The sequence below is a fragment of the Canis aureus genome, chromosome 26, assembly GCF_053574225.1.
Source record: "Canis aureus isolate CA01 chromosome 26, VMU_Caureus_v.1.0, whole genome shotgun sequence".
Classification (NCBI taxonomy): domain Eukaryota; kingdom Metazoa; phylum Chordata; class Mammalia; order Carnivora; family Canidae; genus Canis; species Canis aureus.
Window position 1 is genome coordinate 31,487,437 of NC_135636.1, and position 69,344 is coordinate 31,556,780.

General features: G+C 55.0%; 1 protein-coding gene across 6 annotated transcripts; it reads left to right on the plus strand.

Moving 5' to 3' along the window:
• Positions 1-268: 268 nt before the first annotated feature.
• Positions 269-50,436, plus strand: SRC (SRC proto-oncogene, non-receptor tyrosine kinase). Of its 6 annotated transcripts, none has more exons than XM_077873108.1 (16): positions 274-481; positions 17,771-17,841; positions 28,700-28,860; positions 29,741-29,998; positions 31,646-31,745; positions 32,719-32,736; positions 38,605-38,637; positions 39,488-39,586; positions 39,735-39,838; positions 41,657-41,806; positions 43,260-43,415; positions 45,446-45,625; positions 46,740-46,816; positions 47,492-47,645; positions 47,787-47,918; positions 48,208-50,436. In XM_077873108.1, exons 4-16 carry the CDS (start codon positions 29,749-29,751, stop codon positions 48,414-48,416), a joined length of 1,662 nt encoding a protein of 553 aa, XP_077729234.1. In that variant the 5' UTR covers positions 274-481; positions 17,771-17,841; positions 28,700-28,860; positions 29,741-29,748; the 3' UTR covers positions 48,417-50,436. The 6 variants fall into 6 exon arrangements, with proteins under 6 accessions (XP_077729238.1, XP_077729234.1, XP_077729239.1 ...); XM_077873109.1 differs by lacking the exon at positions 274-481 and adding an exon at positions 13,581-13,602; XM_077873112.1 differs by lacking the exon at positions 28,700-28,860 and having other exon boundaries at positions 269-481.
• Positions 50,437-69,344: the final 18,908 nt, after the last annotated feature.

A 69,344-nucleotide genomic window follows, 5' to 3' on the forward strand; every position in this document is an offset into this window, starting at 1 on the left:
GGGGTCAGCAGGCCGGGTGCTTGGGCCCGGTTAGGGAGGGCATTTTGGCTGGGGGGTATTTAGGGGTCCCACAGGGTGGGGCGCTCTCACGGGTCGGGGTGGGGGCAGGGTTTCTGTGTCCCCGCCCCCCGCCTGCCCCTCCGCACCCCGGCTCCTGCGGCTCCTGCGCCCACGGGGTGGGGCCCGCGCGTGGGTCTCCCGGGTCGCCGCGGGGAGTCGGGCCCCGCACGCTTCCTCCTTCCTCCTCCCCCCGGCGGCCGGCCGGGCCCCTCCTCCCCGCTCGCGCGCTCCCTCCCTCCTCTCCCCTCCCCGGCCGCCGCCGCCGCCTCCTCCCTTTCTCTCCCGATCTGTCTCTCCCGGCCCGGAATCCATTCCGGCCTGGGAGCCGGAGCGGCCAGGCCGCCGAGTGCCCGACCCCGCCGTCCCGCGGTCCGCCCTCCCGCGCGTCCGTCCGCCCGCGCGCCGCCGCCCAGCGGCCCAGGTGAGCGCCCCCCGCCCCTCCGCGGGCCCCGGTCCCCGCCGGCCCGGGGGAGCCCCGCCCGGACCCCGTGGCGTCGGAGGGCGGGCGGGGGGGGCTCGGGGCCCCGCTCCGGCCTCGCCGGGTCCGAGGCGCGATCCCGGGGCGCTGGGCGGGCGCAGGGGGACCTGCCCGGCGCGGCCTTTTGTTGTGATGCCTTGGGGGGGAGGGGGCGGGCGGGGGCTCGGGGTCCGGCCGGCGCGGGGGCCGCCGCCGGCTCCCCCTTCCCCGGAGCCCCCGGAGCCCCCGGAGCCCCCGGAGCGGGAGCCCGGCCGAGCCCCCGGGCCAGGTCTAGGCCAAATCTGAAATCTGAGCCTGTCGGCGCCGCCTCTGGCCGCGGCTGCCGGGCCTGGCGCCCCCGGCCGGGATGGGAGGTGGAGAGGGGGCGGGCAGGGTGGGCCTGGGGGCGCCGAGCCAGGGGCGCGGGCCGGGGCCCCAGGACCACCCTGTCCTCCTGGAGCTTGGGGTAGGGCCTGGTGCCGCGGGTCTGGAAGGGACAGGGCCGCACTGTCCGTCCACTGCCCCCAGCCCCCAGCCTCGCCCCTGGCAGGCCCAGCCGCCTGCCTGCTCAGAAGTTGGCAAAAGTTTTGGGTTTTCTCCACCAGGCTGGGTCCATCTCCCTGCCTGGGCTTCGGTTGGGGGTGAGCTTAGGTGCCCACAGGGGCTGCCGCTTGCCCAGCTCTGTGTGGTCAGGCAACTGCCTACCCTCTCTGATCTGGGGGTCCTGATCAGTGGCAGGTGGGTCTGGCTGGGACTGCTGGGCTGGTGGAAGGATGACGGTGAGCAGAAGAGGCTCACCTATGGGGTATCAGTTCTGCCTCTGGGGCCTTCAGGCTCACTGGCCGGTGGGCAGAACAAGTGAGGCTTGTCAAGTGGGGCTTCCTGAGCTTCAGGACCTCTACATTTGGGGCAGGGGTCCCTGGGTTACCTGGGATGAGTCCAGGCCCAGCCACAGTGCTGCTGAGATCAGACTTGGTTTCAGGCATAGACCAGGCCGGTCCTGTTACTGCCCCTCTTGTCAGCCTCCTGGCTGGACAGACAAGACTTCTTGTCTCCCTGGGTGACCTGGGCCAAGGGACTGCCCCTCTGAGCACCCACATGTGGAATGGGGGAAGAATATATGCACTTCTACGTGTAGGAGCTCAGTGTGTAGTAGGTGCTCAATAAATGAGTGCTTCACTGGATGAATTGCCTAAAATGGGAGGGGGCTGAGGGGGCTGGTCCCAGTGGGGCTTGTGTCCAGAAGAGGATGGATTGGTGTCCGAAAAGCCACCTGAGAGCCCCTTGAGAAACAACTCCAGCACCATCCTGCCACCCAGCAGCTGTGTGACCTCGAGCAACTCACTGCCTCCTTGGGCCTCAGTCTTATTAAGTATAAAATAGGCCAAATGGAGAAACCGAGGCTCAGAGAGGGGAAAGGACTTGACCAAGCCCACACAGTTTGAAGCTGGAATGAGAACGTACACTTCAGAGACCCCAGTCTGGCTGCCCTTGACCCCTCCAGTGTGGGGGGAGCAGGGGTTTCTCAGTATGGGACGAGGCATGCAACGGTGTTAGACCATACAGATTGATGAGTGATTGCATGGAAGCCACGAGGTCCTCCTGGGGATGTGGTGATGTGGTGTGCCTCGGTGATGTGGTCTTTCCACCTAGGGAAGTGATTTACAGTGTGTCACCTCTCTCAGCTGACTGCCTGCCTAAGCCCTTCTGTGTGGCTCTTGGGCTTTTTTCCTCCTGTAGGTGTCCCTGCCAGGACTGCCCTCTCCTCTGTGAGCTGTTTATCTGTTCTTACTCTTGAAGACTTAGCTTCAGGCCCACCTCTTCCAGGAAGGCTCCCTGGCTCTGCCTCCCCTCCCCAGCCTCTTCCTGGAGCATGAACTCTCCCCAGCTCACAGCACAGTGCCTGCTGTGGCTTCTTCCTGATTGTGACCTGGCGGGTGGGGGGGGATGTCTGGCTCCCGCGAGCCCCAGGAGCCAGGGAGGACATGGCTCAGTGACCTGCTGACAACACTCCCCAACCCCCTGGTCCTCGTTGATCCCATTTTCCAAACCTGCCCAGATGCAAACATCCGTGACCCTGTGTGAGCCTCTGCTATATGCTAGGAGCTTCAAACTCAGGCTGAGCAGTGTGGCGAAGGGGTTAGTAGTGGGAGTTGTAGGAGGCATCAGGGGGCTTCCAAGAGGTGAGGGAGGGCAAGAAGTTTGCTCAACCAAGAAGGAGGGAGGGTGCTCTTTCTTCTATTCGGACACTTCCCAGGGTTGCTGGGATTGTGGAGGTGGTCATCCTGCTGCAGAATTGTGAACAGGTCCCTGGCCTCCTAGATATTTGAGTCTAGAGGGTGAGCCAAATAGCAAACAAGTTACCAAATAAATTAATATATAATCACAGATGCGATAAGGGCTCAGAGAGAGAGGCGTGGGGTGCAGAGGAATTTTGAAGGAAGTATGTAGGAGTTGGCCAAGCATGGAGCTGGGGAAGGGCTTGTCAGGCAGAGAGAAATGCATGTGCAAAGGCCCTGAGGTGGGGAAGTGTGTGTTATAGAGAAACGATGGGAAAGCCTCTGAATTCGGAGCACAGAGAATTAAGGAGAGTGGGTGAGAGGTGAAGTAGGGGGTGTTTTGAGGGGTAATCACTCATATGGCTGGACCATATGGAGCTGTGTGGGCCTTGGGGATGAGTTTGACCTTCATCTTCACACAAGGGACTACTCAGCGTGCCCTGTGTGAACAGCCCCATGCTGGAGGCCAGGGATACAGAGCTGTTCAAGGCACTTGGTAGAAATAGATCTGTGGGCTGGACTCCAAGTATTCTGTGGGGGCCTAGATCAGGAGTCAAGAGGAGGAGGCATTTGAGGCTGGGCTTTGAAAGTGGAGTAGGAGTTCACTGGCAGGAAGGCAGGAGAGGGTGGGAGCCAGCAGTTGGGAAGTGCATGCAGGGTGGCAGGAGGCTGGGTGTGAGGTGGGGGGGTGGGCAGGCAGGGGACAGCTGGAGACCAAAGGTATGACAGGGTTATGATAAGGGCTCAGGAGTCAAACAGGTCTGTGTTTGAGTTCTGACTGTCTCCACCCGTTGTGTATCTTTGGGTCATTCACTGTATCTTTCTGAGACTTCACTTTCTTTGTCTTGAAAACAAGGACAATATGTATCTCCCTATCAGGTAGCAGTCAAAGGAGGCCTACATGGCCCCCATGCCTGGTGCCCATAGGTGCTTAGGGAAGGTGACCTGCCTCAAGTGGTGATACACTGGGTAGCCCCTGGGCCCGGTGGGTCTGGCCTCATCAGCTGTGTTTGGAAGGCTTTAAGTGGATGAACTCATGGAGTCCGAAGGTGCTGGCCTAGGAAAGGATGTTGGCAGACAAGGCCACCCCTGTGCCGGGTGATTTGAATCCTGCTCTGCCCTTGCTGTGCGAGGAGGCTGGACTGGGGAGAGTGCTGTTAGTCTAGTTCAGCCCAACTTCTTGAGAGCCTGCCTTAGGTGAGATTGGTCCATTTTCCAGATGTTAATACTAAGACCCAGAGAGGAGAAGCCACTTCCTGCATGGATCGTGTGGCTCCCAGCACCTCTATCTCCCCTTGGGTCCTTTACTCCCCCACCACTGCTCTAACCCCCTTATCTCTACAGTAAACCACTCTGGTTTCCACTCAAGCCAGTTAGCGGGGAGGGGAGGGGAGGGTACTTCCTCTGGGGTACCTCAGTTTCCTCATCTGTGAAGTGGGATAATATGAGTCATGGCTCCTAGGGTGCCCTGAGAGGACTGAAATAAAGCATTTAGCACTCATTAACTAGATAAATAGGAGTGGGGAAGAACCAGGTACAGCTTAAATCCTTCATCCTCTGGCAGCAGACACCCCCTTCCTGTGAAACAGTTCCTGAAGCTGTAAATGGGCATGCGGTTTTACCCTTAGTGAGGCCAAGGGGAGAGTGGGATGAGCTGGTCCCTGCCTTTACCTGGGCGCTGGCTCGGCATCATGGTTCTCGGAAATATAGGCCCAGCAGGTCCTTCCCCTGTGTTCAAGGCCTGGTTCCCACCGTCTGTCCAAAGGAAACCCAAACCTCTGCATACCTCCCTTGTGGAGATTAGATTTGCTATTTTCTCCCAGTGGCTTGAGTCTACTGGACACTCAGTAAATGTGACATCTTTCTCCCCTCCCTTCCCTCTCGGGGACTCAGATATCATCCAGTTTTAAGATGGCCCAGGCCTGCGCTGCTGTGTCGAGAAGCGTTCTGAGGTCCAGGCTTGGCTTCCTGGGAAGGAGTGCTGTGAGAGATGAGTAATGTCTGCCATTGGCAGAGGATTAGAGTATGTTGTCCATGTGCCGTGCGTTTGTCATTCCCGATCCATTCTGACCTTCTCTTTTCACAGATGGGGGAATTGAGGCCAGAAAGACCCGGGACATATTATCCAAGCTAGGAGAAAAATGCACATCTCTTGTCTTTTGATCCAAGGCTCTCCCAACTCAGCCAGCCTGCGCCTTCCCACTGGACAGCCTGGGTGGGGCCGAGTCAAGGGAGAGGTGGATAGGAAGGACCCCAGAGCCCACAGCCAGGAGCAAAGCCCTGGCTATAGGACCTTGAGCAAGGGACTCCCTTCTACCCTGGGCCTCAGCTCCTCTCTTCCCAGCACAATGACCCGGAGGAGTTCCAGAATAAAATGAGAAGCCTCTCCTGCGGGAGTTGTCCAGGGCAGGCCTGGCCATTGAGCCCACGTGGGGCCGTTAGAAACTGTGGCAATGAGTCCTCCAAGCAGCCTGCAGGCAGACTCCTGGTGCCGTGGATGGAAGTCGGGAGACTCAGCCTCCCCGTCTGGGCCCGATTACTTTCTCTTGCCCTGCCCAGATTTGTTGCCTTGACCTTTACTCTGTCTGATGTGGATGTCCTCATGTCATGCCCTCTCCAGCCAGGTTGTAGCCACGTGGACCATTCCATCCTTTGCCTTAGCAGGGGATGGGCAAAACTTTTGTTCCCATTACACAGAAAAGGAAACTGAGAGGCTCAGAAGAGACAATGGCTGGGGCCAAGGTCTCCCAGCACAGCGAAGTGTGAGCCCAGACTTCTGCCTTCTGAATGATCTGTAGCATCCAATTCCCACTGAGTGTGCACCCAGCTTGCCTGAAATCTTACCCAAGGAATAGGGCTGGTGTATTGCCGGGGACAGGTGATCCTTACTTTCTGGGCTTCTGGTTCTGGCTGATGGATCTCCCCTCAGATATGGAATATAGGGTCTTGCAGGGAGCCCCCAGCTCCACGGGTTGGCATCTCATGGGTGCTCAGTGGCTACTCATGGCATAAAGGGATTAGAAGTAGCAAGGCTTTTGGAGCTGATTGGTTCTGGGTTCAAATCCTGACTGCCATTTGCTGTGTAGGATTGTGGAAAAACAATTGCTTGGGGCCCTGGTTTCCCTGTCTTAGAAATGGGGATGACAGTGCCAATGGCAGCTTTGACAAGGTGATGTGAGGATCAGATGAGTGAATGTATGTCTGCTTTGGCAGAGTCTGCACACAGTAAGTGCTTTGTATTTCTGAGCGCCCATAATTATGAAGGCAGTTCCCTGACCAGGCGGGAACAGTGGACAGGAATTACAGGCCAATCAATTGGGGACTCCCTGGGGCTGAGACCGGACGTATGTGTCTGTGGGAGGCTTGTCCAATGGGACGTGGCCAAGGGGAAGGTTAACTAGAAACACAGGTTTTGGACTGGGTGAGTTGGAGACCATGAGCGCCATCCTGCCTCCCTGACGGGCTCCCGCCTTAGCCCACCTGTGGCTTGCCCACCTGCGACTTGTCAAGGCCTCCCGGTGTCCTGATCGCGACATTTGAGGCCTCGTCACTGAGCGGGCCCATTCTCTGTGAAGGTGACCACTGATGGAGCCGTGGGTGCTTGGCCCGCGAGGCGGGAGCTGTTACTGCGCTGGTGCTTTGCAGGGGTAGCCGAGGCTCAGAGCGAGGCAAGGTGGGTGGGGGTAGGGGCCCCCCAGCTCGGGGTCCTGGAGGTGAGCCCTGCCTCCGCCCCGCCCCGGCCACGCCCACATTTCCCTGGTACTCAGTGGGCTTTGGGCTTTTGGAACCTTCAGCTGTCCCCTGTGGGCCCGGGTGCTCTGCCTCCGTGCCTTGCCCCTGTGGGCCCACCGCCCAGTGGCCCCCCCTCTCCATACTCGTCTAAGCGGCTGAGAGGCCTCTGCGCCTGCCGCCGGGAAGCTCTCAGTGACCACGCTCTGTGCCCCAGCCCGAGTCCATTCTTCCCTCCTCTGCACCCCACTGCCCTTCTCTGCCTTCCCGCATGGCTCTGACACCTTCTGCCCTACATGGCAAGTCACAGGATTCTTTTTGCCTCTTAGGCAGGACGGTGATGGTAATCATGGCTCAAGGGCACTGCACTTTACAGTCTACAGAGCACGTTCCACGGCCACCTCTCAGCGCCCCCAGCAGGGCTAGGAGTAATAATCTTCGTTTGGCAAATTAGGAAAATGAGACTCCAAGTCAGGGTCCCCCCAGTGGCTCTCTCTGCTGGCACTGAGCCCCGCCCCCACCCCCATGAGCCCACAGTCTCCCGAGGCAGGAACCCCTCGAAAGGATTTGGAGGTTCAGAGAAGTGAAGTGACTTGTGTGAGGTCCCGTGGCCTGGAAGGCTGGCAGAGCTGGGAGGGTTCCTTCTGGGCCTCCGAGAAGGGACAGGTTGTGCCCATGCTCCCACTCCTGAGTGGAGAACTGGATGCACCCGTGGTCCTGAGGGAGCAGGGATCAGCCCCTGGAGGTCCTTCAGGAGTCACTGGCTCCCTCAGCACGTAGGTGGGCCCTGGGCCGGTGCCAGGTAAGTGCTTGTGTCTGGTCCTCACAGCATCCTGCCAGGCAGCAAGTTCTGGCCCCATTTCACCAGACAGGAAACTGAGGCTCAGACAAGCAAAGCAGCTTGCCTAAGGTCACCCAGTGCATGAATTTGGACCCGGGGCCCCAAGGACTCCACAGGCCTGCCGTGCCTCATGTGGGCTGAGCCCTTCTTTGCCTTCTGTCTGACCCCTGATCCTCCTCTAGCCCTTTCCTGGCATTCCTCTCAGAGTGATGAGGCCTGGAGACTTCTCTGGCAAGCTACCGGCCCCCAGCCCCAGGGCTCTCCTACCTCCAACTGCTGTCACCCACAAATTGTGTGACTTTGGTGAGTCACTTCACCTCTCTATGCTTCAGCTTCCCTACCTGAAAAATGGGCCTAATGCCAGTATCCATGCCATAGGCTTGTTCTAAGGTGCGGGATGCTCTCAGCAAAGCCAGCACCTAATGGGCACTGGAGAAAGATTAGTCGCTATTTTGTTATAATCTGTATCAGCTTGAAGAGGAAAGAATTGACAATCCCATTCTCCAGATTGGAAAACTGAGACTCAGAGAAAGGAAATAGCATCCATCAGGACACAGAGGGATGTCACAAGTTCCTGGGGGCACATCCCATTTCCAGATAGGGAAACTATCCCCTTCCAGGACTCAGTTTTCTCATCTGTTCAGTGGGTTTGTGCATATGGTGGGGAGATAGTTCCATCACATCAAACCAATGTGGTTCCTTAGTCCGCAGCCACCCTAGGGTGGGGGTTGGGGGAGGTAGGGGCACCTGTCTAGGCAGATGGGGGCTGTGCCCTGTGGACTTTGTCCCTGAATTATGCCAAGTTCTCAAGGCTAGGCTTGCCTAGGAGGTTGAATCAGGCCAGGCCAGGCCTTCGGGGTGCCCTGCAGCCACCAGCACCCAGGTCCCACCATATCACCTGGTCCACCTGCCTCCTCTGCTGTGTGCTCTAGACGAATGGCTTCTTTCATTGAGCCTCAGTTTCTCATCTGTGAGATGGGGGCAGACATCGTTCTTCACGAAGCTGTTGGGAGGACTGGATAGCTCATTTCCCTCCAGATGCCTGCCCATGCTAGGCTTAGAGAAAGGCCCCAGCTAGTGGTTACAGGTATGAGGATGGGCAGGATTCTGACTGGCAAGAAGGGGCAACAGCATTCCAGGCAGAGGACCCATGTGAGCCAAGGCTCAGAGTAGGACAGTTTAGGGAGTACCCTGTAGTTAGTTGGGGGTAGGTGGAGTGGACTGCCACCTTCTAGGATTTGGACTGACCCTGAGGGGGTGGGCAGGGTGTCAGCAGTGACTGTGGTGATGTTGACCTTCCTGCCCTCCAAACTTTAGATTTCCTTTCAGAGCCTTGGGAGCAGCCACCTGTGCTCCCCACCCCCCTCCCTGCCAGGTGTTCCCGAAGGCCCTGGAACCAGATGAGCCACAGTTCTATTTGGGGACAATTCTGCTGTTCCCGTTTCTCTCCTGTGCCCTAGTTTTAGAAACGACGTGGGTTTGGTTACCAGTTGGCCATTTGCAGAAAGCACCCCCCCACCACCACTCCGCCCATACCTTAGATCTGTGGGCAGCATGGGCAAAATAGGACTCATTATTGCCTCTGGGAGTTGTTCCTGGCCTCTGTCCCTGGATTCTCTGGGTAGGGAATTGGCAGCTGGACTCTTGATTACGTGCTGCTGGTGTCTGGACCTTGTGTTGGGTGCTAGAGACCCCCAAGGGATGCACTCTGGGAACAGCCTGCACTCTGGTGGAGCCAGACACAGACCCTGATCATTGTCCTACCACAGGGTAGGCACCACAGGAACCCTGGCAGCCCATTACAAGGCCAGAAGGGCTTCCTAGAGGAAGTGTTACCTGACTTGAGTCCTAAAGGATGAGCAGGAGCTCACAGGGAAAAAGCAATGGTGAGGACATGCCAGGACAAAGGCAGAGCCTGGGCAAATATCTGGAGGTGGGAACTCACCTGGTGTGTGCAGGTATAGCCTTGGGAGGTGGGGTGTGTGTGTGTGTGTGTGTCAGGTCATGTACAGGGTAGTTAGAAGGGGACTAGGTTGACCAGGCAAGGCCTCAATATCTTGCCAGGCTTTGCTGAGGCCTCCTGCTGAAGGTGCGAAGGGAAGACAAAGGCCAGACTTGGCTCTCCAGTGCTCAGTTACTGTTACCAAATGAAGGTAGTCCAAAGAGGCTGGGGTTCCAGATAGGGATCAAGAACCCCTACCTGAGGCAGAAGGTAGGGGCTGTTCTGGGGCCTCAGAGGAAGCAGATCAGGGAGGACTTCCTGGAGGAAGCAGTACATGACATACTTGAAAGGATGAGATAGTTCTCTGTGGGGAGGTGGAGCTTGAACTGGGGCCTGAAGCTGTGGCATGGGCAGCTCCTCTTGTTGGAGCCCCAAGGAAGGGTAGAATTTTGACTTCAGAGGTGCTGGTGCCCACCCATGGAGAGGTCTGAGGGCCTGCTCAGAGTCTACATGCCATCCTTGGGCATGAGGAGATAGCTGGACAGAACTGATTCATCTAGCACCGTGAGTGGGAGCCCTGTCAGCATTGTGGCTTTGGTGAGGTGGCCCTGGGGAGAAGGTGGGTGGCAGCCAGGTAAATGGCAAGTCTGGGATTGATGGGGGAGCAGCAAGGTGGGGGATGGAGGCCTCAGCCCCCACTCTGCCTGCCTGTACATCCTTTCCTTGTGGAAGCCCGCCTGGCAGGAAGTGGTGGAGACGTGTTGGGGCCTGGCTGGCTGATTCTGAAGGCGCCTGGGACATGGGCTGGGCATGGGGCAAGGGCTCCGGGTTCAAGGCCTGATCTCCCTGCCATGTTGGGTAAAGCTTGCCAGGGCAAAGGTCTCCCTGCTTGGGTCCATTCGAGCCTCCGGAAAGGCCCCTCTGCCCTCTTAAACTCAGACGGTCTGTACTCCAGACAAGGTGAGTAAGGAACGATGGCTGAAGACTCTGATGCCTGATAGGCATGGGTTTGAAACCCAGCTTTGTTCTCTGTGGGCCAGGAGCCCTTGACCAAGTGTCTTTGCTATTCTGAGCCTCAGTTTCCCCATCTGCAAAATGGGGGTCACCTTAGAGTCTCCTAGGGCTTAATAAGATTTCACAAGGCTGTGCCCAACACCATGCCGGCCCCTGGGGTCTGGCTTTGGAGCTGTTGGCCCAGCTGACCAGGGGTGGTAAGACTTGCTGAGTGGCTGAGGGGTGGCTTCCGGTCTGCCTTGGGCTCAGCACAGGCACCGAGGACAAAGCCCCTTTGTGGCGAGACAGATGGAGCCTGGGAGCCCCCCTCTCATCCAGGACCAGAGGGCCGCCTGCCCCTCCTCCTCACCCAGTCCCCCCGGGGGAAGGAGCTTCCTCAGGCAGAGGAGATGGGAAATGAAAGTCGGGTTGTGCAGGAGGAGAGTCCAGGCTGGCTGCAGCTGCGTAGGCCAGAGAGTCTGGCTGATGAGCTTGGACGGATCCATCCCTTTTCTGGGCCACCTTTCAGGGCCTTGAGCATCCCTGGCAAGTCCCAACCCCACTGTGTATGCCCTTTTCACTTATCCATCCGTCTATCCATCTGCCCATCCATCCATCCATGAATCTGTCCATCCATTCTGTAATTACCAGGTATCCACTGTGTGCTAGGCCCTATGCTTTCGGCCAGGGGCCACTCTGGCCAGATGGTAGCCAAGCTTCCCAGCTGTTATCTATTTTGAATATTACACCCGCTGCAGGGCATTCAGCAGTGAGTGAGACAGAAGTGGCCCCTGTCCTCAGACGTGTGCTCCCATGGGCAGCTATGTCATCAGTGCTGTGGTCTGTGCTAGGAAGGAGAAGTTGAAGGTCCTTACTTGGGCAGGAGGAGGTCAAGAGAAGCCTTCTGTGAGGAGGTAGCTATTGAAATGAGACTCAAAGAGAGGACAGAGTTGGTGGGGCGTGTTGCCATTGAAACAGGTGGCCAGGCAGGGCCTTCTGAGCCTGTGATGAAGCACCTGGAAGACATGAAGGGGTGGGGTGTGTGGATGTCTGGGATCGGTAGGCTCTGGTAGAGGGGACGACAAGGGCAAAGGCCCAAGTGAGTGTGTGCGCCCGGTTCTCAGGGAAAGGGGAAGCAGTGGACAGTGTGAGAAGAACAGAAGTGAAGGGGGTGGGGCCGGTAGAGTCCACTAGAAGGCTTGGAGGCCCGGGGGGAGGACTTTGTCCTTTGTTTCATAGGGGCCGTGAAGGGTGTTAAGCAAGAGTCATGGTTCAGACTGACATTCCAGAAAGGGTCTCTGCCCCCAGTTGTCCAGCTTGGGGGAGGAGGCTGAACCTGGGCAGTGGGGTGGCCATGGTGAGAGGGAAGTGGATTCAGAATGTGTTTGGAAGGTGGGATAGGCAGGACTGGGAACCGGGTTACGTGGGGGCAGGAGGAATCATCGTTCCTCTCTTGGGCTGCTTGCTGGTGATGAGGGGCTGAGTCCTCGCCACAGGCCATGGTGGCTTCTGGTTTGTTTGTTCCCTCTCCCCGGTCCATCTGGAGGCACAAATTCCCAGTGCCTTCCTCACGGTGTCCTGATGGCTGGGCTGAGCCTTTCTGTTCCCATGGCTCTGTACATGTTAGGCAAAACTGGCAGGACCCTACCCATTTTACAGATGAGAAAACTGAGGCTAAGAGTGGTACACCCACTGCCTGGGTTACATAGTGGGGCAGGGTTGGGGCTTGGTCTCTCAGGACTCAAGGGATCTATGGATTTGGGGAGTATGGACCCTGCCTCCCCAGTTCCAGCTAAAGATTTCTGTACCTAAGATTTCTTTCCTGCCCTGAACTATCTTAGGGAGATGGAGGCTGCCTCAGTGTGACCTCAGAGGTGGGGTCAGGAGCCTGGACTCTAACTTGCCACGTGACCTGGACCTGTTTCCTCTGCTGGGGATTCCTAGATCACAGCAGTGTTGGGGGGCGGGGCAGATAAAACGATGCACGTAAAGTGCCACGCCTGATGCCTGGCATACAATAAACATTAAGTAATCAGTAGGTTTATTATTGTTGTTTCTGTGGGGAGTGAGGACATGTGTGTAAGTTGGGCCTCTGGCTATGTCACCCCCAGAGCTGGGCTTTGGGGCAGCGCTGCAGTTGCCAGGAGGTGTCTTCTAGATAACTCAGCGCCAAGGGATAGGAGGTCCCCGGGATCCATGCCCAGCACTACTTTCCACACGGGGAAACTGGCCACGAAGCAACCAGGGACAGAGCAGCGTTTTACACCAGGTGGCCTGCCGCCCTGCCCTGCTCCCGCGCCACCCACTTCCGGGCCTTGCCCTTCCCTTTCCCTCTAGGGCTTCTAGGCTGTGGACAGGTGTAGACAGGTCCCAGCGGGAAGGGATCCTGCACGCTACAGGGCAGGTCAGGGCCTGGAGTCTGGAAAGGAGTCCCCTTCCTGCCCAGGAAGAAACCCAAGAGCTGCAGGGGCTGGCATGGCTCTGCCTCTGCAGGCTGGGCTTAGGGGGGCTCCCCGGGCTGCTTAGCCTTTGCCTTCCCCGGGCTGCGGGCCCTGTCCCCGGCGGCCCCCCTCCATCCCTCTCCCGGATGCCAGCCCGAGCCTGCAGCGCCCCGCCCCGCCCCGGCCACACTGGCAGAGCCGGTTTGAGGCCTGCCAGCCCCGAGCGTGTTTGCTCCACGAACACGGGACCAGACACGTTGTGGCTGCCCTGGCCCGTGGATGGCCCCTGGCTCACTCTTCCCGCGCTCCTCGCTCCCCCCGCAAACATCCCCTGGGACCCGTTCTGCGTCCCGGCCCGTGCGGCGTGGGGCTCGGGGCCTGGAGGTGGGTGCCTCAGACTTGCACACTGCCCTGTGGAGGTCAGGGAGGTCGCAAGCTCCGGCACGGGGACGTGTCAGGCGACGGCAGCAGCGAGCGGGGGGTCAGGGTGTAGGCCGTGGGGCTGGACAGACCCAGGCCGAGGTGCCCCCACCCCCCACCCCCTGTGCCTCTTTGTTGTCTGGGGCCCTGGGTAGGACCCATTCATCTCTCCCTCCCTCCCTCCCTCCTCTCACTGGAATTTGTGAAGGGTCAGGGGAAGGCAGGTGGGGAAGCTTTGGTGGGGGGCAGACAGCGCGTGCCACGTGTGAAGGTTAGAGAGTGATTATAAGTTGAAGGCAGGGTTGAGAGGTGGGAGGAAGGAGATGCAGCAGGCCTCCATCCTGTGAGCAGCAGGCCCACAGGCCGTCCCGCTGACACTGTCCCCAACCTCAGGCTCAGAGGCTGTCTTCCTCAGGGCTGCCAGAGGCATCATTTTGTGGGTAAGTGAAGGGTGGGCTGGACTTCCTGGTCACGCATGCAGGGTGGGCCACCTGTGTGTGGGCTTTGAGGCTGGGGGCGGGGGACGGGGGCTGGAGCTCGGGTTGACTTTGTGGAGGGGCCGGGCCACCAGGTGCTTCTGCCCACCAGTGTCCCCAGAGGGAGTTCTGCCTGGGTGTGGGCGGGGAAGAGGGGGCACTATGTATTCCCAGAGCAGAGAAGCAGAGCTGCTGTCAGGGAGTAGCGAACACTGTGAGCCCCTGAATGCAGTGGGCAGAGGCCACTGGCTGGCAATGGTCCCCCCAAGGCCCATCACCCATCTCCAGCCACCTTGGAGAGGCCCAGAGAAAGCAAAACTTGTCACCTCAGTGGCATGGGGGTGGGGGGTGGGGTCGGGAGTGGCATCTGCTAAGGAACCTTTGACATGCCAGGGCCTCTGTCAGGGTACAGACACTGAGCCCCAAGATGGGGCGTGACTGGCCCAAGGTCACACAGTGATTCTGATGGAGAACTTCCATTCAGCCAGGTGGTACCTGGCTGGGTCCCTGGAACCTGCCTGTACTGGGCTTAGTGCCTTGAGAATCTTCTCTTCAGTCCCGGTGCCCACACCCTCATTCAGGGGCCAGACTCGCCTCGCTGTGTGACCTGGGCCTGGGAGCCCCCCTCTAAGCCTCAGCTCTTGGTCTGTGAAGGAGGATGTCTCACAAAGGCTCCCTGACACCAGGGCTGTGACCTTTGGCCTGTGAGCCTCCCTGCCCGCCCACTGGCCAGGCTGCCTGGCCTAGGCTCTGGGGTAGAGGCTGGAGTAGGGTGGGTGAAACCTCCCAAGCCTGTGGACCTCCCTGGCCCCAAGATGCTCCCATGGGCAGGAGGACCCTTCCAGTGACTAACCTCTTGGGCCTTGGAGTGGGGGAATGGTGGGAAGCAGGCATGGGAAAGCTGGAGCCACCCACTGGATGCCTGTCTTTTCCCCCATTTTGTTGCTGGGGAGACTGAGGCTGCATGCCTTATACTGACTGGCTCCCTTCCTTTCTCTTAACGATCCTACCTTTAGGCCTTTGCCCAAGCAGTCTCTTCTGCCTGGATCATACTTCCCTTTCCTCTTTCGCACACTGTCCAGCCTTCGGACCTCAACTGAGATATCCCCTCCTTTGGGAAGTTCGCCATGGTTTAGGCCCCTTCTTGGCCCTCCAGCCCTCTAGAGCTGGAGGTCACTGTGCTCTGAGATGATCGCTGGGGGATGAAGGCTCAGTAACCTAACCATGCCCCACCCCACAGTCTCAGGGGCCTGAGAAAACTTTCATGGCCTCTTCTCTCAGTTTTTCTGATCTGAATTGCTAGACAGATCCCTTTCAGGCCCTCCTTCAGACCTTTTCAGGCCTTGGCCAAAGACTAGCAGCGAGTGACCTAGTTAAGTTGGGACTCACACAGTCCAGACCGCTCACTTGATAACCCCCTGTACATCTGACCTTCCTGTCTCAGGGCCTTTGCACAAGCTGTGCCAACCTCCTAGATTGCCCTTCCCATGCCTCCTTATATATCTAGTGGAGACAGGATGGGCTTTGGTATCACTCAGATTTGTGTTGGCATCTGGGTCTTCACTTCCTGGCTGGGCAGCTTCTGGGAGACCTTATATCCTCGTGTGTGACATGCGTGTGGCCACGGCTCACTTCAGGGCTATTGGGAGCATTTGAAGGGGTAGTGTGAACCCTAGGTGGGAGGAAGTAGGTGGGGGGAAGTGTGGCCTTCAGCATGCCCCATTCCACCCCACTGGCCTGCATTGGAGCAGCCAATGGTATTGAGTTTTGGAGAGGGAGCCGAGGTGGCCCTAGACCCCACCAAGAAGAGCCCAGCCAAGGCTCCTTCCTTGGGCCCTTCTCTGTAGGGGGAAGATCCGAGAGGGAGGGACTTGCCAGTCAGCTGCTAGGAGGTGAGGTCTTAGTCTCATCATTTAATCTCTGTGTGCCAGTTTCTCCATCTGTGAATGGGGTAATGAGAACGGTACGTAGTAGGTCCTAAATAAATACCAGCTATTACTACTGTCATCGTTCATATTACCCCCACTCTGGAGTCAGAGTCCTTTCCATATTCCGAAACCACTTGTAGAAAAACACCCCAGTTCGACAGGGAATTCTTTTGAGAGTGTGAAAGGAAGGAAGGAATCAGGTGAAGCCCCCTGCCCATGGGGAGCTTCCATTCTCATGTGGAAGGCTATAGGGAGGCAGGAGAGGGATGGAGCCCCCATCTGTGAAATGGGAGCATTGGACTGGCCCCCTCGCCAGGCTCCTCTGGCCTTAGCTTCCCCCTCCGTGGACAGGGCAGTGCTAGTGGTACCTGCCCCACGGGGCTTTGAGGAGGGAGGGGCGTCAGTTGGGGACTGAGTCTTGGAGGTTCAGAGGGGTCACATGTTCACTCCATAAATGGTCCTCCTGGGGCTCCCCTGTCTTGGCCTCCAATTCCTCTTTTGGAAAAATGGACTGGCCCCGGAGCCCTGCTTTATCCTCGATGTGTGGGCTACCTGCCAGAGTTCAGCTGGGAGCAGTGGCCTTGGAGAGAAGGGCTGACAGTGGCCTAGGGCCAGGAGTGCCAGGATCCCCAGCTGGCCTGCTTCTGTCTTGGATGGTGGCTGGGACACCTGACTTGGCTTCTCTGAGCCTCTCTCTGTCCCCACCTCTGCGAGACAGGGCTGATCATCCCTGTATGGCTGGGTCCCGGAGAGAACTAGATAGCTAAGCAATGATGGAAACTGTCATGTTCACAATAGTAAGGGCCCCGTTTTGGAAGAATAGCCTGTGTGCTCAGGGCTCTGCGTCCGTTAGCTCATCTGCCTTTGCAGCTGCCTGGGGATGACCATGGCCGACTCCGTGGTACCGAAGGAGGCTTTGATCAGTTTACCCAGGGTCCACCCGTGGGCCACAGCAGGGCCCCTCTAACCATGATGCTGTACCCCAACTGGCTCAGGCAGGACTTCCCAGTCCATCTCTCCAGATGGCTGCTGATGGGCTGCTGATGGGCTGTTTCCCTCCCCGCCACCTCCTCCCTCCTCCACCCCACACATTCCTGACACAACCTCCACTCCCATCCTTCCCCCACCCCGGGTTGGGTCACTGTTATCAGGAGACATTCCTGGACTGGCTGAGAAGAGCTCCTACCTTGGGCCCCTCTGAGAGGGGTTGTGACTGCTGACAGAGGCCCTGTTGGTGGCTCCTCTGGGAGTGGGGCCCTGGGACACGAGGCTGCAGAGCCCACAGTTCAAGTCTGCTGGCTGATGCTGCCTCTTACAAGCTCTGTGACTTGAGGCAAGCACCGTGAACTCTGTATGCCTTGGTTTTCTCATCTGCAAATGGGGCTGACCACGTATGGCTGCAGTGGGTTCATTGGGACTCACGCATGTAGTGCCATTCTTAGTCTGGTGCCTGACACGCAGGTGTCTCTCTACCCATCAACCAGCTGTTGTTATCATTTGAGAACTAGTTGCCTCTCCTTTAGGTGGGGCCCCCAGTTTAGATGGTACCTTCTGAGGGGTGCACATCAGGAGGGTGCCTGTGGGATGAGGGACCTTAGGCAGTCCCTATCCCTCTCTGAGCCTCGTTTTCCTGGTCTGCTCTTTGAGCAGTTGGGTATGAGTGAGTGCAGCTCTACCCCAGTGCCCCCTTGTTGCCATTGCTGTATTCTCTGTAATTCATCCCTTGGCCCGTTTGGCCACTTGGCTTTTGTCTTTCCCACCATAATGCCTGGCACATAGCAGGTGCTCAGCCAAGCCTTGTGGAAGGAGCCAACAAATGCACAACTCTTGAGTGAATACCCAGGGCTTTCCTATTTCTGTCTTTTTGTGCATAGCTCCCTTTGCCAGGAGCACTGTCCCCAGTCTCTCTGCTTGTGGAACTCCTTCTTGTCCTTGAAGTCCTCCTCAAATGTTGCCTCTCACAGCAAGCCCTTCCCACCTTCTCCCTGTCAGAGTATTGCTGGTGTTCTGCACACTTGGTCTGAGGCTCTCTGCTGGCACCTTTTACAATCCAACTTGGTGGACTTAGTAACATATTAATAAACAACAAGAACCGTGCAGTGAATGGGCACTAGGCACATGGGCAGCCCCGTGCATGGGTTGTCTTATTCACTCCTCCACAACAACCTTGAAGCTGGGCATTATTATTATCCCTCTCTTTGCAGAACACAGAAGCTCAGAGAAGTGAAGTGACCTTCCCAGCTATGAGAGAGGGCATGCCAGGATTTGAGACCAGGTAAGCCTGTATTTTTTCTTAAAAGGAAAAGAAAAAGGGACCCCTGGGTGGCTCAGCGGTTTAGTGCCCACCTTTAGCCCAGGGTGTGATCCCGGAGTCCAGGGATCGAGTCCTACATCGGGCTTCCTGCAGGGAGCCTGCTTCTCCCTCTCCCTCTGCCTCTGCCTCTGCCTCTCTCTCTGTGTCTCTCATGAATAAATAAATAAAATCTTAAAAAAAAAAAAAGGAAAAGAAAAAGCATTAACATGCACACAGTAAAAAATAATTCAAAGTACAAAGGAAGACAGGGAAAAACTCCTCTTGGCTGCAGGTCTCCTTGTCAGAGGCAACTACTGGAGGGGTTCTGATGTGTCCTTCTAGGGAGATGGAGGATGCATATGTAAACACGTATGTTAGAAAATTAACACACACACACACACACACACACACACACACAAATGGTAGCATGTGGTGTACCCTGTCTTACACCTGCCTGTTTCTTCTTGGCAGTGTACCCTGGGGACCATTTGGTGCCACTGCTTTCTTTTCCATGGTTGCATTGTATGCTTTGTGTGGCTGGAGACCAGGCTTTATTTAATTAGTGAGGAATGGGAGGCCTGGGTGGCTCAGTTGTTTCAGCATCTGTCTTTGGCTAGGGTTATGATCTTAGGGTCCTGGGATAGAGCCCTGCATCAGGTTCTCTGCTCAGCAAGGAGAGAACTTCTCTGCTTCTCCCTCTCCTTCTGTGCTCTCTCTCTCCCTATCAAATAAATAAATAAAATCTTTTAAACAAAAGTTGCATATCTCTTTAAACAAATAATTAGTGAAGAATACTTTAGTTGTTTCTAGTCTTTTGCTTCTTATAGACAATTCTGTGATGAATATCCTGTCATTCACTTAGTATTCATGTGCGAGGATTCCTCTGGGATTGAGCCCAATCTGCAGGCTCAGAGGTTGTATGCAGTTGCCATTTGATGGCAATTGCCAGATTGTCCTAGCTGCAGGTTGTGCAAATAGACCCTCACGCTGCCCCTCCACCCCCGGCTTCCCTCACTCTTAACCAGTGTGGGTTTTGCTATAGAATTTCGAGGTCTTTGCCAGTCTAATAGTTGAACAGTGGCCCTCTGCTGTAGTGTTTTGTTTTGTTTTGTTTTTTAATATCACAGCTTTACTGAGATATAATTCACATACCGAACAACTCGCCCATTTAAAATGTACTATTTAATGGTTTTTAGTATATTCACAGAGTTGTGTAACTATCACCACAATCAATTTTAGAACACTTCTATCACCCCAAAAAGAAACTGTGTACCCATTAGTCACTCCCCACTCCCCCTCAGACGTTCCTCCTCCAGCTCCGGGCAACAACCAGTCTTTCTGTTTCTATAGATTTGCCTATTCTGGTCCTTTTATATAAATGGAATCATACAGCATGTGGTCTTTTGTGTCTGGCTTCTTTCACTTAGCATCATGCTTTCAAGGTTCATCCATGTTATAGCATGTTGTCAGGCATCATTCCTTTTTCTTGCAAAATAATATTCCATTGTCTGGACATAGTACCACATGTCATCTGTCCATTCATCAGCTGCTGGATATATGGTGGTTTCCACTTTTTGGCTATTATGAACAAAGCTGTTATGAATATTCACATACAAGTTTTTTTTAAATTTTTTTTTCACATACACATTTTTATGTTTTCACATAAAAGTTCTCTTTTCTCTTGGGTACATACCTAAAGCAGACTTTCTGGATCATGTGGTAACTCTATGTTTAATCTTTTGAGGAAAAATACCAGGCTGTTTTCCAAAGCAGCAACACCATTGTACATTCCCGCCGGCAATGTATGAGGTTTCCAACAACTTACTGTTATCTGTCTTTTTAATTATAGCTTTCCTAGTGGGCGTGAAGGGGTAGCTCATTGTGGTTTTGATTTGCGTCTCCTTAATGACTAATGATGTTGAGCATCTTTGCATGCAGTTATTGGCCATGTGTAATTCTTTTTTGGAGAAATGTCTAATTGGGGTATTTGTCTTTTTGTTGTTGAGTTGTAAGAGTTCTTTATGTATTCTTGGTACAGATCCCTTATCATATATATGATTTACAAATATTTTCTCCCATTCTGTGAATTCTTTTTATCTCCTTGATGGTGTCCGTTGGATACAATTTTTTAAATTTTGATGGCATCCAGTTTTTTCTTCTGTTGCTTGTGCTGTGGGTGCCATATCTAAGAAGCCAAGATTGTGAAATTTATACCTATATTTTCTTATAAGAATTTTTTTCAGCTTTACTTTGCATACTTAGGTTCATGATCTATTTTGAGTTAATTTTGGGTGTAGGGTTTGAGGAAGGTATCCAGTTTCCTACTTTTGCATGTGTATATCCACTGTTTCCTGAACCACTTGTTGAAAAGACTGTATTTTCTCCATTGTATGATGTTGGCACTCTTGTCAAAACTCAATTGACTATAAATGTGAGGGTTGATTTCTGTCCCTCATTTCTGTCCTATTAATTTATATGTCTGTCTTCATGCAAGTACCATGGTTTGTTTGTTTGTTTGTTTGTTTATTTATTTATTTATTTATTTATTTATTTATTTATTTATTTAAAGTAATCTCTACCCCCACCGTGGGGCTCTAACTTACCACCCCAAGATCAAGAGTCGTGTGCTCTACCATCTGAGCCAGATAGGTGCCCTATAGTATTTTGACTACTGGACCTTTTCCTCAATTTTGAAATTGAGAGGAGTGAGCCTGCAAGCTTTGTTTCTCTATTTTAAGGTTGTTTTGGCTATTCTGGGTCCCTTGACCTTCCATATGAATTTTAAGATCAGTTTGTCAATTGTGCAAAGAAGATAGCTTGGATTTTTGATAAGGATTATGTTGAGTCTGTAGATAAATTTGGGGAATATTGCCATCTTAGCAATGTTTAGTTTTCCTGTCCACGAACATGGGATGTCTTTCCACTTATTTAGATTTTAATTTCATTCAACAATTTTTGAAATTTTTTAATTTCAAAATTAAAATTAAAATTTAAAATTAAAATTTAAAATTAAGAGTATAAATTTTGCACTTCTTTAGTTACTCTTATTCCTAACTATTCCTTTGATATTGTAAATTGTTTTCTTAATTTTATTTTTGGATTTTTGCTAGTGTATAGAAATATAATTATTTTTTATATGTTGATCTTGTACCTTACAACTTTGCTGAACTTGTTTATTAGTTCTGATAATTTATTTATTTATTTATTTATTTATTTATTTATTATTATTATTTTTAAAGATTTTATTTATTTATCCATGAGAGACACAGAGAGATGCAGAGAGAGAGGCAGAGACACAGGCAGAGGGAGAAGCAGGCTCCGTGCAGGCGCGATCCTGGAGTCCTAGGATCGAGTCCCGTGTTGGGCTTCCAGCATGGAGCCTGCTTCTCCCTCCTCCTGTGTCTCTGCCTCTCTCTCTATGTCTATCATGAATAAATAAATTTTGAAAAAAAAAAAAAAAAAAGAGAAGAATCTGTATTCTGCTGTGCTTGGGGAAATTGTGTATTTTTAATTTGTATAATCTTATAAGTGAGGTGAGTATCTTGTTGTATGTTGAAGAGCCATTTGATTTGCTGTAAACTACCTGTGGTTATTTTTCTTATTTTGTGGGAGTTTATTATATATTAAGGGGAAAATCCTTGTCTATCATATGAGCTACAAATATTTTTCTTAGTTTGTTGTCTCCCTTTTGAGTGTGTTTATGATATTTATTTAACCATGAAGACATTTTAGATTTATCTATATAGATAGATTTATCATTTTAAGAATGATTTTCAGGTTTTGTGTTTTGTGCTGTGTTAAATGTTTTTCCCATTTTGAGATTAGAAAATTTATTCTCTACTCCCCTTTTTAAGCTTTTTGGTTTTATTTTTGTGTGGTATAAATCTGATTGATCTGGAATTTATAGTCATATGGAGTAAGTTTGAAATCCAGCTTTGTTTCTTGGTTGCAGGTCATTGATCCCAGCTCTATTTTAAAAATAATCTACCTTCTTTGCAATGGCATCGAATACCACTTTCGTTGTGTTAATTCTCTGTATGTTTGAGGCAATATTTGGATTCTCTGTTCTGTTGCGTTGACTTGCCTGTTTTTGTGCTGATGTGACACAGTTTTAATTACTGTGACTTTATAGTAATTTTTACTATCTGGTCAGCTATTTCCCACTCCTTTTTTTTTTTTAGGATTTTTCTGGCTACTTGTATATATTTACTTTTAATTGTAACTTTAAAATTGATAAGATTAAAAAACAATCCTGTTGGAGTTTTTATTGGGATCACATTCAATTTTTAGATTAATTTAGAAGGATTGATATTTTCATAATGCTAAGCTTTCTTTTAATTTTCTTTTTAAAAGAGATTTTATTTATTTATTTATTTGAGAGTGAGAGAACATAAGTGTGAGATGGGGGAGGGGCAGTAGGAGAGGGAGAGGAACAAGTGTTGGAGCACAGCCCGATGTGGGGCTTGATCTCATCACCCTGAGATCATGACCTGAGCCCAAATCAAGAGTCGGAGGCTTAAAACTAACTGAGCAACCCAGGCACTCAGGAGTTTTATTTTCTGATTGCTGTTGGTATATAGCTACATTGTTGATTTAGGTGTATTAACTTTTAATTTCCTTCCACTTTACTTAATTTGCTTTTTGTTTAATAGTTTTGCAGCAGATTCTCTTGGATTTCCCAGATCTGTGCTGATAACATCTGCAAATGATGATACTCATTTTCTCCTTTCTAATTTCATTTTATTACTTCCATTTCTTGTTCTTAGCTCATTGGATTGGCAAGGATCTCAGAGCAAGGTTAACTAGTGGACATGCTTGTCTTTTCTGGACTCTTTCCCTGTGAAGTGGCTTTTCTGGGCCTGGGCTCCTGATGAACTCTACCAGAAAATCCCTTCACGGTCATGCACAGAGCTTGACACATAGGAGGAATCTGGGAAGTTTGCCTCATTGTGAGAGTGATTACAAAAGAGTAAGGATCTGGGGTGCCTGGGTAGTTCAGTCAGTTAAGCATCTGACTCTTGATTTGGGGTCAGATCATGATCTCAGGGTTGTGAGATTGACCCCAGTCTAGGGCTCTGTGCTCAGCGGGGAGTCTGCTTCTCCCCCTCCCTTTAACCCTCTCCCACTCGTGCTCTCTCTCTCTCTCCTCTCTCAAATAAATAAATAAAACCTTTAAAAAGAAAAAAAAAAAGAAAAGAAAAAGAGCAAGGATCTAAAGGAGATCTTCCACAGTAATGATGATGATGATAGCTAATATTTATTGGGTACTTCTTATGTGCTAGGCACTGCATATGTATTACCTCATACTTCTTACAACAAAACTAGTTATGTGGGAACGATTATACTGATTCCCATTTTTGATGAGGAGTAGACTGAGGCCCTTGGATGCAAGACGGCGTCTGAACCTGGCTTTCAAGCTCCAGGCCTGTATTTTTGTGACATTTCTGCTTCCCTGGAAGGTCCAGAGTTATGGTGGGTGATGTTGGGGCTTGGCTTCTGGTCTCTGTGTTGCCTCTGTGTCCAGGAGGCGGCAATGGGGGAATGGTGGGTGGTGGGTGTGTCTGGAGTGTGGGGGCTGGCTACACAGTGGGCAGGACGCAGAGGTGCCTTCTGATGCCACTCTCCTAGCCCTCGAGCATCCCAGCCCTGGTGCACTCATTTGCTTTGTGTCCTCAGGCAAGGTTTGGCTTCTCTGAACCTTGCTCCCATCTGTTAAGTGGGCACAGTTATAGTCTATACTTCACTGTGCTGTCAGGACAGTTGAGTATCAACTGGGTGTAAGTTAGCTCTATGCTTGGCATTCAAGGCTTTGATACCTAACTCCTGTCTCCTCCTTCATGGTTCCTCTTATCCCCTGTAATATTAATAATGACAGCAAACACCACTGTGCACTGTTTATCAAGCACTTATTCTGTGCCTGGCACATGGCCTCTCTCCTTTAATTCTCAGATGTTAGGTTTATTATTATTCCCATTTTATTTATTTATTTTTTGAATTTTATTTATTTATTCATGAAAGATACAGAGAGACGGAGAGGCAGAGACACAGGCAGAGGGAGAAGCAGGCTCCATGCCGGGAGCCCGATGCGGGACTCGATCCTGGGACTCCAGGATCATGTCCTGAGCCAAAGGCAGGCACTTAACCGCTGAGCCACCCAGAAGTCCCTATTATTCCCATTTTAAAGATAAGGAGGCTGAGGGGTGCCTGGCTGGCTCAGTCGGTTAAGCATCTGCATTTGGCTCAGATCATGATCCCAGGACACTGGACTGAGTTGGACTCCCTGCTCAGCAAGGAGCCTTCTTCTCCCTCTCCTTCTGCCTTCTGTTCCCCCTGCTTGTGCTCTCTTTCTCTCTGTCAAATGAATTTTTAAAATCTTAAAAAAAGAAAATAATGAGGCTGAGACACAGAGTAACTTGCCCAAGAAGATTTAGCTAGTAAGTACTGGAATCAGGATTTGAACCCAGGCCTAACTGGATTCCTCACTCTCACATCCTAATCCTCTGGCTTCCTTCCACCCTTAGAAGTGAAGGTGATGCTCGCCAGAGTAGGGAAGGAGGGGGTGGGAGTGCTGTGACTGAACAGCAGTTTATCCCCCAGATGGTTCTGGATGTTGTGAGTGTCCATGTGCCTGGGGAGGGGGCGCAGCCAGGTCAGGAGGTGAGGGAGAGTGTGGTGCCCTCCAGCAGAGGGGTCATGGAGAGGGTGACAGCACCAATTGTGCAGGGCTGGGTGAAGAGGGGTTCACCCAGAGTGATGGAAAGCTCTTCTGTTTTTTTTTTTTTTTTAACTCTCATTAAAAAACAATTTTTGACAATGTAATTTTTAAAAAAGATTTTATTTACTCATTTGAGAGAGGGAGAGAGAGAGAGAAAGCACAAGTGGGCATAGGGGCAGAGGGAAAGGGGGGCTTTCTGAGCAGGGAGCCCAATGCAGGACTCGACCCCAGGACCCTGAGATCATGACCTGAGCTGAAGGCAGGTGCTTAACCGACTGAGCCCCCCCAGGAGCCCCACTAATAACGTAATTTCTAAATGTCAAGTGATATAGCACATACAGTAAAAAAGGGATTTTTTTCCTCTCCATGTCCCACATCTCTTGGATGAAGCATTGTGAGGAATTTGGAATCCTTCCAGAACTTTCTCTGCACCTCAGTGTGCTGTCATAGACACACACACACACTTCCTTTACAGAATCCTTGTAGCTCACGTGTCCTCTGGGCCAGCACCACACCAAGCCCACGGCAAGCGGTGGCTCATTTACTCCTCTCACTAACCCCATGGCTTAGGTAGCGTCATTGTACCCCTTTCCCAGTTGCGGAAACTGAGGTCCCTAGGGGCCCAGAGGACATTGTGCCCTGGCAGCTGCCCCTCTTCCCCTGCCGCTGCATCTTCTCGGGCTGCCCCAGCTCTTGCCCTGTCTCCTCAGCTGCACGGCCGTCCCCACGGTGAGCAGACCATCGTTGACTCGCCAGCCCCTCCCTCGCGAGGACGGACGTCGTGTCTGGCTTTCCATGGAGCGTGCCAAGCAGAGGAGGCCCCGTTGTCTGTGTAGTTTGCAGAGATGCCCTGGCTGCAGGGAGCAGGGTGCGCCTGAGGGCCAGACTCCTGCGTCCAGGCCCCAGAAGCCAGGCGCCCGGCTGAGGGCAGGGACATGTCTGAGGAAGATTTGGGGGGGTGGGGGCACCAGCGCTGAGACAGGGACACGTGACGCAGGGCTGGGGCTATGGGCTGGGCAGGGGGAGATGCCAAGCCAGGTGGGGACCCCGGGGGTGAGGGGAGGTGTTGCAGGCTGGCTTCCTGGCACCTCTTGTGCACAAGCCCTCCCCTCCGTCTGGAGAGTGTGGTCAGGAGGCTGAGGTTAGGAGTGGCTCCCCAGAGGAAAGGGGCCTCCTTCCTCTGGAAACCTTGGGCTCCCCCAGGACAGAGGCCTCACCACTTCCTCTCGGTCCCTCAAGGGTCTATCTGTACCTCAGAGCGTGCAAGTGGCGGAAGAGATGTGGGTTGGTTCCTCTCAGATGGGCAACTCATGGTGACTTGGCGTTCGGACCTCAGAACCAAAAGGTCCTGCGATGGGGTCCTGCCTCAGGAAGGGAGCCTGGGGCCCAGGAGGGTGGTCTCTCCTGAGGTCACACAGTGTGGCCGCAGCCCTGCAGGGACTAGACCCCACCCTGAATGTGCCTGTCCTTCCATGGGCACACTCTGCTTTGTTGAAGCTGGGAACGTCTGGCTTTCTCTAGGAGAGGGGACTGGGCTGCGTGATCTGCTTGTGCGCCATCCACCAAGGGCATCTGGCTGTTCCCTGTGAGGGGACATCCTGAGGGCAGGAGGTAGGGTCACAGGTTTCCCCAGCAGACCCCATGAGCAGCCCCTGATACCTGCACCTGCTCAGTGGGGTTCCCTGTCCTCTCTCACCCTCGCTGTGTGACCTCAGACAAGTTCCTCAACCCCATTGGGCCTCAGTTTCCTTATTGGTAAAACAGGAACACTACTAGTATCTACCTTCCAGATTATCATGAGAATTTGACGAATGAGAATTTTCAAACAGCTTAGAGCAGGGCCTGTATAAGGTCGAGGCCCTGGGAGTGTTTGAATATCCAGAATGATACTTGTCTCCACAGCATGGCGTTGGGGGAACAAAGCAGGATGCAATTCATATCTGTGCTCATTTAGTCTCTTGTCTATTCTGCAGATATTTCCAGAGCAATAAGTAGTAGTAGGTGCCAGGCCTGTCCTGGCCACTGGGGTGGTGGAGATGGATATGATCCAGTCCTGCCTGCAGGGGGCTTGGTCAAAGGCACTAGATGATCAGTGCCAGTCTCCCCGACTGACAGAGGAGGAAACTGAGGCAGAGTCCCATGATGGGGTGGTAGGGCTGGGGTTCAAACACTCTAGTACTCTAGCTCTTCACCTCCACACCCCTGCCTTTCCACAAACACGTGTTACGTACGTAATTGGTTTTAACCGCAAAGACCAACAAAACAAACAGAACAGAAACTCCTCCAACCAACAAACATTGCAACAGGAGACCAGGCCACCTTGGCTGGGTCTTGAAGGCTCTCTTGTGCTTTTGCTGAGTGCCCTGCTGGGGAGTCTGGGTCAGTGTAAGAGTTTGGGAGCAAGAGCTGTCTTTTTTTCCCTCACCCCCACCAAAAAGGGCACATGCATTTTCTAGGAGCTGGGATGGTGCTCAAGATCCAGGCCTGACTCTCCCTCTTTTCTCTATAGCACACCACCCAATGACTCTTTCTCCTGTCCTTGATTATTACCTCCAGTGACAGGGAGCTCCCTCTGCATCATTTAGTTCAATCTAAAGAAAATTCAGCATGCCTGGGTGGCTCAGTCAGTTAACCATCTACCTTTGGCTCAGGTCATGATTCTGAGGTCCTGGGATTGAGTCCCACGTTGGGCTTTTGCTCAATGGGGAGTCTGCTTCTCCCTCTCCCTCTGCCTGACCCCCAACTTGTGCTGTCTCTCTCAAATAAATAAATAAATAATATCTTTCTTTTTTTTTTTTTTAAAGATTTTATTTATTTATTCATGAGAGACACAGAGAGAGGCAGAGACATAGGCAGAAGGGGAAGATGCGGGACTTGATTCCAGGACCCTGGGATCACGACCTGAGCCAAAGACAGACACTCAACCACAGAGCCACCCAGGTGCTCCATAAATAAAATCTTAAAAAGGAAAATAAAGAAAGTTCAGGCCCTTAGAAAGTTCTCCATTTAAAAATTTTTTTTAAATCATCCTTAAAAAATATTTTTTATAGTTTTAGTTTCCTCCGAAAGTCCCACAAATGAGTGTCCTGCTAAAGCATGTGTCCCCTGACACGAGGCCCGGGCAATTCGTCCCTGTGTCCTTCCATGGACTAGCGTAGCTTCTGCTGCACAGTCAGTGCTGTGAATGCTGTACCAGGGAGCCATTGCGTAGCAGGTGCAGCCTGGAGCCTCGGGGAACTGGGTCAGTAGGACCCACGGGACACCAACAATATAAGTGCTGATATGACCCCGGTGGATTGGGTTGCCATGGAAATTGGTCTTCTTTGTCTCCAGGCTTGTTGGCCTGTCCCTCAGGAGGCCCTGGTGATCCCTTGGGCTGTTGAGCAGGTCTCCTCAGGGCCTCCCCAGCCCATTCTCTGAGCTGGATGGTCCCCAGGGAGCATGCAGGCCACGCCCACATTGTGCAGTCCGTCAGCCTGAGGGGTTCAGGGGTGCAGGAACTGGCTAAAGTTCCTGCAGGAGGAGAGCTTGCAGAGCTGGGCTTGGGGCTCAGGTCCGGTAGTCTTGCCTAAGGCCTCAACCAGTCAAGAACACTTTTCCCCATCCATGGGTTCCCAGAGGAAGTTCTGGACTGATTCCAGGGCCTGCAGCATTCCCTGGAGAATATCCCAAACCTACCTTGCCGGTATATCCAGAATCACACAGTATCAGTCATAGCGGATGTGGTGGGATGACCTGCCTCATTCCCAGCAAGAACATACTTGCCTCGTTCACTTACCATGGACCCTGATGACCCCATCATTTCCAGATGAAGAAATAGGGCACAGAGAGGTTAGGTCATTACCCTGAGGTGATATGGCCGATGAGGGTAAAGGTGGGATCTGAGTTCGGGGAGTTTGGCTCCAGAGCCCACTCTTAACCGCTGCGTCATACCCTGCCTTGCTCATGCTCATAAAATGCTTTGGGAAGGTTGATGGAAGGGAAGGTCTGGGAAGCTCTTAGCATTGGAACTGTCAGAGTCAGAGCCTGGTAAACTGGGACCCAAGACTCAGGGCCATGGTGATTTCTCTTTCTAATCATATCCATACAACAGCCTGAGAGGTCTGCCTTCTCCCTGTTTTGCAGATGAAGACGTTGAGGCCCAAAGAGGGGAAGTCAGTTGCTTAGGGTCACATAGCAGGGAGACGTGGAGCAGGGCCTCTAGTTCAAGACCCCTGACCTGGTGTTCGTGCTGAGACCTCAGGCTGCTTCCCAGACCTTCTGGGACAGCCCCTGCCTTCCCCCAGGTGAGGTGATGGCCCATCAGGGCTGCCAAGATGGGGGGCATAGGGAGGGGTGGCCGTGATGGGTGGGAAGACCCTGGCCACATTTGTTGGAAGCTGGGACCAACCAGGATCTGTGGAGTGGGAGGTAGGAGGCAAAAGGGGGTGGCGGGGCTATGGGCATCACTGGAGAGTTTCAGTTTGTTTTTTTTTTTTTCTGGGCCACGTGTTATCAAGAGAGGTACAAAAGTAAGGGGGTACTTAAACCAGAAAGGATTTGGGGAACACTTCCCCATGAGGTGACTTTTGAGTTGAGAACTGAAGGAGGCATGAGTTATTCTGGTGAAGTGGTCAGGGAAGAGCATTCAGGCAGAGGGAACAGCATGTGCAAAGGCCCTGTGGCTGGGTGAGCTCCCAGACATCTCTCCTTCCAGCTTCCTCTGTATCCCTGTCTTGGCTGCAACTATTAGCACCTTTCACTCTGGTGTGAGACCATCTCAGTCAGTCATGTAATTGCTCAGCAAGCCCTCAGTGAGCCCTCTCCTATGTGTTGTATGCCTGGGATATGGCCATGACTCAGATACTGTCCCTGCCCATGACCGACAGAAACTGACTCAGGGGGAAGTGAGGGAGGTTAGGGCTTCTGATTATGAGTCATTGCTTCTGTGCCTGGCTTTGTCCCAAGGAAGCCATTTATGGGTCCCATTATTATCCCCATTTTACAGGTTAAAAAACTGAGGCTCTGAAAGTCTAACTTATCCAAAAGAGGCTGGTGCCCTTCTTTGGGCCTCGGTGTCCTCGTCTGTAGAATGGTGGGTGGGGGTGGAGGCTGTCTAAAGGGCCCGGGCCCAGCAGCCCTGCCTGCTCCCAGAGTCCTTCACCCAGTGTGCTTTCTCATCTCCAGCCAGGACCATGGGCAGCAACAAGAGCAAGCCCAAGGATGCCAGCCAACGGCGCCGCAGCCTAGAGCCAGCTGAGAACACCCACGGTGGCGGCGGGGGTGCCTTCCCCACCTCACAGACACCCAGCAAGCCAGCCTCCGCTGATGGCCACCGAGGCCCCAGTACAGCCTTCCCTTCCGCAGCTGCTGAGCCCAAGCTGTTTGGGGGCTTCAACTCCTCGGACACGGTCACCTCCCCGCAGCGGGCGGGGCCGCTGGCTGGTCAGTGGGCTTTGGGAGCGTGGGTGCCTGCGGGCCGGGCCTCTCTCGCAGCAGGGCTGTGGGTGTCTTGGGCTTGGGGACTGTTGGGGGTTTCCTGGAGACTGTGGGTGGGGAAGAGCTTTATAAACTGGACAGTGTGGTGCAAATCCCACTGCCTTTGAGAGCAAATCCAAAGTGGACAGTAACAGGGTCTAGAGATATGGGCCTGCAGAGGGGAACCGAGGTGCAGGGGGCCCCGGGGGCTGTTGGCTCAGGGCAGCATGAGGACTGGTTTTGAGGCGTTGCTTTTTGCTCTGGGCAGCCCAGCGATGGGTCAGGTCGGGAGGCCTTGGGTGGCAGAGGGGGCAAGGGAGGGCAGGAGGCAGCTCTCTGGTTCTCAGGGGCCTGGCCCAGCGCCGCGATGCGCCCCTGCGCCCTCTGCTGGCGCTTCGCGGTATGGCAGCCCCAGGCCGGGGATGCTCACGGAAAGATGCCAACGTGGTCTCAGAGACACGCAGCTGGAAGACACTCACACAAACACGTGCATTCTTCCCTCGACACACTCAGGGCCACACACACAGCAGCTCCTAAGATACCTATGCAGACCCTTGAACGAGATGAGCTGGAGACACCATCAGAGATGAGATACTCATAGATACACTGTGGACATAGAGACCCACTTAGGGACACATGGACGGGCACAGACATGCAACCAGGCAGATGTACGCAAACACAGACACACACGCACAGATAACCTCGTACTCCCAGATGAAGACACACACACAGGCAGTCAGAAGCCCCTCAAAGACACACACAGGGTACGGACAGGTTCAGCTAGGAGCACCATCACGGATACCCACAGGTTCACAGATGTACATACACACAGTGAGAACACACAGACGCACGGACACACAGGGACACTCACGGATGCCTTAGATACAGACACATACCCGAGTGAGACACAGACCCACAAACACACCCATTCATTTGTGATGCCCGTACTGTGAGCCAGGACTCTTCTGGTGCTGGGGACACAGCAGTATGCAGAGCATGGGGGAGAAAAACAGAGCAAGGCTCGTAAAATGTGTAGGCTGCTCGAAGGCGGTGCTGCCGTTGAAGGAGCAAAAAGGGCAGGGGGGGTCTTGGGGGGTATGGGGTGAAGGTTGTGGTTAAAATGGGGGACAGAGGGATCTCTTTGAGGGCACAGTACCTGGAACTGAGCTCTCCCCCAATACACCCAGTCACACAGACATAGAAACAGAACAGCCCAACCGGGTGCAGTTTCCTTCATTCACTGGCTCATTCACCCCCAGTCGCTTCTCGAGCACCTACTGTGTGCTAAGAAGCCTGTTGCTGGGGGCTTCTGGGTCTGTGTGGAGGATGGGCACTAAACAGAAGCCAGCAGTCAGGATCACCCAGAGCCCAGTGGGCACGCTCAGATGTGAAGAGACGCACACGCCTCCTACACACCCTCACAGGGGTGCCCAGACACATGCACACAGGTGGACACACTCACTGCTGGGCCAGCCCCTGTAAAGGTGGCCACGGCTCTGGGCTGGGCTGTGCGGCTGTGGGAGACCAGCCTCTATTCTGCCCAGGGCCCTCCTGTCCACCCCTCTTTTGAGCGATGACCCTGGCCATTCTGACACTTCCCACCTCTCTCTGCAGGTGGAGTGACCACCTTTGTGGCCCTCTATGACTATGAGTCTCGGACAGAGACCGATCTGTCCTTCAAGAAAGGGGAGCGGCTCCAGATTGTCAACAACACGTGAGTGACCGACCCCCTGTCCCTCATCCCTTGGGACCCTATCCCCCTGACCTGGTCTTGGGCCAGAGCCACTTCTGAGCATCCCAGAGCTGGGGGCAGCATGATGGGCAGCAGGCATGGCTAGTGTCAAGGCTCGCCAAGGTCCAGGGAACTGTCCTGAGCCTATGAGAGATGAGATAGGTGGTGGTGGTCAGGGATCCTGGAGGGCTCCCAGGGCAGGGATCTGGGTTCAGTAACTACTCAGTAGGGCACATCATCCCAGACCCCACAGAGGGGCATATGGTCAGGGCAGGACTGGGTCTAGGACCCAGGACTACAGAAAACAGGGCCTAAAGCAGGATGCTGTGCCCCTAGAGGTGCCCTCCTTAGGGACCTGGGGTTGGAGGGCCTGGGGCAGCTGGTGGAACCAGTCTCTAGCAGCAGGGGACAGAGACCCCATACTGGGCACTCAGTGTGAGGGGTTATGACGGGGCACAGGGATGGGGTGTGGACGTCTGATTGACCTCCAGAGACTCCAGCCTTGGGGTGGGGCGTCCTAGGGCCAAGCTGGCTCTGGGGCTCCTGTGGGCAGGGGAGCAGGGCCGGGGGAAGGGGGGGATAAACTAGTGAGTGGTAGCTGGGGCTCTAGCCATGGGGTAGGGGTCCTTCCTCTCCTCTTTCCTCTTCTCCTTTCCCTGCCAGGAGTGTCCCGGGGGTGGGCTGCAGTGCCTGTCACGGGGCAGGGAGGGGGGTGTGGGGGGTGCAGGCTTTGGGACACACGCACAGGGGTGAGGGGCGGGGGCTTGTTCCCGCAGGCGCTGCCAGCACAGCGCCGGGCAGAGCTCAGCACCCGCTGCATTCCTGCCCTGGGCAAGGCCTACTCTACGCCCCCATCCTCATTTGGAACCCCTTCCCCAATCCCTGGCTCCTGCTTGCTCCCTCCAGCCCCCTCTCAGCTTCTCCCTCTCTCTGCTTCTCTCTCGCTGGCCCTTAGGAGGAAAGTGGATGTCAGGTGTGTACATGCTTCGTAGGTGGCGGGCTGGGGTCGGGGGGTTGGGGGGCTTTGCTGGTTAAGGGGGGGGGCTGCTATCTGCATGTGCTGCCTCTGCATGTCCCTGCCTGCGGGTCCTGGCTCCCTTGGCTGCCCCCAGCCAGCCTCCCCAGCTTCGGCCCTACCCCCAACCGGTGTGGCCGGGTCCCCACCTTAACCCCCAGGCTGAGGTTGGGGAGGGCCCTACCGTCCCCCTGTCACTCACCATCAGGCCTCCTCCCCAGCCACCTTCCTGCTCACCCTCCCGCTCTCCATCCTGACTGCTCAGCGTCCACTGAGTGCCAGCTGCATGCAGGGTCCAGTGCCGGCCCGGTGAGGCCTGGGTGGAGAAGGGGCCCTTCCTGGAGCCAGTGTGGCAGGAGAAGGTGGTACGAGCTCCAGTCCAGACCAAGTGATAGGCAGAGAGGGCAGGGCTGGGGTCCTTGCTCATGCATTTTGGTTCCTGCTGTGTGCCCCCCTCTGGTGGTGACTACAGGGACTGGAAGGTTCCAAGCAAGTCCTCCAAGGAGAGCAGTGATGCTTTGGGGCAGGTGGAAGGGGCGGGAGGCAGGCAGTCCCTCTCGGAGGGGCGGTCTGCTGGAGAGGCAGGGCAGTGGAAAGGCAGGAAGGAGCTGGGGATAGAGTAGGATTGGTCCCCCAGCGTCCTCAAAGGCCTGGCTGAGGAGATTGGACATCACCAACTCCAAGTGTGTCTTGCTCGGTCATGCCTCCCTACCCTTGTGCACGCTCTTCCCTCCGCCTGAAACACCTTTCTCCCGTCTCTGCCTGGCAAACTCCTATTCATCCTTCAAGATCCAGCTCAGGACGCCTTCTCTGGGAGGCAAAAGGGAAAAGAGGTGCCAGGTGCTGTGCCAGGCGTTTCTACCCATGTCCTTGTATTTACTCCTCGATGCAGTCCTGCCAGGGCTCTGGTGACGGGGGAGGGGCTGTCTCCATTCTGCAAGCGAGGAAACTGAGGCTCAGAGTTGTGAAGGCCCTTGACCAAGGTCACACAGCTAGCAGGTGGCAAAGCCGGGATGGAAACTCGGGCCGCGGCTCTCTCCCCATCTTTCCGCCCCTTGCGTGTCAGTCCTAGTGCCGCTCGGTGCCCTGGTGGTTCCAAGCGGTTCGCATCGGCCTCCCCCAGACCGGGAGCTCCTGGGGGGCTGCTCTCAGGTCTGCCGCCTTTGTGGGTCCCAGATCACCTGTCGCTCAGCGCAGCAGGGGGTGCCTCCCTGGTGTCACCAAGCAAGATGAACGACCAGTAATCGGCCACCATTTACGGTGCTCTGGCTGCCAGCCTGGTCTTAAGTTGCGTTGTTTTATTTATACGACACCACAGCCCCGGGAAGTGGAAACTCTGCTTTGCTTTATTTTGCACAGGAGGAAACTGAGGCCCCGGGAGGTGAGGTGACTTGTTCGAGGTCACACGGCTGGCGGTGGCAGAGCTGGGAGGGGCGGGCAGGCCCTCCCACCCACGGCCCTTGCAGGAGGGGCTCCGTAGAGGCACCAGGACGGGGCGTGCTGCTGGGGAGGATGCTTCAGGGGGATCTCTCCCCATCTCGACCTGTGATGATGGGAAGGGCGCCTCAGGCTGGGGCCACAGCTTGAGCGAAGGTGTGGTGGGAGGGAAGGCTCTGGAAGCTCTGGTTCTGCCTCTCTCCCCTTTCCTTCGCCCGGCCCCTCCCCTCCCTTCTTCCTGCTGTCCAAGTAGGGCTGACGGTGTTGGGCCAGGCCTGGGGCTGCAAGTGGTGGAGGCCCGTCCAAGGGAAGCGGTGACCTGCCATGACCGGAGAGGGGGACTGGGAGCCCTTCCCCCATCGCAGTGCTCAGCCACCCCTTTGCCTGAGAAGTCAGGTGGTGGTGGAGTTGGGGCCCTAGAGGAAGTGGGGGACAGGGGACTGGGGGCACTTAGTGACAGATGGGCCACCCAAAGTTGAGGTGTTCAGGCCTCATGGCCACCCAGGGGCTACCCTGCATGTCCTGTCCCCGTTATTGCTTAGGGCCCATGATTTACACCTCCTGTCCCGCCCCTGGATGAAGGAGGGGCTTCCTGAGGCCAGCCTGTGGCTGGGCTGGGTGTCAGGGAGAGCTTAAGGACTAGCCCGTCCGTTGGTGGGGTTTGGCCAGGGCTTGCCGGGTCCTGGTCCTCACAGTAGCAGTCCTGGAGACCCTGCTCCGTGGATCTTCATGCCAAACAGCCCTGGGTCCTGGAATCCTGTGCGCTGTGTGGCCTGGGTCTGAGGAAGCCCAGAGCGTTCTGAGATCTGACTATCCTGAGCACCCTGCCCTGCTGTCTGAGTCTCTAGGAGTCAGGGCCCTTCTGAGTCTGACTCTGGGTTCTTCCCTGATCTGCTCTTTCCTCTGACCCAGATTCCAGCAGCTTCTCTGGGGGAGCCCTCCAGCAGGTACTGATGTCTCCCCAACTCGTTCTGGGCACTGCAGTCCCACTTCCCACCATGGGGCAAGGGATACCTTTTTACCCTTCTCATGCAACCTGCCCTCGCCTCACCCTGCTGCCTCCCCACTGACCATGTGCCCAGGCCTCAGGGAACCCTGGCTTGCCCGCAATCCCCAAAGTGCTTATCTGACTGACCAGTTCCAACAATCCAAGTGAGTTAAATATAAGTTCCCAAACCAGAATAACTTCCCAGGTTCTGAAGCTGCCATACTCCCGATCTCCATGCCTGCATGGCCGGCTCAAGGATTAGGGTCCCAAAAGAGGATCCTGAGGCTCAGAGAGGTGAGGTCAGTTGTCTGAGGTCACACAGCTAGTGAACAGCACTTGGGGTGTAAAATTCGAGGACTCCTGGTCCAGTGCTTCTCTGACCACCTAAGGGAAGGTGAGGAGTGGGTCAGGGAATGTGTGTAATACCCTTCCTTCCTTCCCTTTTTCACATCCATCTGATAAGGACCAGGCCCCTGGGGAAGGTGCTAGATGTAGTAAATCTGCTCAAACTGATAGATGACTTCTAAGTCTGGGCTTAGGTTGGTGTCGCTGCTGGACTGGACCCATCTGGGAGGCTGTGGGGTCCCTCACTTGGGACCTACCCAAGGCACGTTCGAGCCTCCCAGACCATGGACATAGGAAGATGTGGCTTGATAGCTCCTTTTCACAGGTGGGCCTAGATGGTGTCATAGTAATTATCTTAGTTGGCCCTAAGCCCAGCCTATTGATGACTGATACACTTTGCCTACAAGGGAGATTCTGGGAATATTATTTCCTTTTTATAGATGAGGAAATTAAGACCCAGAGAAGATAGGGTACTTGCCCAAAGTCACACAGCAGATCCTTATTGAAGACTGAGACTGAGCTGCTTTGTTTTTTTTTTTTTTCCTACTTCAACTATACATTTTATTTAATGATTTGCTTTCTTTACTAATCATTAGGACAGAGATATCTTGCCATTGTCAGTACATCTAGCTCCTCCCTCATTCTTTCCCCATATTGCATAGTGTAAATATCTGAGAGTAATCTCCATAATGTCTTTGGGACATTTCCTGTTGCTGGGCATTTAGACTATTACAAATATTTTCCCTTCATCAGCTGCTTTGGTTTTTAGTTAATAAATAAATTAATTTTGCTGCTGTAGTTTTTAAAAACATTTTGGAGAGTAGGGAGGGGTCCCACAGAGATACAGATTTAATTGTTTTTCTTTTTTTTTTTTTTAATTTTTATTTATGATAGTCACACAGAAAGAGAGAGAGAGGCAGAGACATAGGTAGAGGGAGAAGCAGGCTCCATGCACCGGGAGCCCGATGTGGGATCCGATCCAGGATCGTGCCCTGGGCCAAAGGCAGGCGCTAAACCGCTGCGCCACCCAGGGATCCCTAATTGTTTTTCTTTTTAAAGCCAAATCAAGATACTAACAGCTCATGAACATAGAGCCCCCACTATGTGCCAGGCCCTGTGCCAGTATTTTACGTACTTGGAGGGAGGCCTGAGTATCCCTACAGGTGGGCAGGTGGGGAAACTGAGGCAGGGCCCCGGTCACGTAACCTGCAAATGGTGGATGGGATGGTGCCCAGGGAGGTCTGACTCTTGGAGCTCAAGCTCTTAGATACCTCTCAAGCTGGGGCCAGGTCAAAGTTGGACCTTGGGTCCATTGTGAGACTGTGGTGTACCTCACCCCTGCCTTGTGAACTAAATAAAACCCTAGATCTGGACTTGAAACCCCAAACTCACAACTGGGCTGATATCAGGGAGCTGGAGGATCTGCTGGCTGAAGTCTGGGTAATGTCAGCAGGATTGAACCCCCCCTTGATTCCGGGGCCCTGCTTGGTTGGCCTCTGGGCACATACTCCTTGCCGACCTTCCACTCTTGAGTGTGTGGATGGGGGCTCCCCAGAGGCCAGCCAGTTTGCAGACTCTGGCTTTGTCAATCTGTCTCGTTTTGTTGCCTCTGACCTAGACCTTGGCCCAGTCTCCCGCCCCTAGCCCTGCTGCCTCCTCCTCTTGCTTCCCCTGGCTTTTCTGAGGGTCTCTGAGCCTCTAAGTGGCCTGGGGAAGCTGCAGGGGTCCAGGAGGGCCTTCTGTGTCTGGCTGTGGGCACTTGGGCCCTGGTAGTCACCCTTGCCCTGCCATTGATTTGCTATGGCTTTCAACAAATCACTGCCCCTCTCTGCCTTATTTTCCTACTGGAAGATCTCAGCTGTTCCCTGTAAGTTCTTGCTTTATAGCTTTGGGCAAGTCTTTGCCCATCTCTATGACTCAGTCTCCCTACAAAGTACTAAGTTACTCCAGCCTGGGTGCTGTGTGGCTTTGGGCTGATCCCTTGATGTTTCTGAGCCACAGTTTCCTCATCGGGGGGCTGAGGCCCCCCTTCCTCACAGGGTGGCCTCGAGGATCACATGGGACAGACAGAAGTGGACACCCGTGGGTGTTTGCACAACAGGGGGATGGATGGTGGTCCTGAGCTTCCAAGGAAGGGCCTTCCCTGAGGTCGACCGTGCCCCCTAACTCCAGAGCCCCCCCTCTCCAGCGGAGACCGCCGTGTGAGCTCATGCCCCTGCCTGAGTGTGCGTGCAGCAATTGCGCGGCTGAGGTGTTCCTCACAGCCCCTGGCCACGCTCCCTTCGCTGTCTGGAAGGCACTCTATACCGTCTGGTTCAGCCTCGATGCGCCCCTACTGAGCCCCCAGGTCTGGGTGCTCTCCAGTGTTTGGAGAGCTCTCCCAGCCTGCTTTCTCCTTGCTTCAACTACTCTATCTTCAAAATGGGTCGAAGACTGTGTCCAAGGCAGCTCAAAAGAATCAGGAGCCAGGGATCCAGGTTCAAGTCCAGACTGTGCAAATGTGGGCACGGGCCCTTTTCTCTGGGCCCTGGCACTGAGGAAGGGGGGCACATCCTGCCTGCTGTGTGTCTTCTCAGGGTCCTGGTTGCGGTGAGGTCCAAAGGCAGCCTTGGAGTGAGAAGCTCCGCAAGTGATCAGGCCCCAGCACACCCTGCAGGGGAAGATTCCTTCTGATGTGGGAGTCAGGAGCCTGGGCCTGGCTGTGTGACCTTGAGCAGAGGCCTTTGCTTCTCTGGCCTGTCTTCCCATCTGCACGGTGGGAATGGAAGGGGGCTGAGCCCTATTTCCCAGGCAGCCTTTCCCACTGGCCTCCCCTCCCCACCGTCCCCCTCCACCCCGCCCCAGACCCCTCCCCATCCCCTTCCCCTTCGGTTGCTTTGGATGTGAGGCCTCTGTGGCTGCCCCGCCTTGTCCCCTGTCCCCAGCACCGCCTGCTCTCCTGCTCTCTTCCTTGCTCTTTCTGCCTCTCTCTCTCACCACCCCCATCTCTGCCTCTTCTTTCCTGTTGGGCTCTCGCTTTCTCCTCTCTCCTCTGTGTCTCTGGACCCCCGCTCCAGCCAGACCTGGTTCACATTCAGATGGCTGCAAAGGTACTTCGCCCCCTCCCCACTCCCACCCAGGCCCAGGGGACCCGACCTTGCAGGGAGCTCCTCCGCCCCGTCCCCATTTCCTCCTCATGGGGCAGTTAGTGTAGAAGTGCCCTGGGCTTTGAGTCTCTGCCACCTCAGCCCCTCTGACATGGCTCTGTGTGACTCTGGGCAAGTCCCAGCCCCCTTTGGCCTCAGTTTCCCCAGTAGGGTAGGATGGGTAAGCCGCAGGAAGAGGCCTGTAGTATTCAGTTAAGGAGTCCCTTATGGATGACCAGTGGTTTGCAACAAAGGCAAGCATTGCAGGATCAGTGCCTGGATTGTCACCAAGCCCCCAAAGGGCCGCCCCCTACCTCCACCCAGGTCTCAGCAGCTTCCAAATCTCAGGGCTTGGGGAGGCTTTGGAGATCTGATTTGACATCTGTCTTAGGCAGGAATCATCTCTCCTGTTACAACTTGCTTCCTTCCCAGAGACAGGGAGCTCCCTCCCTCATTCCCAAGACAGCCCTTGGCATCTTGAGATGGCTTGGTCTATTTGCAGGGAAGCAGCTTCCTCCCCATCCCAGGACTCTGCCCCCTGTGAATTTAGACCTCAGGCTGACCAAGGTCAGTCCTGCCACGGTCCTGGACAAAGTCCGTCTGAGTCAGCTTGGGCCAAGAGGCATCTGGGCTGGGGAGAGAAAGAATTCCGGGCCAGCTTGGCCTGGTGGCACGAGAACTCCAGCCGGTCCCACAGCTCCCAGCACCTCACTTGGCCTTGGGGACCCCCAGCACAGCACCTGTGAAGATTGCAGAATTGGGCCCACCACTGACGGCTCCTTCTCCTTTGCTCCTTTCCTCTCCCCCTCCTTAGAGAGGGTGACTGGTGGCTGGCCCACTCGCTCAGCACGGGACAGACAGGCTACATCCCCAGCAACTACGTGGCGCCCTCTGACTCTATCCAGGCTGAGGAGTGAGTATGGAACCTGGTCTCTTGCCTGCCCCCTATCCCCGCAGGTTTGGAGCTTCTCTCCTGGGTTGGAGTGGGTGGGGTGCCTGGAGCCCCGGCGCAGCAGGTAGATGGAAGCCCGGGTCACCAATACCACCCTCCTTCCTCCTAGGTGGTACTTTGGCAAGATCACCAGACGGGAGTCAGAGCGGTTATTGCTCAATGCAGAGAACCCGAGAGGGACCTTCCTGGTGCGAGAAAGCGAGACCACGAAAGGTAGGAGTGCTCCTTTTGGCCAAGGAGAACTGAGCCTTTTGTGGGTTGTTTGCGCTGGGTATTGTGGAATGAATAGGAGTTTGGTACCTGGAGTGGGGTAGGAAGAGCCCTCCAGGTGGATTAAGTGGTAGGATCAACAGCAGGGAGGTACGTTTGAGGAAGACTGAGATATCCAGGGTGGCCAGAGATGCAGCAAATGGTGATACTTAGCCTCTCTGGTCTCACTTTCCTCAGACGAGGAATGTGCACAGGCTGTCGGGAGGCCTGGGGGTCACACAGCCAAAGACTTATTTCCAGGATGGGTGCGGATGAAGTAGGCCCTTCTTCTCCTTCTCCAGGGGCTTCTAGAGCTGGACGAGGTGCCAGGAGCCAGCTTTGCCCTTCCCCAGCCGTCCTGGTCCCTGTTCCTCTTCCATCCCTCCCCCAGCCAGAGAACATAGGTCATCCCCTCTCTAGCCCCTCTTCAAGTGGCTTGCAGGCTACCTGACACCATGGAGACAAAGCTGGGCCACATCCTGTGGGCCTGGGGTTTAGTGGGAAGCAGAGCACCCATGTCATGTGTGTGCATTTATGGGCAGTTGTGTGCCGGGCATGCCATGTGTGAGTCCAGGCATGTGTGTGCACATGGGGGTGGAATTGTCTGGGTGTTGCCGTGTGGGAGCAGATAGTTGTGGGTTTGTCTTTGTGCCTGGGGGCTTGGGGAGTGCATCCCAGTGTGAGCATGGGCATGCCTGTATATGTGCACATACACATGTGCTCAGGGGCTGGCTCTAGGCCCAGGCCACAGGTGTCCACATGTGTGTGTCCTGGGCCATGTGTTAGTTGTGGTTGCCCAACGCAGGCTTTAGAGACCTGGTTACGATTCTGTGTGCCTAACTGGCTGGGAGACCTGAGGCTAGCTGCTTTCCCTCTCTGGGCCTCATTTTCCCCTTCTTTACGCTGGAGATTGTAACTCGCAGTTGAGGACTGTCCAGAGGGCCATGGGCTGTGGGGCCTGTACCCTACCTTCTGAAAAAGGCTCTTTCTGGGTGGTGAAGCCTCTACCCCAGGCTTCTCTTGGGCTCAGGTTAACAGAGGCTCCTAGCCAGGCCTGCTAGGCAGGAGGAAACTTTTCCAGCCAAATGCTTTTCCAGGCTCAAGAGAGTCAGGGAGGAGGCCACCACCAGGGCTGGCCCCTCTTGGCTTTGGCGGCCTGAAGGCCACACCCAGCACATGGCCTCCTGCCCGGGCTGTAGTTTTAGCCAGCCACCCACTCCTGCCTGAGCCCAGGGTGTTCAGGAAGTGTGGGGCAGAGAGGGGAAGCAGTTAAGCCAGGGACACAACCATTTCTGGCTCCTAGCAAACATTTATTGAGCACCTACCATGTGCCAGGCCCTCTTCCTCAGGGAAGCCTTCCCAGACTCCATCCAACCCATCTGCTGTGGCACCCATGGCTCTCCTCCTCCACCACTTATAAGAGGTGGTCTCAAATTTTCCTGACATCCCTGGGAGTCACCCTGTTGTGCAGAGGAGGAAACTGAGGCCCAGGGGGCAGGTGACTGGTCCAGGCCACACAGTTGGGATAGACACTCTGCCTTGAAGATCTTGCCAGGGCCAAGAGTGCATGGAGAGGTTCTCTGATCAGGTGCCCCTTTGCTCACTGGGCCCTGCCTTGATGGCCACCCACAGGCTAGGTGCTCCAAGATAGGGCAGACTGGACCTGGCTCTGGCCTCCATGTCCTCCCGTGCTGGGTAGGCACAGAACCTCACTGAGTGCTGTGGCCTGAGGCGGGGGGGTTGGGCATGGGGTCACTGCTCCTCTCTGGTCCCACCTTGCAGGCGCCTACTGCCTCTCTGTGTCGGATTTCGACAACGCCAAGGGCCTCAATGTGAAGCACTACAAGATCCGCAAGCTCGACAGTGGTGGCTTCTACATCACCTCGCGCACACAGTTCAACAGCCTGCAGCAGCTGGTGGCCTACTACTCCAGTGAGGGCCAGCAGAGCGGATGCTGGGAGGGGGGGCCTTTGGGGCCAACCCAGGGCTGGGGCTCTTGTTACCCTGGGAGTGTGGAGCTCCTTTGTCCCCCTGCCCCTCCTCTCCCTTCCCTCTTCCCCCTCCTTTCCTCCCCCCCTTTTTCGTCCTGGATCCTCCCGTGCCCTCCTCCCACCAGGCCCATCCCCCCTCTTTCTCCCCCTCTGCAGCTGGCTGGAGAGGAGGGCACTGCCTAGAGGGGAGCAGGGAAGGGAGGGGGGCTGAGGCTGGTGTCGTTTGTCTCTGCAGCCCTAGGACCGGTCTGAACTGGTTGCTGGGAGGGGAGGGGGCGGCTAGACCGCTGCAGCCCATAGCCCACAGAGGGAGGAGGGAGTGGGAGGGAGCATAAGTGGCTGCGTAGGGAGCCAGGGCGAGGGCTTCAGGTACACACACACACATACACACACACACACACACACACACACACACACACGCGTGCGCGCAGGTCATGGGGGGGAGCATGCATGCAGTGTCTGCACATTTCGGGGCTTCCCTGGGGACACCGAAGGCTCAAGGGTCTGTGTGTACTCAGGTGGGTGGGTCTCTGTTGGTGCCTGTGTGTGTGGCCGTGGACTCTGTGTGCAGGTATGGCCTAACTTGAGAGTGCCAGTTCGTGCCCATCCTGTGCCACCCTCCTCTCCTTCTGCTGGGCCGCCTGACACCCTCTACCATCTGCCACCCCTCTGTCTCCTTGGCTCTCATTCTGCAGTTCATTCTGCACACTGTTCCCCCACAGCAAAATCGATCTCAGGATAGAGACCCCCAAGTGGCTGCTCTAAACCGGGCTGGCCTCCCTGCCTTACCTGGGGCCCCTTGCCCCCGTTCACTCTCTTGCAGTGCCTCTGGCCTCCTTTCAGTTCGTGCAACCAGAGGCTTGTTCCTCTCCCAGGGCCTCTGCATGTGCATGCGTGGTGCAAACCCGCTGTTTGGAGTGGTGGGCCTTAGTCAACCACTCACTGTCCTGCAGACCCAAGCTCAGGGGCCACTTCCTCAGGGAAGCCTTCCCAGACTCCATCCAACCCATCTGCTGTGGCACCCATGGCTCTCCTCCGTCACACTTGTGGCCGGGAGGTGATTAAGGGAGGTGGGGCTCACTTGGCACTGTGAGCTCCCCGAGGGCAGGATTCCACTGGGCTTGTCCGGCACTGTGTCCTTGCCACTGACCGGGGTGGCCACCCTTTAAAGTCTGCTGAATGAATGAGTGAATAATTCGGTGAGCATGTGCATGAGGCAGTGTGGGCCTGTGTGGGGTGAGGGTGTGGACACTCAGGTGTGGATCCCTGGCCTCAAGGGCATCCTTTGTGTCCCCAAAGCCTGTGTGTGTACCATGTGTATATCAGACCGTGGGACGGGGAGGTCCCAGGGCAGACCCCCTGCCTGAACTCTACCTCCCTGCCTCTGTCTTCAGAACATGCCGATGGCCTGTGCCACCGCCTCACCACCGTGTGCCCCACATCCAAGCCACAGACTCAGGGGCTGGCCAAGGATGCCTGGGAGATCCCTCGGGAGTCTCTGCGGCTGGAGGTCAAACTGGGCCAGGGCTGTTTCGGAGAGGTGTGGATGGGTAAGGCCTTGCCTCTGCCCCCAGAGGAAACCATGGTCCCCTTGGGGGGGCTCTGGTGTCCCCAGTCGAGAACCAGGGAGATGTCCATCCCATAGGACAGCTCAAGGTCCCAGGGCTCCCCCACAACCCTTCACCTCCATGAGTCTCAGTTGCCTCTGCTGAACAGTGAGCTCTATTTTTTTTTTTTTTAAGATTCTATGTATGTATTTATTCATGAGAGACACACAGAGAGAGGCAGAGGCAGAGGGAGAAGCAGGCTCTCTGTGGGGAGCCCAATGTGGGACTTGATTCCAGGACCCCGGGGTCACGCCCTGAACCAAAGGCAGACATTCAACTGCTGAGCCACCCAGGTGCCCCCAGTGGGCTGTGTTTTAAAGGTGGAGCTCCCCCACACCTCTGCAAACCATGGCACCTGTTTGCCGAGAGCTGCTTGGGGCTGGGCATCCCGATTCCCCAAAGATGCTGTGTGGTCCAGGCCAGGTGGCTCCACTGTGAGTCTTAGTCCTCCTCAGTGTAAAGTGGAGATGAGGATAATAGGACCCACCCGCGGACTGTGAGAGAACGCTGGCCCAGTGTGCATCCACACGTTAGTGCTTAGCCGCGGGACGTGAAGCCTCAGCTCTCAGAGGGAGTGCTTGGAAGCACAAGGTCTGGCATGTTCTGGGCCTGTTCACAATCTCCTGTCTAACCTGGGAGAAATGGCAAAACTGTCCTTGAAAACAAACACCATGAAACCCTGACAAAACGCAGGCACCCTCTGCTTGGTTCCTGCTGCCACAGAGGAATCAGGGAGGTTGGTGTGAGACAGGCAAGACAGTCTTAAGCCCGTGGCTTCAGCTGGGGAATCATCATGTGCCGTCATGTAAGCCCCAGTGTTCACTTGGCACCACTGTCTCCACTTTCCTCCTCTCAGGGGAGAGCAAGGACAGTTCCTGGGTGGGAGGCCCTGCAGGGACACAGGCCTGCAGGCTGGTCAGGCCAAGTCAGGAAAGGGGAAGTGCTGGCTTTTAGCTGGGGAGAGGGGAGGGGGATGTTCCGGAGACTGCAAAGACTCATTCCTGGCACACGTGTGTGGTAGTAGCTGTGGACACTGCAGGTAGACTCATGAAGTGGCAGGTACAGATCCCCAGACATTGTGCTGGAGGTGCCCCAGAGGTAGGCCTGGGCCCCCACTCTCAGATGGAGGCCCAGAGACTGGGAGGAATGGGCACAGGGCCACTCATCAGAGGACCTTGGGTCCAGTGTGCTAAGAACTCGGATTAAACACTCTGCTCTAGCACACAACTTCCCCCAAGGCCTCTCAGTGTGAAAATCCAGATAATAATAAAATGACAAGTGTAACTATTATTTACCGAGCCCTCACAGTCGGTTGGGCCCAAAGCCTAAAATCTCATTTAATTCTCAAATAACCCCGCAGGGAGACACTATAACATCTGCATTTTCCAGAGGAGAAGACGGGCTCAGAGAAGGGAACTGACTGGCCCACGGTCTCACTGCTGTCAGGAGGCAGAGTTGGGCTTCAGACCCTGGCCAGTCTGACCTTCACGCCCTCGTGTGTCTGGTCCAGGCCTTGCTTTTTAGAGAGCATGCCTCTCGTGGAGGTGGCTTTGTCCTGAGGCCAGCTCTGCTTCCCCCGCCAGCCCCATTCATTTGCTAACTCCTGACTCACCTCCTGTGTGCTGCCCAGAAGGAACACGGTCACTCAGGAGAGAGTAGTTGAGTTTTGGGGCCATGATTGTCCATCTCTTTGGTGAAAGTGCTGCTTTTTGGGACATTCCTAATAATGGCAATCCCAACAAAAGATCAACGGCCACTGTTTCTTGAGTGTGTACCAGAGATTCATTCCATCCTTTTAATAACTCCCTGAGGAGTGGCCTGTCGTGGTTCAGAAAGGGGCTGGACCTTGGCTGGGCTTGTCACGTGGCTAGGGAGGCCAGGGCTAAAACTGGTACGCAGGCAGGCAGATGCGGGTCCCTGTGGGATGTAAATAGGGGGACCTTCACTGAGGCAGCCTGTACCCCTGTCCACAGGAACCTGGAACGGAACCACCAGGGTGGCCATCAAAACCCTGAAGCCAGGCACGATGTCTCCAGAGGCCTTCCTGCAGGAGGCTCAGGTCATGAAGAAACTGAGGCACGAGAAGCTGGTGCAGCTGTACGCGGTGGTGTCTGAGGAGCCCATCTACATCGTCACAGAGTACATGAGCAAGGGTGAGGCCCGAGAGACCCGCGTGGAGATGCATGGGGCAGTCCCTTCCTGGGCAGGAGGGCACGCGCTTCATGTCCCCCCAGATCTAGAGTGTACATTTTATTTTACAAATATATTTTTTAAAGATTTATTTATTTATTTATTCAGAGAGAGAAAGAGAGAGAGAGAGAGGCAGAGACACAGACACAGGCAGAGGGAGAAGCAGGCTCCGTGCAGGAAGCCTGACGTGGGACTCAATCCCGGGTCCCCCGGGCTGCTGGCGGCGCTAAACCACTGCGCCACCGGGGCTACCCTAGAGTGTACATTTTAAAAGGTGGAACAGAATAGAACCAACTTGTCATGTCAATGGAAAGTCAAGCCAAAGGTTGCCTTTCTCATTTTGTTTTGTTTTTAATGATTTCCCACAATGCATCTTTTCTCCCTCCAGTTGCTGGTTTTCTAAAGCCATCTGTCATTCTGCATCTGAAAGAGAAGTCCCCCAACCCTCCAAGCTGAGCCACTTCTGGGACAAGTCCCTGGCTTGACCTTTACTTAATTTTTAAATTAGTTGAATTATTCAAAATGTGCTTTTCAGAGGCATAATTTGCAGATGATAGAATCCAATATTTTAAGCATCCAGTTCGATGAGTTTTAACAAACGGACACTCTGTGTTTCCCTTACCACGACTGAGCTACAAGAGATCTCCCCAGAAAACTCTCTTGTTGCCCCTTGCAGACAAGTACCTTCCAGCGCTCAAGGCAGGTAGTAGCTCTCTCTCTGTCATCACGGGTGTTTCTTCTAGAACTTCACACGTGTTCTCATTTACATCCGAGGTTCATCCTTGTCACATGTATCAGTAGTACGTTTTGTTTCTATCGCTGGGCAGTAGCAGTGCATCGCAGGGACGGACCACAGTCTCTGTGCTCCTGGAAGGAGACATTGGGTTGTTTCCCATCCCACTTTGCCTTCTGAGTGATGAATGCTGAGAGAGTCTTCCTTCCGAGACGGGTTTATGTGAAATCTGCTGTGCCGCTTAGAGCGAGGCTGGCCTGCGGAGGTGGACAGGATGTGGGAATCGCTGCTTCCTGGCTCAGGGAGGACAGGGCCGGGACTAGTGCCGCTTTCTTTCCTCCCAGGGAGTCTGCTGGACTTCCTCAAGGGGGAGACAGGCAAGTACCTGCGACTACCTCAGCTGGTGGACATGGCCGCTCAGGTGAGTCCACCCCTCCCACCTCTCACAGCCTTGGCCCTAGAACACTCCGTCCCTCTTAGCTCAGTAGCTCAGCTGGTTTTATCCGCATGAGGGATCCCTCCAGGCAGCTTGCCTTGACTGCCCCCCACACTCTTGGATCTCACCACATTTACCACTGGGCAGAGAAAAGAACCTTTGCTGGGCCAGTATCCGAGGTCAGTGAGGAGGTTATTCAGTCACTCAATAACCATGCATTAGAACTTGCTTGCTGTAGGTGGTGCTCAACAGTCATCTCTTCATTAATCCTTATCCCAATCAGGGGAGGTAGGACTGGCTGTCACTCCGTTTGACATAAGAAAACAGGTTCAGAGAGGGGACTCAGGACAGCAGGCAGGACCTGGCACTCGCCTGTATCGGTGGGGCATCTGGGGCCTCTTTTTCATGGTCACCCGCCTTCCGGGCTGTATCTTGTCTATGTTTCCTCTTTGCCCTTGCCCTTTGTCCTGCATTTCCTCTTTCTGCTAAGTGCTGGTCCTGCTTTCTGTGCCAACGGTGCTTATTGTAAGCAGACTTTACTAGCCAGAAGACTGGGAAGGGTAGGGCATCTGATTGGCTCTCTGGGCATGTGACCCGTGACCTTGGGGACAGGGGGGCAGGGGTGGTCCCTGAGCCGGGTTCCTTGGGTTCTGCCCGCAGATCGCCTCAGGCATGGCCTACGTGGAACGGATGAACTACGTCCACCGTGACCTCCGTGCTGCCAACATTCTGGTTGGAGAGAATCTCGTGTGCAAAGTGGCCGACTTTGGGCTGGCCCGGCTCATTGAAGACAACGAGTACACCGCCCGGCAAGGTGGGCAGGGTCTGGGTCCTTGCCATCTGGCCTTCTCTGAGCCTGTTTCTGCCTCTGTCCAGTGAGGATGAGAGTGGTACCTCCTGGCAGCATGGTCATGACACTCTACTGAGCCTCCCCTGATCTTTCTCCCTCCCGCAGGTGCCAAATTCCCCATCAAGTGGACAGCTCCGGAAGCGGCCCTCTATGGCCGATTCACCATCAAGTCAGATGTGTGGTCCTTTGGGATCCTGCTGACGGAGCTCACGACAAAGGGGCGGGTGCCCTACCCCGGTAAGAGGGCTCTCTGTGGCCCATCTTTGATCCCTGAACCCCTCTGCCCTGGTGATCTAGGGCAAACCACACCCCTTCCCAGGCTCAGTTTCCCCATCTGTATAATAAAGAGGTTGAGTATCCCATCTTAGGGGCTCTCTGGTCAGGGCTCTCTGCCATGGGAGGGGACTTACCCGTGATCACACCCCCCTGCCCTAGGCGAGAGGTCATCTCTGCTCTCCTCATCATCCTCCCCCCACCTGGCTTTCCTCACAAGAGCCAGTCTCCTCATGCTTCCCTCTACCCACAGGGATGGTCAACCGCGAGGTGCTTGACCAGGTGGAACGGGGCTACCGGATGCCCTGCCCGCCTGAGTGTCCCGAGTCCCTGCACGACCTCATGTGCCAGTGCTGGCGGAAGGAGCCTGAGGAACGACCCACCTTTGAGTACCTGCAGGCCTTCCTGGAGGACTACTTCACATCCACCGAGCCCCAGTACCAGCCGGGAGAGAACCTATAGGGAGCAAGCTACAGGGCCAGACTGGCTTCTCGGCTTGGATCCTGGGCTGGGTGGCCCCTGATGTAGGATCTTGCCTCCCTCCGCCTGCCTGCATTGATCCCCTCTGTGGGGCTGAATTGTCAGTGATGAGGCCCCTCCCTCTTTTGTGGCATGGAAGGGCTTGGGGCCTGGGGTGGCCTCGGGGACAGGGTCCAAGGCTGGCACAGTGACTGCATCCCGGTTCCTGCTCCGGCCACATGTGTCCCCCCAGCCTTCCCTTCTGGAGCTCTGTGCTGCTCAGCAGGAGGAAGCAGGAAGAAGGACGGGCTGCTCCCCACATTGGCTCCTTCCCACTTCCATGTCATCCCAGGTCTGCCTCCAGAGCTGGCCGAAGAGCCTTTCCAAAGAGGAGTGATGGGCCCCTGGCCCACGGCCTGCCCGCCACCCTACCCCTTGCCGTCCATTTCTGAAACACCTGTTGGTGGAAGCTGCTGGCTCCAGGCCCCTCTGCCACGGCTCCCCGGCTGGGCAGCTGAGGTGTAGCTTGACTTCATGGTGGTGGGTAGGGTGGGCACCCCCCTCAAGTCCTGTTCTTAGACCCCACGGACCCTGAGAGATCACCAATTCCTTGTCCTCATAGTACCCCTGGGGAAACAGTCCAGAGAGGGGATGTGACTTGCCCAAGACCACAGAGAAGTTCAGGGTTGAGGTGGGTTCGGAACCCGGTGCTCCCTCTGTCTTCCTCAGGAACCAACAAGATTGTCCTTGGAGGCAGCGTGGACAGCCCAGGGCAGCCTAGGGGACCAGGGGCCTGAGGCTGAATTAGAGATAGCAGAGAGAGTCCTGCTGCCACTGCCTGCCTGGCGGGGCTGCTGTGCAGGGAGAGAGTGGAGGGGGACGGAGGGCGGGGCTAGGAATGAGGGGTGACCATGCAGGCGTTGGGAAGATGTCGAACAGAATGTGAGTGGTTCTCATCCTTGGGGCCAGCCAGCATGAAAGAGAGTGAGCTCCCAGGCTCCGGACGCAATTGAACAGAAATAGAAGATCTAAGTGGTTGGGCGGTCCTGGCCTCAGGAGGAACCCCAGTTTGTCCTGTGTCATTTCAATGCCTGGCGCCTGCCCTCCTCCCCAAGTTGGCACCCCTTAACTCATGAGCGGGGAAAGGAGTACCTAATGCTGGGGTGGGAGAGGATGAGTGTCCGCTGCTATGTGCCAAGCCTGGCTGTGCTGGCGGTGTGACCTCGGGTGGCCCCTGCTTCCTCCCTCGGCTGCAGTGTCTGCCTTCATGTGTGGCCGTGGCCTCTGCAACTGCTCTGCTCCAGACCCTGTGGCCTGGCATCACTTGGTGAGCCCCGCCTGGGGCATCCGGAGGCTCTCTGGCCCTAGCTCTGGTGTTTAGCCTTAGGGTATGTGGTGGCTCCTCCCTGGGCCTTGGTGTGCCCATCTTAAAAGGGGTGGCTGACGGTTTGTGGGCATCTTGCCAAGGGCCCCATGTGTGTGTATGTGCGTTGTGTGTGTGTGCACATGTGTGTTCTTCCATGTATGTCCATATTTAACATGTAAAAATGCTCCCCTGCTCTGTCCCCGAGACATGTTGTACATTTCACCCACAGCCCCCCATCATAGCAATAACATTCCTGCTGCCAGGGGTGCTCGAGCCAGCCAGGCCCTGCCAGTGGGAAAGGAGGCCAAGCGGTGCCTGCCTATGAAATTTCAACTTTTCCTTTCATACATGTTTATTACGCAAGTCTGCTGTCCGTCCCAGTCGGATCTGGGCTCGCTGACCCCGGCGTGCTCTCAAGTCCCCCTTCCAGCTGCCCGGGGCCCTTTGTATAAGGTGTCCTAATACTGTTTTGTTTTGTTTTTTTAAATAAACAGTGTTTTGTAGATTTCAGATGACTATGCAGAGGCCTAGGGGACCCTCAGCTCTGGGCAGGGCCTGGGGGTCCCAGATTTCACGGCCCAGGCTTGGGGGGGAGGGATCCAGAATTGGTTGTAAATACTTTGCATATTGTCTGATTAAACACAAACAGACCTCAAAGTTTGGCCTGTGGTTTATTGAGCATCTACCGTGTGCTGGAGAGTGAGAGGGGTGGGATGTGAGGACAGACTGTGGTGGGAGGGGCCTTGTTCGGGCCACGCTGGTGGCTAGAGGGCTTTAGGCCAGGGGGAGACGTGATCAGATTGGAGACAGACTGCACCTGTCTGCACTCACCAGAGTGAGCACATCTGGCAGAGGCTGGCTTGTGTCTGACATGCACCAGTGAAGCCAGGACTCCCACAGTGTGAGCCATTCAGGATGCAGATGCCCTGGGTGGATGGTGGCAGTTGACACTCTGGGGGCCGGGAGGGACTGTCAGGCCTGTGTGGGGTCACAGGCGTGCTTGCAGGGTGATGTGGCTGTGTGTGTGCTGTGTTTTGCAGGAGCGCCAGGCTGGGGTGGAGCTGGATCCACTCTAGAGAAAAACCCAAAGACCTTCCGTCTCCTCCCTTTTCCCTCACCACTAAGGGACACAACTGGGTAGTTATTTGCGACAGTCTATATGAAGACATTTATCTTACGTGAGAATGTGAGACCACACATGTGTTCGTGTGTCACCTCTGGCTGTAATAAGGGTCCAATTAAAAACAAATTTCAGAATTAGGACATTTCTCTCTGCAGTAGTATTTTCATAAGCCAAATCCCATAGTATCCAGGTCAGAATGGACACCCAGAGACTCCATGGGTATGGGCATGACTTGGGAGCGTAAGAGCATGGATGTTTGTGGCATGTGTCCTCTTTGCTCCTGGGACTGTGTGCCTAGGACGTGTGTGCCTTCGTGTTCACGTGGGTATATAAGTTTACCCATGGGTGTCTGTGTAGGTGTATGTGGACATGTGTTCGGGTGGTTTGTGAGTCTGGGGCTCCTGGGACTGTGTATCTAGCTGTGTGAACCTTTATGTTCACATGGGTGTGTGAATGGGAGGTCTGCCCGAGGCTGTGTGCATCTGTAAACACACATGTCCAGGTCGTGTGCCAGCCTGCAGGCTCCTGGGGTAAGTGTGTACCTGGGTATGAGTGGGGTGTGAAACCAGTGTGTCTGTTTTCTCCCGCTGTGTGTGCAAGGATTTGTGTGTAGCACATGAATACAAATGCAGGTAGTTGGTGCCTGAGCTTTGGGCTCCGGGGGCCGGGCACCGATGCGTGCAGCTGGTTCTGTGGGATCGGAGGGCGCACACAGCGTTGGCCGCTCCTGGCAGGGCCCACGTGCGCTGGGCTGGGGCTGGAGGAACTCAGGAACACGAGCCAGCAGGCCAGGGGTGTGCCTCAGCCCTCACGGGGACAGGGACAAGGCGCTCACCCTGCACGGCAGGTGGGGAGCACACCTGTACGATGCTGGGTGGTGGGCCCAGGGCGTGGGGCCTCGCTGAGCCCCCCTTCTCTGCACCTATCTTGCTCTGCATTTCTCTGTGTCTCTCTGTCTCTGTCTCCGTCAGTCTCCCGCCTCTGTCGGCCTCTCCAGTCTCTGGCTGTCTGACCCTGGCTCTCTGTCTCAACATTTCTTTTTCTTTCTTTCTACTCCCCTCTCCCTCCCCCCCCCCCCTTCTCTATAGTTTCCAGCGCAGCTCTGTGCGCTTCTGAGTTTCTGTCTGTTTCGGGCTGTTGCTGGCTTCTCTTTTGCTCTGTGCCTGGCTGCTGTCTCTCTCTCTCCTGTTTCTCTGTGTCTCTGTCTCACACATTTTCTTCTTCATCAATCTCTCTGGCTTCTGACTCGTCCTCAGGCCCTCCCACGGGTCCGTGCTTCTGCCCAAGCTCTTTACACGATGGAGAATGCCCTTTCTTTTCTCTCTGCAACGTGGCAAACTCCTATTCATCCTTCAAAACACATCTCAGAGGCCACAGACCACCCGTCGGAGCTTCCCCTGACTCCCCTGGAACTTGCAAACGCTGCTGTGCTCGTTCACAAAGCTCACCCACTAGAACAAGAGCCTGAGGGCCTGGGGAAATTCTAGCTGATGCCCCCAGATCTGGCCCACATGGATGGCGTCGTCTGGTCAGGGAAGGGAGGCGGGAAAGCTGCTGTCTACCCCACCTCTCGTCTCTGGCTCCTCCTCTGGTTTTGATCCCTCTCTCTGGGCTGCTGTCCAGTTTGCTTTTGCTCGACTTGTGAGAGAGACAGTGGAGAGGTGAGAGGTGAGAGGTGTGCCGTCTGCTGGGGCCACTGCCCCACAGCCCCTCTGCTTGCTCCTCCTGCAGCCCTGTCCTGATTCTAGCCCACTTCAGGGGGTGGGAGACCTGGGCCCCCCACATCCTCTCCACCTTCCCTTCCTGGACTCAGTGTTTTTCTTATGCCACATGCTTTTTTTTTTTCTTGGAGCAAAATGAGATGCTTTCCTTCATGAAAAAAATGATATATATTCCTTATAGCAAAGTAGGAAAGATGTAGAAAAACACACACAAAAAAACACCATACTTGGGCAGCCCGGGGGGCTCAGCGGTTTAGTGCTGCTTTCGGCCCAGGGCGCGATCCTGGAGACCCTGGATCGAGTCCCGCATCGAGCTCCCTGCGTGGAGCCTCTTCTCCCTCTGCCTGTGTCTCTGCCTCTCTGTGTCTCTTATTAGTAAATAAATAAAATCTTAAAAAACAAAACAAAACACCATACTCTGTGCCCCCTAGCCCATCCCTCCCACCTGGAGAGCGTGGGCCACGTGTCTCTGTGCGTGTCCCTGGAGGTCTGTCGTCTGTTCTCGGCCCATCGGCCTCCGTGTTCCCTTGTCTCTCTCTCCCTCTCGGAGTGTGTCTGTCTCTGTCTCTCCGAGCTCCGGCTCACGCTCACTGGCTCTCACTGTGGGCTGCTAGCCCGTTCAGCCAGACATTCACGTGGAAAACTCGTCTTGAAGATCTGCCCTGGGCCCGGTGCTGCCGTGGCCCGTGTGGAGGTGTGAGCAAACAGCCCCCCATCTGCCCTCCGACTGCCGGTGTATCTGTGTCAGGCCTTCTGTGCTGGTTGTGCTTTCGGCTACTGCACTTCCAGTGTGTGTGCGTGTGTGTGTGTGTGTGTGTCCCTGTGTGTGTGTGGTGTGTGGGCCACATGCGCATCCCTGCTCCCTGCAGCCTCCCAAGCTGTGGCTCTCTTCATTCCTCCTCTACTCCTTTCATCCCCTCATGAAACTCTGACCCGACCTGTGCCGAAGGCGTGTGCATACACACACACATGCACACATGCACACACGGGTGCACACACACCCACCCACTCGTGCACACATACACATGCAAGGTCCATTGTCTGCATTTCCTCTCATCTCATCTTTTCCCATTTTTCTCTCCCAGGCCAAAAAGCTGTGGTTTGCAGAGAAAAAGAGAGACAGACAGAAACAGAGGCAGAGTTGGGAAGAGCCAGGGAAGGAGTTCTGGATGGGTAGGGGGAGATGGAGCCCTGTCTGTCTGTCTGTCATTCATCCAGGCCTTGCGGTCCCCAGCCCTCCCCACCGGAGAGCTCTTCCCACCCAGTGCCCAGACCTGTGCTGCCCTCAGAGGGTGACCCCTGCGATCCTGAGTCTGTGTCTCTCTGTCTGGCGTCCGTCTGCTTCTGTTCCCCCCCACGCCTCCCCCTTACTATGGTCTCATTCACTGTTTATCTTTTTCTTTGCCCCCTCCCCTGGGTGGGGTGTGTCTGTGTGTCCTTGTGTGTGTGGCTGGAGCTCTGTGTCTTTCTCTACCTCCTGCCTCCACGTCTCTGCAGTTTTCTTAAAAATCCTCCTTTCCCACCTCTGTACATATGTCTGGGTGTGAACATCTCGCCCACCCTCTTTCCCTTCCCCAGGACTCCTGGGACTTGGCCTTCAGGGTGATTTTTTGCCCACATGCCTTCCTAACCCCAGACTTAGTCCCATGCTCTGTCCAGCCTCAGCCCCAAGGCCTTCCTCCAGGACGGTTTCCTTGCCAACCCTTCCTTGGACACCTCATCCTCCCGCACCCCAAACTCAACCACTCCCTGTCTACTCCCACCCCCTCTGCAGAGGGCCCCCTTTGACTCTGGTGGGCCCGAGTTAGCTTTGCCTTTGTGGGTCCCTTCCTCCATAGGAAATATGCAAAATTAGTTTACAATATTGGTGCAAAGTCAAATTTATAATTAACTATGAAAACATTGTTTGAGGGGCGCCTGGCTGGCTCAGTTGGTGGAATGTGTGATTCTCGATCTCTGGGTCATGAGTTTGAGTCCCAAGCTGGGTGTAGGGTTTAGTCAAAAAAGAAATTGAGCTAATAGTTTGTCTTCTGATTTTAAGAGAAATTAATTTTTTTGTGGGCCCCTAAAAATACTGTGGGCTATAGATTTACTGAGCCTCTCCTCTGGGCCAGGCGGGGGTAAATGCTGCTCCCGGCAGGCCATGTGTCCTCTTTGCCTTCTGCCCTCTCTGTTCCTGCTTCTCCATTCCGCCCTCTGTGGTTTGCCCTTGACTTCAGTGCGGGTGCATCAGAGCAAGGTGGGGTGCGTCACCCTCTCCCCCACTGCCTCTGTCTCTCTATGTCCAGCTCTCTCTTGCCCTAGCAGGTTTGTCCTTTTCTCTAGGGGTCCCCCCATTAATTCATTTATTCCTCCAACTAACATGTGGCCCTGCTGTCTGTGTGTCTGGCTCCCCATCTGTCCCTCTGTGGGCTTCTTGAATTTCCCCTGGGCCTGCTCCTGCAGCCCCGTCCCTTCCCCTCGGCAGGGGCTGGGGCTGGGGGGTGAGTGCTTCCTTCCACTCCTGCCAGAGGCTCCCAGGGCTCTCCCCACCCCAGCCTCCTTCTTGATCATTCCAGGGGTGCCTGCCTGGCCTTTCCATCTCCTCCAGCTCTTGCCTTCCTTCCCTCCACCCAGCTCTTACCCTCTGTGCACATTCACCTGTTCACCTCGTTGCTCCCCAACTTTGCCTCCGCCCACGTGTGTCAGCATTCATGCACTCCCCGGCCCATTCGACAAGTTTCCATTGAGTACCTGCTGTGTGTCCAGCTCTGGTGGGGTTGGAGGTTCAGGGGTGAGGAACAACTTCTGGGAAGCCTGGACACGGACACAGCACTTCCTGCCTGGGACAGATGAGCACAACAGGTGGTCCCGGGGGAGTGGGGATGGGGTCCCGAGTGGGAACGGAGGTGCGGAGGGCTCCCCGAGGACACAGGCCTGAGTGAGGCCCGATGGCGAGGAGCATTGCTGAGGGAGGGGACAAAGGCCAGGAAGCAGGAGCTAGCAGAGCCAGGGTGGGATGGCTCTCGAGTCATCCCGGGGTTGTAACTGTGTGAGGAAGCCCGACAGACAGGGAGATGAGCGGACATCCAGACAGGCCCTGGGGGAGGGCGAGAGAGGCGCATGGAAGTCTCCTGCTTTTCCTGTGTTTATCTCCCGTTTCTCTCCTTCCTTTTTCTCTCTGGGGCATCTCTGGGTCTTGTCTTTTCTCTGGGCTTCTGACATGTGTGTGCATGCACATGTATGGTATGTGTGGTGTAGTGTGTGTGGGGTGTGCGTAACCTCTGTGTGGCATGTATGTAGTATAGTGTGTGGCGTACGTGTTATGTGTGTTGTGTGTGGTATGTATGTTGTGTGTGACAAGTGTGGTATATGTGGTGTGTGTGTGGTAGGTGTGGATGTGTGATGTTTGTATGGTGTCTTGTGTGTGTGTGTTGTATGTGATGTGTTGTGTGTAGTAGGTGTGGCATGTGTGACGTGTGTGGTGTGTGTGTGTGTGAGGGGTGGTATGCGATGGGTAGCGGTGTGTGGTGTGTGTGTGAGGGGTGCTGTGTGTGGCATGTGGTCCCTCCCCCTCCGTCGCTGTTGCCCGGATCCTGCATAGGCAGCGCCTCACATGCGTTCAAACATTTCTTTCATTTATTCGGACTTAAAATCCTGATTCGAGCCATTCTTAGGCGGCAGCCCAGGGCACACGGGTGCATCTCTCTCCCTCGGCTGATCTTTCTCTTCATCCTCCTTCATTCGGTCTCCATCTCGGTTTTCTCTTTCCAAACTCCTCTCTCAGGGCCATTGTGCTGCCTGGTTGTAGACTTCGGTGTCCTGCCTGCACTTGTGTCTGTCACCGCCCCTCCCAGTCTTTCTCCCTTTTTCTCTTTGTTTGCCTGTCGTTGTTTGTCTGTCTGTCTCTGCCTCTGAGCCTTAGCGGGACTCTGTGTGCTCCCGAGCGTGAGGTGGGTCTTCCCACCCAGATGTGACTGCGCAATCACATGTGTGTGTGCACACGGGTGTGTCTGTGTGCCACAACATGCTCCCCCCATTCGCTCAGCCCCCAACACTGGGTCGGTGCTTCTTAGGACTGTGCTTGTGTTTGTGTGGCCCTGTTGGGGGTCCCTGAGCCTGGGCACCCCCCATCTCTGCAGACTTGGGTTTCCAGGGTGGGCAGCTGCTGCCGCCCATCAGTACTCGGAGGGTCACAGCCATCCCCTGGGGGTCTTTCTCCTCTGCTCTTCCTAGAACACTCATCGTGAAACAGCTGCTCCTGCCCAGCCGTGTGTGTGTGTGTGTGTGTGTGTGTGTGTGTGAGAGAGAGAGAGAGAGAGAGAGAGAGAGAGACAGACAGACAGACAGACAGATCTCTCACCCTCTTGCTCTCTACGTCCCATCCCCTCTCTGGCTCCATCTGGATTTTTCAAGACACACTGGTATCTGGGTCTCTCCCATTTCCCCCAAACTCTCTTTTTCTCCTTCTACATCCATGTCTGAGGCTCTGTCCGGCATTTGCTTTCTCTGTGCTGATAAGCATATGGTGATCTGTCTGTGTGTCCACCCCTCCATCTGTGTGTCTGAGAGTTATTTCTAGGCCCTGCTCCTAACCCCCCTCCTGGGCCCCCGTGGTCTTCAGCGGCACACTGTTGGGCCATCTGGGCCCCCACACCAGCCTCCATCTCCTTGCGGCCCTTCTGTGTGAGCTTCTTGGCCCCCCACTCCCTCACCCCAGCCCCCGCATCCCTTGAGACCCATCCCGCCCCCTCACCCCACATGTCACGGCCCTGAACAAGTCACCCTGGCCGGGCCATTCCACAGTGGTAGACACTCGCTCCAGCTCAAGGGGCCAAGGTTGGTGATTTTCTTCCTGCCCTGTGGGCCTCCCCAGCATTCAGGTGTCTCCCGGAGTCTCTCCCTTTCCACGTGAGGGTCTTGGCGTCAGTGTTTCTTGGTCACATCACTTTTCTATGTCCGTTTTCATCAGACATGGTCAGGATTTGCTCTTTCACCTGGGCATTGGTGTGTGTGTGCACCTGTGTGTGTGCTTCTATTCCTGGCTCCCTGTCTGATGCACACCTCTTTCCTTCCCCTCTTATCCTTTCTCTCAATAAAAAAATAATAAATACATACCATACATACCATAAAATGCACAAACCTTAAGTGAAAAGCCTCAGTGAATTTTACATGTGTCCACACCTGCAGATCCACCTTCTTGAGTGAGACCCAGGCCTCCCAGCGCCCGGCAGCCCCCTCTCCACGACCACCCCACTCCCAGGGAGCTGCTGTTCTGACTCTTACTGTTCACTCTCATGGGGGAGTGGTGTTCTCACTGTGTGCATGTGTGGTGTCCTGCCTGTCTGAGAACTTTCTGGGTTGTTGCCTCCTTTCTGGGAGTCCCTCATCTTTCTTCCTCCCCTCAACAATTGTAGTACCTCCGAAGATGGGGCTGTATGTCAGCTGCCTCCCCTCTTTCCCGCTCCCCCTGCTTCGTCTCTAAGCCATTATTGAATTCTCCTTCCATTCTGTGAGTCACTGCAGGAGTGCGTGTGTGTGTGCGTGTGTGTGCATGTGTGTGTCCCCGCTTGCCCACCCACCACCTCCCCCTCACTCACTGCTTCCCCAACCCACCTCTGCCTCTTCTCTCCCACTCCTGGGGGCTCCATCTGGATTGTTCCAGGTGAGGGGCAGCCCAGGTGGCTTAGCGATTTGGCGCCGCCTTCAGCCCAGGCGTGATCCTGGGGACCTGGGATCGAGTCCCACATCGGGCTCCCTGCATGCAGCCTGCTTCTCCATCTGCCTGTGTCTCTGCCTCTCTCTCTGTGTCTCTCATGAATAAGTAAATAAAAATCTTAAAAAAAAAAAGATTTAGATTGTTCCAGGTGAGTCTGGCCCTATTTCTCTCTCTCTCTCCTCCTTTCTCCCCTCCCTATCTCTGAGGGGTGGGGGAGAGCTGGCTGGCACTGAGCATGTGTGTGCACGTGTGTGTGTGTGTGTGTGTCCACCTCAGCTCCAGCCTCGCCCCTGCCTGCTGCCCCTTGCATCTCCCCAGCCCCCTTTGCAGACTCTTTGCTCGGGGTCGACCTTCTGCCCACGGGTCCCTAGCGGGGATCTTGGTGCTAAGCCCCTGACTGGCCCGGGCTCAGGTCCATCTCTCCCAGGGCGGGACCCCCTCCCCGGGTCCCATCCTGTCCCAGAGCTGTCCGTTGTCAGCACCTCCTTCTCCCTCTCTGTCCAGCTGCACTTTGTTCTCAACCCCCAGTACGGCTCCCACCGTGACCTCTTCCGCCTGCCAGCAAGCCTGGGGTTTGCCTCTGCAGACATAAGTGACTCTGTATCTCCTGAGTCTCTCCTTACCTCCCAGATGGCTCGTTCTCTGTGCCTCGCCCTCCTCTCCCTTCCTGCCCGAGCCTGGTGGCCTCACTCACTCTGGGCCTCACCTCTCCCCTCCCATTGGCAGATCTCCCCGTACACCTGCCTCCTGGACATTCCACAGGCACCACTGCCCATTGAGCACCCAGGTCCACCCCTGGGCTTGTCCCGGCTCCTCTGTCCCCTCCCTGCCTACTTCCTGCTCATGTGATCCCCCACATGGGCCTTGCCCCGCTCCTTCCTCTCCGTTCCAGCACCTTGCCTTCTTTTGGGGCTTGTCCCCTCTCTTGGGCTATGCTCCAGTGTCCTCACTGGCTCCCCGCCCCCTGACTCCTGTTGCAATGCTCTGGTCTGCACTTGGGGCCTCCCAAAGCGACTTTCAGACATTGGGCAAATTTGGTCGAGCATTTGGTCAACAAACAGTGGCAGAGGGCCCACGGTGGGGCAGGCCTCGTGGTCAAAGCCTATACGTGGCCTGGTACCCTCGTGTGGAAGAGGGACCCTGAGCCGCATGGGCCGGGGTGCGGCATGAGGCCCTTCTACTCTTCCTCCTCTTCATCTTCTAATTTCTACCAACTTCCCTTTGCTTCGGTCTTGCCTTCGGGCTGTCCAGCCCGTCTGTCTCCAACGTCACACTGTGTCTTTCCAATGTCAGAGTGAGGGGCTTTGCATCTCTGTCCATGTCAGGCATTGAGATCTGTCTGTGCATCAGGGACAGACACCGGTGTGTGTATCTGGCCTTCCTGCCTCTCTGTGGGTCTGGATGTGCGAGCGTGTGTGTGTGTGTGTGTGTGTGTGTGCGTGTGCCCCGACTGTCAGGACATTCTAGTGCCTGTATGCCTGTGTCTGTTTCTCTTCATTTTGCTCGTCACACAGCCTGTGCATCCCGACCTGGGTTTCCGACTCCTGTCCGTGTGAATGGGAGTGTCGGTGGGTCTGTATGTGTCTGTGTGGCAGCTGTGTCTCTATGTCTCTCTGTGTGTGTGTTTGTTGGCCAGTCCCGTCTGTGTGCAGTGATGTGCGTGTGCGGGGATGTCTGTCTGTGTATCAGGGAGGGTCCCTCCTGGCTGTGTCTCCACGTGTTGCGAGCATCACCGTGTCTCTGGTTGTGTCTCCCCGAGTGTAGGGGTCTGTCTGGGTGATTTTGTCTGTGGGTCCTTCTGTCTCTGATGTCCCAGGCTTCCCGTCTGTCCCGCTGGCCGCGATGCGCCGCCTGGCTGTCTACCTCACGTGTCCCCCCTCCTCTTCCTTCTCTGCGTCCCTTCTCCTTCTCGGGGGGCTTTATTGGGGCTGCACGTCACGTCTGTGTCTGGCCGCCTTGCAAGCCTGCAAGCAGGCGGCGTGCGTCACACCTTGTGCCGAGCCCCGGCTGCCACTGCTGCCGCTGTCCCCTTGTGCGTCATCCTGGAGCCCCTGGCTGTGTGGGGGTCTTGCCTCTTTGCTCGGCTCCCCTGGCTCCCTCCTGCCCTCTGCCTGAGACTTTCCTGAGCTTTCTTCCCCTTCCTTCGTGTGGCATCTGCGTGAAGTTCTCTCCTCTCGCCTCCTGTTAACTTTCTGCTGCTGAGTGAGTTTATCAGGGGAACTTAGGGTTTACTCAGTCTTTGATTCACAAACCTGTGAATCACAGGGTGGTAGGGAGGGGTTGAGGGCCTGACATGACTCCTCCTTTCCTTCTGCCTCTTGTCCTCAATAGGGTCCCCCTCCCTCCAGGGGCATGTCTCTGGAGAACCAAATCAAAAGCACTCACCTAGACCTGTGGGAAGGCCTTTTGGTGCCCTTTCTGCTGTCCCTCCTCACCTCCTTCTGCTCCAGCCTCCCTGCTGTGTCTTTCTCTAAATGTAACATGAGCTGCTCCCACCTCAGGGCCTTTGCACTTGCTGTCCCTGCTGCCTGGAGGGCTCTTCCTGGAGATCTGTGTGCTTGCTTATGCCCTTCCATTCTCTGCTCCAAAGTCCCCCCTCTTCACAGAGGCCTTCACTGACCACTTGGTCTAAAAGAGCTCTCCATTGCTCTCCTACCACTCCCTTGCTGTATTTGTCTTCAGAGCACTTATCACTCTGGTCGTCATCTGATATATTGATATATTGGTTATCTTCAGTCTTTTAAGCTATTGCACTGTGCACCTCGGGAGGGCGGGGATAGTCTATCTGCTTGGTGTCGGGTCTCCAGTCCTAGGACACTGCCCTGCGCGCAGAAGGCACTCATGTTTGACGATGAATGGACAATCTAATTTCTAAGCCTTGTTTGGTCAGGATGTGGGGAAGTGTCTCTTCTTGTTCACCCCAACTCCTGGTTCCATCCTGGCCTTCCCAATCTGCCCGCCCCCCACCTTGGCTAACTGGTTCCAGCAGCCCGTGCTTGGTGGTTCAGACATCTGCCTCCTCTTGGTCTCCCTATCTCAGGTCTTCCCCCATCCTCCTGGATCATACATTCCCACCTCCCAGAAGTGGCCAAGCCCACCCCACCTCCTGTACAGTCTCCTGCTTCCAAGCCCCTCGCCCCACTCAGCCATACCTCCCCCCTCACCTGCTTTCCAAGCCTCGACACCTTTGCGTGTGCTGGTCTTTCCACCCGGAAATCTCTTCCTGGGTGTCTGCTTAGTGAACTCCTACTTTTTAAAAAATTAAACGCATTTTTTTCAAGGTAAAATTCATATAACAAAATTAACCATTTTAGTAAACAGCTTAGTGGCACCCACAATGTTTCATGCAGGCTTTGTCTAGTTTTAAAACCTTTTTTATCACCCCCAGATAAAATCCCATTAACCCCATTAAGCAGTTACTCCCTGGTTCTCCTCCCCACTTCCCGTCCCTGGCAACCACAGATCTGCTTTCTGGTCTGCAGACTATCTATTCTGGATATTTCATATAAAAGGAGTCAGAGGAAATGTGACCTTTCAAGTCTGGCTTCTTGCACTTAGCCTAAGTTTTTCGAGGTTCACCCACACGGTAGCACTTATCAAGACTTCTTTCCTCCTTTATGGATGAATAATAATATTGCATGGTGTAATTTATCCGCCCTGCCTTTTGAGTCTCAAAGGACGCCCTTTCGAAGGCTGGACTCTTCCTTCTCTGGCCCTCATGTTCCTGGGATAATCTGGGCCACCCTGGGCTGGATGCATGCCTTTTCCATCTATGGGTTCTGGAAGGAAGGGGCTTCCAGGAAAGCTCCTGCCCCACTGTGTGCTGGTCCAGGTCCTGGGTCACGGGTGCCCAGGATGGCGCTCCTGGCAGGCAGGTGCGAGAGGGACTTATGGGTGAGGAAAAGAAGGGGTGATGGAAGGGCCCCTCAGGCCCTGCTCTCCCTTGTCTTCACCTCTTCCTCTGAGGGTCTCGAGCCCGTCTCCTCTCACACTGTGTGAGGGTGGCTTTTGTCCATCTGATTGTCACACTTCCTTCTCTGGAGCATTAGCTGACTTCGTGCTCTTTTCGAGCATCAGATGCTTTTCCAGGGTGTGTCTGTTCCTCTTCCCTTGGCCAGTCTGTCTGTTTGCAGCTGACTGTCCCGCCCAGCTGTACTCCTGCTTTCTCTCTGCTCCAGCGCTGGGAGTCATTGTCATTCTCCGTATGTGTGTGTGAGATACACACGCACAACGCCCCCTCCAGCCCAGAATGAGAGAGGGAGTGAGAGAGAGCCCCCTGCATGGCCCCTCTCTGCAGGGTTCTTGCTTTTGTGCTTGCTCCAGTGAGTCACTGGCTTTCATCCCTCTGCTCAGTCAACACCCCTCCGCGTGCTGGGCTGTGGCTTGGGTGTGCGTGCTTCTGTGTGTGTGTGTGTGTGTGTGTGTGTGTGTGTGAGGGGGAGGGGGAGGGAGAGGGAGCGCCTCTTCCCCCTCCCTCTGCCCTCTCTCTGTCTCTAAGGCGGCACTGAAATCTGCCCTGGCTCTCCGAGGTCTCTCTCTCTCTCTCTCTCTCTCTCTCTCTCTCTCTCTCTCGGCCTCACGCCCCAGCTCTGTCCCTGACTCTCCTGTGTGTGTGTCACGCCCCAGCTCTGACCCTGACTCTCTGGGTCTATCCTTCTCTCTTCCCCATCACTAACTTTATCCCTCTCTCCGTCTCTCCCGCTGCGCCTCTCCGCCTCTCTGCTCCCCGCTCTCTCCCTCTTCCTCCTTCTCAGGGCCTCCCTCTCCTTCCTCCCTGAATTTTCCAGATGTGCCCACGTCTGACTCTCACGCCACATGTCTCCCTCCCTCCCCCTCGCTCAGGCTCTGTCTTCTCCCCTTCCTCCTGGTCTCTGGCGCACATGCATGTGTGCTTGCGTGTGCATGTGTGTGTGTGTGCACACGTGCATGCCTGGCGTGAGTGTGCCTTCACACCTGGGCCTCCTTCCACTCCCTGTGCCTGCTCCCAACCTCTGGGGCTCCCAGGGGGCACTGCCTGGGAGTCTTGTGTTCCCACTGGCTCCCCCAGCTGTCACCTCCCCGCTCCTGGGGCCTCTTGCGGAAGAGATCCTCACTCCCTCATATTTGCCATGAATCTAGACTCATGTTCTTCTTCTGAGACCTGGTCCCCAGGGCTTCCAAGTTGGGGGCCCTCATCATTTCCCCTCTGCTCCCCACACCCAGAGAAAACCTTCATGCAGATGCTGCCCCTAAGCTGCTCTCAGGCGACTCCTCTCCCCCCTCATCAGGACACCCCATCTCTCCCTGGGCTGCCTTGTGGTCTCCCTGCTTCTGCTGCCACTGGGGACCAGAAACAAGCCCCATCTCCTGATCTTAAATCCTGTTCGAGGAACAAAGCCAACTTTCAGGCCCTGTCTGTCCCTGCAGCCTCCTCCCATTCTCTCTCTCTCTCTCTCTCTCTCTCTCCCCTTCACCACTCTGCTCTTTGTGCTCAGGCTTTACCCTCTGTCTGGCCAGCCGGCCCACCTTTGCCCCACGCCTTCTTCCTTGGCAACTCCCCCACCCCCACGCTTTTCTGGGAGACCCCTCCCCTGTCCCAGGTCTCTGGGTCAACCCAGCCATGCCACCAAGATTGTGGCGGGCTTGAGGGGATCAGTGTAACCCTAGGAGCCTGCACATAGTCGGCAATCCTAAATGCACTTGCCAGGCTCCTCCAGGAGTTTGTTTGCCCTGTGTGAATGTGTTTGGAGGCTTGGGGCTCAGTGCCTCAGTCAGTCCACTTCCCCTTCCTCCCCACTGCCTCCCTGCTCCCTGCTCCTGTCTCCCCATGGTTCCAGTGTGTGCATGTGTGCGTGTGCATGTGTGCACACTCTCTAGCTTCATCTCCATTCACTCTGTACTGTTTGTCTGTCTTTCTTTCTTTTTCTTTCTTTCTTTCTTTCTTTCTTTCTTTCTTTCTTTCTTTCTTCTTTTTTTTTAAGATTTTTAAAAAATTTACCTATTAGAGAGAGAGAGCACAGCAGAGGGATCCGCAGGCAGAGGGAGAAGCAGGCTCCCTGCGGAGCAGAGAGCCTGATGCAGGGCACCATCCCAGGACTCCAGGATCGTGATCTGAGCTGAAGGCAGATGCTCAATCAACTGAACCACCCAGGTCCCCTTTTTTCTTTTTCTTTCAAGGCACATATTTTTTCCTGATCTCAAAGGTAATGCATCCATCTTCACAATAGAAAGTTTAGATAATACGGAGAAGCACTGGAGAAACAATAGAAGTCCCATTTCCCAAGAGGAGGATTCCCTGGGAGCATACTGGGGAGTGGACCCTGCACTGGGCTGTACCTGGGGCACCCTCTCTGTCTCACACTCTGTTCCCACCTATGGCTGTCACTCCCTGGTGGGTCTCTGAGGCCTGCTCTGTGCCTCTCACAGCCTGTCCCTCTGTCTCTGGGGGCATCACCCCTGCCCTGTCCTGGGTATTCCATCCACACTGATATTCATTCGTTCATTCATTCATTCATTCATTCATTCATTCATTCGACTCACTCTGCAGACTGGGGGGGGGTGTATCTATGGGATAGCGTCTCACTGAATTTTGCCCCCACTCTGTGAGCTCCTTGGGGTACATGTTGGGAGTGTGTGTCCATGTGTCTGGCTCCCTGGACGCCCATTTGCCTGTCTATCTGCTTGCCACCTCCCTCTTTCTGCAGCCTTTTTGAACTGCCGTCTTGCTCCTGCCCCATCCTGTGTGTGTGTGTGTGCGCGCGCACGCACACGTGTCACGTGTGCACATGTGTGTATCCCTCCACGCGGCTCTTGCCTTGCCAGCCTCCTCTCTGGCTTCCTCACAGTTTGGTCTCTGTTGGTCACTTTCGTTCATAAGTTCTTTTGCTCATTCAAAAATACAGAACATCTTTAAGAAAAAAAGTTGTCTGCCAGAAGCACAAATTGCTTTATTACCTTTATAGTAAGAAAAGCCCATTAAAGTTATAACCACAACCACCATAAGAATAGTGAGGGTGTTAGGCGCCATGGGTAGCATCCACGCTGAGTCATGCCCTGTGCCGGGTCTGTGTGTCTGTCTGTTCATCCATCTCCAGTATTCCCTGTCTGCCTCTTTCTTTCCTTCTCTGCCCTCTTCCTCCCTCAGAGATTTCTGGAATTTCACTCTGGTTGTTCCTCTGTGAGCGGAAGGAATGGGTTGTGTGTGTGTGTCTGTGTGTATGTGTACATGAGTAGGTGCATGTGAGTGTGTAAGAGCCTGTGTGTGGGCCTGGGGGCAAGTGTGTGTGAGCGTGTGTGAGCGTGTGTATTGGCTCCGTCCCCTCCCTCACCCTCGCTGCCCTGGCAGCCCTGGCAGCCTCGATCTCCCTCTGTGGACATTTCCTTTCTTTTAGAAAAGACATGTATTGTTTTCCTTTGGTCTCAGAACTCATATGTGTTCACTGCAGGAAAGGTGGAAATACCAAAAAGAAGGTGTGGAAGAGTATAAAATAAAAATCCCCTGTAATCCCGCTTCCCAGGCAGAAAGAAACCACTGCTAATTTTGCGGGTCTTTTTCCAGTCTCTTCCCTGTGCCTATGAATCTTTTCTCCCCCTGGGTGTGTCTTTCTCTGCCCTCGATTTCATTGGAATCTCATTCATTCGTTCCTTCAAAAGCATTTGGGGGGCCCCCACTCGGGACACCCCCCAGGTGTCTTTGTCAGCCCAGCTGAACGGTCGGAATGTCTTTGTCTGGGAAGGTCTGTCTGTCTGACAGTCTCCTACCTTCCTCCCATCTTCCCCTTTTGCTCTGGGGCTGTATCGTGTGTGTGTGTGTGTGTGTGTGTGTGTGTGTGTGTGTAGAGAGGAGAGAGAGAGAGAGAGAGAGAGAGAAAGCTAGATAGACAGAGAAAGTGAGCAGGAAGAAAAGGGGTGGGGGAGAGAGAGACCCCACGTCCCCTCCCCTCCCTTCTCTGTCTCTGTCCAGCTGCTTCCCTCTAGATGCAGGACCCACCGTGCTGGGGGCCTCCCCGCATCTGTCCGTCTGTCCTTCCGTTCCTTTTCCTGCCTCTTTGTTCTCTGGTTCCCTAAGAAGGAAGGAAAGAGCTAGAGGATGGTGTTGGGATCGGGGTAGGATAATGCAGGTGGACAGCACACCTTCCACCAGCGAGGGAAAGCAGGAAGCCGGGCAGTGCTTCTGGAGGGTCTCCTTGAGCAGCCTGCGAGACGAGGGTGGCGGAGGAGCAGGGGCCTGGGCACTGAGGGCCTGCCTCTCGCCTCACCCCTGTAAGGGCTGGGAGCAGGCATAGGGGAGCAGAGGGAGTGGGTTGGCCTGGAGCCTCCCAGCCTCTCCCCTAGGCCCAGGCTGCTTCCCGCTGAGAACAAAGCTGTCTCCCTCCAGGTCCCTCCGTCTCACTGTTGGACCCTCTCCGCTGCCTCTAGGGCCCTCGGCTCCATTCCTGCTCGGGCTCTGACGCTCGTAGGACACAGAGGATGAGCCGCTGGACTTTGGTGTCTGACACCTGGCTCACATCTTACTGGTCCTCAGACTAGTGACACTCCTGGGAGCCTGAGTGTCCTCACCAGCAAAATGGGGATAATAGGAGTTCTTAAGCACAAATGTGATGGATCATGTGAAGAATGCTTAGCGCAGAGCCGGGCCTGCGGCAAGCGCTCCATGCGCTGGTTAGTGCTGGTGCCACCAGGCTGCCTCTCCCCTCTTCTCTGCCCGAATCAGGGGCTGTTCACATGCTTCTTCCTCTCTCTTTCCCCCCTCTTCTCTCTTCCACACACAACTTCTTCCCCAGCTCCAGGCTCTGCGTTGGGCCTGGGTGTGCACGTGTGTGTGTGTGTGTGTGTGTGTGTGTGTGTGTGTACAGCTGCTGAAGTTTCCAGGAGTCCCAGGCCGACTCTGCCCCAGCTCCCTCCCTGGTCCCTGCTTCAGGGACCTCCCTGCCCCCCACTCCCCTCTGAGCAGCCATCTGGGGTCTCCCCTGGCCCCACCAGTCACCTGCTGTCAGCACCCAGCAGGGCCCCCACTTGACACTTGCCTTCCAACACCCACTCTTGCACTGTCCCGGCTTCCTGTCACTTAGGTCCCCAGAACCTCTCCCGGAAGTACCTCCTCCACCCCCACCCCTGCACCTGGCCCAGCCTTGGCTTTGGAACAGCCTGGACTTTCATAGGGCCCCTCCATTAGCCTGTGGTGACTTCTGTGTCCCAAGGGGCTGGGCATGCTGGGAGCAGGGGGGCAGATGTGGGGCTTGCAGTCTCTGAGGCTCCTTCTTTTTGGGGGAGGAGGGTGAGAGGGTGGGGGGAGGGAGGGGTACTTGGAGGGGCTCTGAGTGTGGATTCCAGAGCCTGGGGTATTGGAGGTAACTACTGCTTGCTGGGCCTTGCCACGCCCCCCCCCCCATTGCCTCAGTTTCCTCAAGTATGAGACAGAGGCAGAAGGAGGGCTGAAGAATGCAAGCAACGGCTTAGAAGAGGGCCTAGCGCATGGCCAGGGCTCCGTGGGCATGTGCTCTAACCGTACCATGGTTGTTCTTGTCACTGTGTCTCTCCTCAGGGACTGGGGGTCCTGATCCGTGACGTGGCAGGTGCCCCCTTGCTGGCATCTGAATGAGTGACTCAGAACAACTTGGAGAAAAGGCCTGAGCCAGGCAGACAGACGGATGGTCAGAGACGATTGCACATGTGAGCGTGCGTACTCCAGACACAGCAGGACTGGCCCTTGGGTTGGAAGGACGTTGAATTCAACCCCAGAGAAGGCCGTGAGGAAGAGAAAACAAAAGTTGGGGAGTGGGTGGGAGAAAGACCCTCAGCAGAGAGCCCAGGAGCCTGACAGGCTGGCAGGGAGCCTGCCCTGCTGAGGGCGTTTGGTCGGTGCAAACCGGGACCACAGAGGCAGAGAGGCAGACACCCGGAGATAGAGGCAGAGGGAAGGAGCAACAAAGAGCCAGAAAGGAAGACAGAGGAAGAGAAGGAGAGAACCAAAGGGTATCAGTGATCCAGGGAGAAACAGACATAGAGAGAGTTGTAGAGACCTAGAGACACAGGGAGAGAGAGAGGGACACACAAAGAGATGAGAGAGAGTCAGGGAGTGGTGTCGGTGCCAGAGGGAGACAGGGAGAGACTGAGCAAGTGAGACACACACACAGAAGACGGAAACAGAGAGGAGTGTGTGTTTGTGGCAAGTGTGTGGGTGGAGGGGGTGTGGGGGAGTCAGAACTGCACCCCAAATAGAGACAGCCAGCCCGTCATTTAGTCAAATGTGAGCTGAGGCCTCTCCTGTGTCAGAACGGGGGACCCAGAGATGGTCTGGCTTCCTCTGGCCCCAGAGGTGAGAGCAGCCAGGAGGAATTCTGGGTTTTGCCCTGTGGGCCAAGTGAAGGTTGTGGAGCAAGGGAGTGATCCTGTTGCAGTGGTGGAGTTTGGTGACAAGCCCTCTGACAGCAAGCGAACAGGAAGGACAGTGAAGGCGGTGGGAGGGGCTGGGCAACAGTCGGGGGAGGGCAGGGGGTGGGTCCACCCAGGTGCCGCCCTTCCAATGTGTCACTTAGATAGGCAGGGAATGAGTGGGTGAGAGAAACCATGGAGACCCGTGGGCAGTGGAGGTGGGGGAGGGAAGGCTGGGGACACAAGCGGCCTTTAGCGGCACAGCGTGCCCCCCTTGAAGGCTTTGGCTGCAGTTGTCCCCTGGCGTGGGCTGCGAGCCGCCCCCCCATCCCATTTACCTGACTCCCTCCTTCTGCTCCCTCGCGGTGCTCCGCCTGTCGGCCCCACATGAGCGTCCTGCCTGGGGGCTCCCGTGAGCCCTGGCGATCCCCATCCCTGCGGTTCCCTACCAATCTACAGCTGACCCTTGAATAACTCAGATTTGAACTGCATGGTCCACTTAAATGCAGATTTTTGGGGATAAATACATTGTAGTACTGTGTTATTTTCTCTTTCTTATGATTTTCTTGATAACTCTTCTCCCCTCTAACTTACTTGATTGCAAGAATTCAGTATATAATACATTGAACTCCCAAATGTGCGTTAATTGGTATCTACGTTATTGGTAAGG

Coding starts and splice junctions, on each gene's coding strand:
- SRC (XM_077873112.1), top strand. CDS start 29,749: ATGGGCAGCAACAAGAGCAAGCCCAAGGATGCCAGCCAACGGCGCCGC. Junction 45,626..46,739: donor CACAGAGTACATGAGCAAGG/GTGAGGCCCGAG, acceptor CTTTCCTCCCAG/GGAGTCTGCTGGACTTCCTC. Junction 47,919..48,207: donor GGGGCGGGTGCCCTACCCCG/GTAAGAGGGCTC, acceptor CTCTACCCACAG/GGATGGTCAACCGCGAGGTG.